Source organism: Melopsittacus undulatus, chromosome 12 (assembly GCF_012275295.1).
Source record: "Melopsittacus undulatus isolate bMelUnd1 chromosome 12, bMelUnd1.mat.Z, whole genome shotgun sequence".
NCBI classification, from domain to species: Eukaryota; Metazoa; Chordata; class Aves; order Psittaciformes; family Psittaculidae; genus Melopsittacus; species Melopsittacus undulatus.
Window position 1 is genome coordinate 3,640,998 of NC_047538.1, and position 55,497 is coordinate 3,696,494.

General features: G+C 52.1%; 4 protein-coding genes across 5 annotated transcripts; 2 read left to right on the forward strand and 2 right to left on the reverse strand.

The window, feature by feature from the left end:
- Positions 1-2,142: 2,142 nt before the first annotated feature.
- On the reverse strand, positions 2,143-6,361 carry CLDN19 (claudin 19). The gene is made up of 5 exons (XM_034068508.1): positions 6,136-6,361; positions 4,435-4,599; positions 4,165-4,252; positions 3,656-3,802; positions 2,143-2,194 (listed from the first exon to the last, which is right to left on the reverse strand). Exons 1-5 carry the CDS (start codon positions 6,359-6,361, stop codon positions 2,143-2,145), a joined length of 678 nt encoding a protein of 225 aa, XP_033924399.1.
- Positions 6,362-7,667: 1,306 nt separating this feature from the next.
- On the reverse strand, positions 7,668-14,982 carry P3H1 (prolyl 3-hydroxylase 1). Its single transcript, XM_034068544.1, has 15 exons — positions 14,491-14,982; positions 13,926-14,078; positions 13,579-13,768; positions 13,074-13,205; positions 11,278-11,417; positions 10,515-10,604; positions 10,347-10,399; positions 9,895-10,016; positions 9,655-9,782; positions 9,476-9,571; positions 9,233-9,383; positions 8,715-8,832; positions 8,465-8,540; positions 8,190-8,330; positions 7,668-8,110 (listed from the first exon to the last, which is right to left on the reverse strand). Exons 1-15 carry the CDS (start codon positions 14,956-14,958, stop codon positions 7,991-7,993), a joined length of 2,178 nt encoding a protein of 725 aa, XP_033924435.1. The 5' UTR covers positions 14,959-14,982; the 3' UTR covers positions 7,668-7,990.
- A 123-nt stretch (positions 14,983-15,105) lies between these two features.
- C12H1orf50 (chromosome 12 C1orf50 homolog) lies at positions 15,106-19,582 on the forward strand. The gene is made up of 4 exons (XM_005143729.4): positions 15,106-15,284; positions 16,035-16,121; positions 17,134-17,265; positions 17,940-19,582. The coding sequence occupies exons 1-4, from the start codon at positions 15,120-15,122 to the stop codon at positions 18,120-18,122; spliced, it is 567 nt and encodes a 188-aa protein (XP_005143786.2). The 5' UTR covers positions 15,106-15,119; the 3' UTR covers positions 18,123-19,582.
- Positions 19,583-21,235: 1,653 nt separating this feature from the next.
- On the forward strand, positions 21,236-47,145 carry CDC42 (cell division cycle 42). 2 transcript variants are annotated; one of them, XM_034068265.1, is made up of 6 exons: positions 21,236-21,340; positions 33,964-34,104; positions 37,989-38,061; positions 39,899-40,008; positions 40,115-40,312; positions 45,732-47,145. In XM_034068265.1, the coding sequence occupies exons 2-6, from the start codon at positions 34,000-34,002 to the stop codon at positions 45,819-45,821; spliced, it is 576 nt and encodes a 191-aa protein (XP_033924156.1). In that variant the 5' UTR covers positions 21,236-21,340; positions 33,964-33,999; the 3' UTR covers positions 45,822-47,145. The 2 variants fall into 2 exon arrangements, with proteins under 2 accessions (XP_033924156.1, XP_033924157.1); XM_034068266.1 differs by lacking the exon at positions 21,236-21,340 and adding an exon at positions 30,025-30,528.
- The last annotated feature ends 8,352 nt before the right edge of the window (positions 47,146-55,497 follow it).

The window sequence follows — 55,497 nt, forward strand, 5'->3', positions numbered from 1 at the left end:
GGGATTTTGGCACACGGCAGGTCCAACACTTCAGCACAGAGCGATGAATTAGTGCTGAAAGCATCCGGGAGGGTTTGTGCTCCTTCATTTGCTCCCATTTACATCTTAAGAACTTGCAGTACTTGGACATCCAAGACATGAAAGCAACAGGAACCAGCAGCTGCGTGTCCCAGTGATGCCTATGGAATAGGTTTCTTCTCCCTGTCTGCCCATCTCAACAGACTGTTTATTACACCTCAAACTGACCTGAGCTCTCCATTCAGGGATGAAACCTTTTGGGGATGGTTGAAAAGATGCAGGGAGAGGGGCAGATCCATCAGGAGCTGAATAACGAGGATCATTTCCCTGGTTAATGAAGGTGAAAATCAGAGCTTGTGTCCCACAGGTTTTTAAACCCCCTGTGTTCCAGGGAAACCCAAATCTTTGTGGTTTAGCCCCAGAAATGAAGGAATAAAGATGTTTTCTTTGATGGGATCATCTCATGGAGGTGGAGAGGACCCTGCAGATGCCATTGGGGCAGGGCAGGGAATAAAAGTGAACAAAAAGAGATAAAACTTAATCAAGTCACCATTGAATTAATCCAGTTGTGGCTCCGAGGTGTGAGATAAGTCCCTGTGCATGCAGATAAGATGCAGGGCTGTGCATCACAGAGACGTCATCGTGCTCAATACAACAGGCACTGAGATGGGTTTGTGCATGGTTTTAATGCATCTAATCACTTGTTAAGAAAAAAAGGGGATTTGGGGTTTTCCCTACGCTATTATTTACATGGAATTTCAGTGTTATGGTGACATTTGCTGTGATTTTGTCTTTGGGATGGGGTATTTTCCCTCATTTAGTGGGAATTTCCCCCATTAGTGTTATTTTGCAGGTGTTAGGATGCAAGCAAGAGGGATGAGCAGACCCCTACACGTTACCCATTGCACTGGTTCTATTACATAGGAGCGTATTGGGGGGGTGGAAAACTCCATTGTTGCCTGATGCGGAGGGAGCCAAGCCCACGTTCCACAGTGATCCCAGGGGCCTGTTCCCATCGTTCATCCCGAGTTGCCCTTGCAAACACACAAGGGATTGTCCAGAGGACAGTGGGGGCCTTTATACCCCCGAGTCCATTATCACAGCTCAGCTATTCCCCCCTCCCTCCCTGCTCTTTGGTGCTTGAGATCCGAGCATCCATCCCCAAGGAGCCCTCGGGTGACCCATGGGGATGTCACGGGAGGCACCAAGCACCCCAAATTCCTGCCTTTTTGAGGTGGGATGGGCTGTATCTGTGGACCATGTGCTGTGGGCAGGATGGGGATGCTGACACAAGGCAGCAGCTGTGCAGGAACCTGATTGGGAAGTGTTGCTCCTTGAGGAAAACCAGGCACAGCATCACAGAGCTGGATCGTGCTTCTCCATGGGGAAAGCACAAATAAGCTCAAATGAGCAAGCCAGCTCTGAATCCATGGAAAACAGGCGACAAGAAGGGAGAGCCCAGCTCTGAGGGTCCATAAGAGGAGGATGCTGGTGGCTTTCAGCCTTGGGAAGAGCCCCGCAGAGGGACCAAGCGCAAGGTATTGGGATTCCCATGGGCTTAGCCTTAAATTAAGCCCTTTTAAAGGCCAAATTCCCTCTTTTTGAGAGCAACACATGGGAAAAGACCCCAAGTATTTAACCAGCACCTGCCCAGGAGGGAAACCAATGTTCATGGCCCTGCATGGGCCATGCTGCAGAAGCTGCTGCCACCCAACAAAGGGGTCACTTGTGAGAGACCAGCCCAGATTTGGAAGGGGAAAGAAGGAAGAGACAATTTGGGACCAATGCCCATGATTGGAAATATTTTAATACCAGAGTCACCAGTTTTAGTACAAACAAACAACAAAAAAAAATGCATTTAAAAACCCCAACCGGTCCCATTCCCACGGCCACGCATCCCATAGGAAAGTTAACGGGATTTTGGATTCACAGAATAAACCCATTCTTCTATGCCACGCTGTGCTCTTGGTGTAAAACCTCCTTTTGGATAGATTTGGGGGGGGGGTGTTCAAAGCACGAGGGTTCATTTTCAATCCTCACTGCAGTGGTTTAAAGGGGTGTATTTAGGAGGGGAACCCCATAAGTTGGGTTCAGGCAACCAAGCACCTGATGGGTGAAGACAGACTATAAGCACTGCTCTCCCCTGATGGGTGAAGAAGGCATTTTTACAGGGGGTCTGCGATTTAAAAGAGAAAGAGGGTGGTTAGTCCCATGTGAGAGAGAGAAATCAAACCTTCCCCCCCCATGGGTGAAAATAGCATCACTTCCCTCCAGCGTGGACCAGGACCCCAAGCATGGGCATAAAATAGAGGGAGATACAATAAACTACAGTAAAATGGAATAAAATAAAATGGAATCAAATAGAACAAAAACCACCCTCCAAAACAGACTAAAACAGAGCAAACCAAACAAAAACTTGGACTAAAATAAAGCAAACCACAAAGAGTCAAATAAAATCCACTGAATCAGCTAATTGGGGTTAAAAAATAAAGTCATCATTAAAAAACCCAGATAATCAGGCTCTTTGGATCCCTTCCACTGTTTTCCCTGCAGGTTAGCTGGCACAGCACACGGAATACACGGAGGGATGGAAGCGCGGGGGGATGCGGGGGGATTGATGGGTGCAATGGGAGCAGCGGCACTTGCGGAGCAGTTAGTGCAGTCAGATGAGGTACAAGGAAGCAATTGGCACGTTGGCATTTGGAGACTTCACCGCCTGCTCCATGGGATCCTATTGGGGGAAGAGGGATTTGGACACAGCAGGGAGGCATCAAAATCCAGGCTCTGTGCATCTGCCACCCGAAACGGCCGCGCTGGGCACCAGAATGAGGAATAAATCACTGCTTTGTGCTCAAAAACCCCTTTTTGCCTGCTTTAATTTGCCCAACACTGTTTATTCTGCTTGACAAGGCCACATACTTGTGCCTGGTGAGCAGTAAGGGCAGGACAGGTTTTAGCTGGCCCAGCACCAGCAACCGGGCTCCAGTCAAGTGTTAATAACAACGGCAAGAAATGCTGGTTTTGGGTAGCAATGAGGGAGGGCAACGCTTTGCACCCCGAAAGCATCCCTGTGCTGGGGCATGGGATGCTCAAGCCCCAGACTGAGCTGATCCGGTGGACATGGACAGCAGCTTCATCCCAGGAAAACCAAGCTCTCTGCTCCTGAATATGGGATTGGGGGTGGGGGGTGTTGTGACATCACCCCTGCAGCACTGGCATCACTGCTGCACCCATGGGACAGATAGACACGGTCCGGATGGACATGGTGCAGACACCCATAGCCAGGGCACCCCAGGTTGCTGGGGGTGACAGCCCTTGGAGGGAGCCTGTGCCCTGAAATTCCCTGGTTTAGAGGATGGAGCTGCAAATGGTTGAAGAGAAGTGGCTGCCCCATCCCTGGCAGTGTTCAAGGCCAGGTTGGACACAGGGGCTTGGAGCAGCTGCTCCAGTGGAAGGGGTCCCTGCCCGTGGCAGGGGTTGGAGCTGGATGAGCTTTAAGGTCCCTTCCTACCCAAAGCAGGCTGGGATCCTATAGAATGTGCTGAAACCTGGAGGATGAGGAGTAGGAAAGGTCTCCTGGAGCATCCAGGGGCCTCGGGGCAGGAGCGCCGGGAGCAGGGTGAGGGATCAGACGTACTCCCGGGCTGTGGAAGGCTGGGAATGCCGATAGCTGCGCTGTCCTCGCCGCTCCTTGGGGGGGCAGGAGCAGCACAGGAGGGACCCCCCCAGCATCATGAGGCCGGTGGCTCCCCAGCCGATGAACAGAGCTGAGCCGAACTCATACCTGCAGCAAGAGAGAGGGGGGAGCGTGGCAGAGATGCAGGGGATGGGCACAAGGATGCTCCAAGCCCTCACAGGGTATGGATGATGTCCAGGTGGATGTTGGGTCTTCTCTGTCATCCCCATCCTTTCACATTGGATGGATCCAGATGTGGGTTTCCCCATGCTTTAATCCCCCCTTGGGCTGAAACTCCTCTTGTTCTGCCCCAGCACTAAGTCAGTGGTGGTACCAACCAAAGTACTGGGGACACCTCCTGCAGCACGGCAGCTGTGGGGTGCCATAGGTCCCACTCTGTAACCAGATGGCACAGGAAGATCCTACAGGAAGCGCAGGGATAAGATGGGATCTGGACAAAGAGCTCTCACCTGGCGTTGATGGGGACGCTGCTCTCTCTGAAGAACTCATAAGTCACCCGTGTTGCATACAAGGACACGGCAGCCAACGTGCACAGACCTGGGTATGGGATCATGGAATGGTTTGGGTCAGAAGGGACCTTTAAAGGCCTCTTAATCCTGCAGGGATAACTTCAACCCCGGCCATCAGCATCACCCATCCCATCCCCAAACCTCTCCCCCCATCAAACAGCACTTGGGGTGCTCAGCATGAGAGAGGGGCCAGGCCTGGAGCTGCCTTACCCGAGAGGATGAAGAGGACACCTCCAGCAACAGCAATGCGGCTCTTGGTTACGGGGTCCTCCTCACCGACCTTGGTGCATTTCATGCCCACCACGCTCACGATGATGCCGAAGAAGCCCAGGAGGAGAGAAATCACCATGAGGGCGCGGGAGGTCTGGATGTGAACTGCACCACATGGAGGGGAAACCCTCACCGGGTGCTTTCGGCCACAGCCGGTGTCCAAAGCAAGGTCACCTCGTCCCAACCCCATCCTCACTGCTCCCATTCCCGACCTTCCTCATCCTCACCAGAGCCACAGCCCCTGTGCTGCAGGGGGATGCGCAGCACACCCCATGGGGCACTGCTGGTCCCCAATTGGGATGCTTAGCACCCTGGAGCTCCAACCCACAGGGGCTGAGGGAGTCTGGGGCACGCAGAGCTATGGGGACAAGAGGGCTCAGACCCATGGGGTGGAGGCAGAGAGCCTGGACCCACGTTGTGGCTCAGGTGAGAGGAGTAAAGGGGGGTCAGAGGCTTTTGAGGGGGTTGAGGTGCATTTAGGGGGGCTCAGACCCATGGGAAGGGTTGTGTAAGAAAGGTTCAGAACACTTGGGGGGCCTATGGGGCCTCAGGGAGAGGACTCAGAAGTGGAGAGGGTATGGACCCATAGAGGGGTTCAGACCCATGGAAGGGGGGATATTAAACCCATAGAGGGGTTCAGACCCATGGAAGGGGGGAATGTTAAACCCATAGAGGGGTTCAGACCCATGGAAGGAGGGGATGTTAAACCCATAGAGGGGCTCAGACCCATTTGGGGTGGTCAAACCCAAACAGGGGTTCAGACCTATATATGTGGGGGGTGTTAAACCCATATAAGGGCTCAAACTCATGGAAGGGGGGTGGTCAAACTCACAGAGGGATGGTGAAACCCAAGGCAGGGTTCAGGCTTATATATGGGGATGTTAAACCCACAGAGGGGCTCAAACCCATGAATGGGGGCTCACATTCCTATAGGGGCCCAGAGCCATGTGGGGGAAGAAGTTAAACTCATACAGGGGCTCAAACTAATATGGGGTGGGGGGGGGAATTAAACTCACAGAGGGGGGTTCAAATCCAAAGAGGGATTTACACCTATACGGGGTGGGGAGTGTGTCAGCCTCATAGAGGAGCTCAAACCCACACTGGAGGCAGGGTGATAAACCCATCCAGGGGCTCAAACCCATCGTGGGGATGCTCAAACTCATAGAGGGAGGGGGGTCCAACCCAAAGAGGACCTATATGGTGGGGCAGGGGGGTATCAAACCCGTCCAGAGGCCCAAACCCATAGGGGGGATGCTCAAACTCACAGAGAAAGGGGGGGTCCAACCTATATAGGGTAGGGGGAGGTACCAAACCTATCCAGGGGCTGAAACCCATAGTGGGAATGCTCAAACCCACAGAGGGAAGGGGGTCCAACCTATATAGGGTAGGGGGGAGGTACCAAACCCATGCAGGGGCTCAAACTCATAGTGGGGATGCTCAAACTCATAGAGGGAAGGGGGTCCAACCTATATGGGGGGGAGGGGGGTACCAAACCCGTCCAGAGGCCCAAACCCATAGGGGGGATGCTCAAACTCATAGAGGGAGGAGGGGTCCAACCTATATAGGGTAGGAGGGGGGGTACCAAACCCGTGCAGCGGCTCAAGGACACGCTCATCCCCGTCCTCGCCGCCCCGTACGCACCGTCGAGGGAGAGCAGGGAATCGTGCAGGCGGCACTGGACCTGGCCGGTGCTCTGCGCGGCGCAGCTCATCCAGAGCCCCTCGTGCAGCCCCACGGCCGTGATGATGGCGTCCCCCGCGTACGAGCTCTGCCTCCACTGCGGCAGCACCGCGGCCGCCAGCGCCGACACCCACCCGGCCAGCGCCAGCAGGTACCCGGCCAGCTCCCGAGCCCCGCTGCCGCCCATCGCCGTCGCGTCCAGCCCGACCCCAAGCGCTCCGGCACCGGAGCACAGGGCACGCCCCTGGCACCGGCCGCGCCCCGACGACATGGACGGGGCGGGGGGGGGTAAAGGGAGGAGGGGGTTGGGGGGGGGGTGAATGGGGGTGGAAGGGGGGGTGCTGGGTCCTATAGAGGGTGAATTGGGGTGGGATGGGGGGTGAACTGACGTGGACAGGGGCAGTGCTGGGGGGTGCTGGGTCCTATAGGGGGTGAATTAGGGTGGATGGGGGGTGCTGGGTCCTATGGAGGGGGTGAAATGGCGTGGACATTTGGGGCTTGGGGAGGGGTGATTGCAGGCTTGCTGGGGGAAGGGAGTTTGGGTCCTGGGGGGGATGTGGGTACCAGGGGGGAAGAGCAGGGGCCTGGGGATGGGAGATTTGGGTCCCAGGGATGGGGGTTGGGGGCTTGGTGGGGGGAAATTTGGGTTCTGGGAGGGGGGATTTGGGTCCTGGGGGACATTTGAGGACATGGGGGGGGGGGGGATTTGGGTCCAGATCCCATTTCCATCCTTGGGGGTGGCTCGAGGAATTTGGCCTGGGAGCAGGGAATGGGGTCACATCCCCCCCTCATTGCCAGGCCTGACCCTTGCCTCTCTGCAGGGGGATGCGGGACCAACAACAATGACCATTGATGAGGGGGGACATGGGGCATGTTGGGGTGGGGGACACACACACAAGGGTCCCCCCCCCGGTGTCACCAAGCCGGTGGCAGCCCCAGGACCTGGCAATCGTTAACCACAGTGGCCTCATCAGCAGTCAGCTCACGCGCCCACATGGCCGGGGTCGGGCACTGGGATGATGGGGAATGACCACCGGGACCATGGATCCATCCTGGAGAAACCCTCAGACACCCCCCCCCCATCTCCCACCCTGACACCCACCGGGACCTGCCCTGCTCCCTTCTCCATGTGTTATGGGGTGCGGGCTGCGGTGCGTGGGGTGGGATGCATTTACTCACATTCCCGGCATGGTTATGGTAATGGTCAGGGCAGAACAATTCCAGGCCCTGTTCCGGGATGCCCTGGTGCTCAATGTCCTTCTTGTTCAAGGACGGCTCCCTCCTCCCTGCAGCCGTGGGTCCCTTCCCACGCAGCAGGAGTGGGGTCCAGGGGTGCCAAATATTCCTTGGTGCCCATAGGACATGCTCAGCTCCCCAGAAGCCCCCTTTGTCACCCCCCAAACACCTTCCTGGGGCTGCAGGGCTGCAAAACCCTTGGGTGTTTGCAGGGAGGGATGGATGCAGCTCAACACGAGACAGCAGCAAGCACCAGCTTAGAAAAACCACCTTTATTCACCCATTTTCTGTAGAAGGCACTTAAATAGGTACAGGCTGAGCCAAGGGGAAAGGCACGGATCTGCTCCTGTAGCACCAGGTCCCCATCCCATAAAGAGCATCCCTCCCTCATCCCCAAGTCACCCCCAGAGTGTCCGTGCTGCCCCCGGCTCAGCTCTGCACAGGGATGCTGGATGCCCAGGGATGGTGCTGGGCAGCCCCCAGTTCTCCATCCCACAGCAATGGGGGGCAGAGGAAGGTCTGGGCTGGCAGCCCCACAGCTGAGCAGCCTGATACCGGTGGCACTGGTCCCAATGGGACATCACAGCTCATCCTTCGCCCCCACACCAGCAGCCGGTGATTCCTTCTCCATCTCCGGCAGCAAATCCCCCTCTTCTGCGCTGAAAAGCATCTTCACGAGGTCATCCGCCTGCACGCGCTCCTATGGGGCAGCCCCACAGGGGTAAGCATGGCCATTGCCCCCCATCCCCAGACCCACCTGCTGTGGGGAGGGAGCTTACCCGCTCGCTGTGCCGGGGGTCCAGGGTGAACCAGAGCGCGATGGCACAGCGCTGGCCCTTGGTCACGGCTTTCACCCCATGGGGGTTCTCCGAGCCGGAGGAGAAACCCACGGCACGACCACAGCGCGGCTGCACCTCCGCCTGCCGCCGTTGGGATGCATCCCAAATGGGGGGGGGATTTGGTCCCCATGACCCAAGTTCATCCCTTGCAGGATGGGGGTGGATGGGGACGAGGCCAGCAGGAAGGAGCTGGGTTTTGGTGCTGAGCTACTCACGGTCTGAGTCTTGGCATCCAGCTTGGTGAAGTAGAAAGCTCCTCCTTCGAAGTCCTCGTTGAGGTAGAGGATGGCGCTGGAGGAAGCAGGAGGTGACAACCATCACTGCTGCTCCAGCAAGCGGGTGAGGATGGAGCTGCCCCCAGCACCACAGCAAGAACCAGGAGGGTACTCGCTGGGCTGTCCTCCCATCCTGCTCCTCCCAGCCCATCAAGCCATGGTGCCCTCCAGTGGTAGGCACCACCAGTACCTGTAGTCGCGGAAGGTGTAGGCTGGAGGCTCCTTCACACACACCAGAGCCTCCGCATTGAGGATGCAGTTGTCCACGTGCACCTCGTGACTGTTGTCACTCCGGCCTTCTTGCTTCTCTAGGGTGGAACAAGAGCTGGAACATCAGAACCCTTCATCCCTACAGGACCGGGGTCTGTCCCCAAGCACAAAGGGGATAAGGAAGCCACCTGCAGCCCAAAGCCCTTCCCCTTGCTGAAGAGTGCACCATGAGATGCTGTTTGGGTGGCACAAGCCTCCGTTGACTTGTCCCATGACATCTCCATGGTCCTCTCCCAGCACCCGATCCCAAATGCTGAACGCCATGAAACCACCTGCCCCATCAGAGGCAACCACCAGAGCTCCTCATCTTCCCAACCCAGGCTTAGGGACAAGCTTCCCAAACCCTTTTGGGACAAGGAGCAGCAGGGAGGTCTCCAAGGAAAGCTCCAAGCCCACCCCAGCTGCGGACAGGACCCGGACCAGAGGAGATGTGCTCACCATCGATGGCCGTGCGGCACACAAGGTGGGAATAGGAGAAGTGGAGCGGGACTTCCAGGCGGAAGTAGGACTCCATCATGTGCCGCACCTTCTCCGTCACGTTGTAGTAGAGGTAGGCGCTTTGCAGGGGCACTTTGCCCTCCTGGCCCAGCTGCAGGGACACAGGGGACATGGGCACAACGCTCTGAACCCCTTCTCCCTCCTCTCCTCCCGTTCCTCCTCCCTCCCTGCAGCCACCCGAACCTTGAGGGCCTTGAGGACAGTCACGCCATGGAAGGTCTCACTGGGGGTGTGAGGAGATGTCTTGCCACGATAGCCATCCCCTGCCGAGGCTGCTGCCTGCAAAACCCCATTGGTGTCAGCAGGCTGGCTGCAGGACGGGACCTGCAGCATCTCCTGCCCCATCCTGTCCCTGTGCTCACATTGCTGAGCCTCTGCAGCTCCTGGCATTCCTCGGCAGAGAGGGCTCCATCCACCACCACACGCTGGGAACCGTTCAGAGCCTTGGAGTTCATGGTGACACTGGCTCCTTCATACACCAAGGGGCCACCTGGGAACAGGAACGGACACAGGGATGGGTGCCACCAACCCTGGTACAGCTCTGGGTCCGTGTGGAGGGACAGGAGCTCCCATGGAGGGCCCCATCCCACCTCCCTCCACACCTTCCCGGATGAATTTGCTCATGTCAGCAGATTCCTTGGCCTTCTCCTCCACCAGTGTCTCGATCTCCTTCATGAGGTTGCCGATCTCCTCTGAGATGCGCGCTGCTGTCTCCCGCTCCGCCCTGGGCACACAGCAACCATCAGCTCCCCTATATCCCATTGTCCCCACATTGTGGGGCCACCAGGATGAGGACAGGACAGGTTGTCTCCAGGTGACAAAGCCTGAGTCTCAGTACATCCCTCAGCCCAAGCTTCTTGGGATGACCTACCCATGCCCATCATCCCAAGGGCTGATGGGGAGCAGAGCTCTGCCCTCCAGCAGCCTCTTCCAGCCCAACACCAAAACCTCATGGCTCCATGGCCTGTGGCTCAAATCCCATAGGGAAAGAGAGGAATGTGCCGTTGGTGCCCACATTGGGTAGGCTTGGCCATCAGCTTGGCAGAGCACTCACTTCTGTTTCTCTCGCAGCCTTTTTGGGATCACCTCTTCTGGTGTCCATGTGTCCTACAGCCAGAACAACATCATCGTCATGAGGAGCTGGTGAGGATGTGGCTGGGACGCAGACCCTTCATCCCCTTTCCATCTGCCACTGCATCCTGACTGGTCCAGCTCCACTCACCGGGTCCACGAAGGGGATGCCGAAGACATCATAACTGAAGAAGAGCAGCTCCTTCTCCATGAGGCTCCGCTGGCGGTACGCCTGGACCTCCTGTGGGATGGGCAGAGGTGCAGGTGAGGGCACGGGGGCTCTGCAAAGACCCTAACCCAGTGCAGGAAGGTGCAGGGTTTACATCATTCCTGCAGCCCTTGCTCCAGACCCTGGCTTCCTGCTCCCTCTGGCAGATGGGATGCAAGTGGCTTTCCCCATCCTGCATGAGCTTCCCTGTCCCATGTGGATGAGCCCTGGGGAGAGGATGGGGGAGACAGAGGCACGTGTGCCCCTCCTGCAAGAAGCTCTTCAGAAGCAGATTCCCTCTCCTGCTTCAGCTGATGTGGGGCAGAGACCTCCATCCACCCCTGCCTACCACCTCCAAGGCAGCACCTGAGCACCTGGATCCAGCTATTTTGAAGCCAAATCCTCCCCTCTTTAAGCCATTTCACTTCAGTTGTGGAAGTGTGTAGAAAAGGTGGGCTCTGATCCTCCTGGAAAGTCTCTCCCACAGGAGCTGGTCCATAGTGCAAGCCACCAAGCCTTCACTTGGCCAAAGGTATTTCATCAGTGATGCTCTTCATCTTAGCTTCCATTCCAGCTTGTTGGGTCTTGTGGTCCTGTTCCTCTTCACCTTGCCAGGTGAACCAGAGCAGGCCCCAAAACCTCTGCAAAGGTCCCCAATAAGGGGAGAAGACATCCCTGCAATGGCTCATCCCAGCTGGGCACTCACCTCTCGGGGCTGGATGGGGCCTGCCAGGTTCTCCCCTAGCACTGCAGTGTAATAGGCCAAATTCTGGTTCATCACCTCGTCATTAGGGAAGAACAGCAAATAGGTTTTGGCACATTCGATGGCTTTTTCATAATTCCCATCTGCAAAGAGAAACAGGGATGTCAGTTATAGAATCCCAGCCTGGTTTGGGTTGGAAGGGACCTTAAAGCTCATCCAGCTCCAACCCCTGCCACGGGCAAGGACCCCTTCCACTGGAGCAGCTGCTCCAAGCCCCATCCAGCCTGGCACATCAAGAGCATCAGAAGCAGAGCAAACATCCATATGGAGCAGAAGTAAGAAAGTCCTTGTTGGTGTTCAAAGGGTCTCCCAAGCAGGGCAGGTCCCCTGGAGCAAAGAGCTGCTGCCCCAGAGGCAACATTACAACCCCAAAGGAGCTCTCCTGCCTCCAAAATCACCTCACCAGAAACCAGGGCCACAGCCTGGGTGGGTTTCTTGCTTGGAGAACATCTCAGAGCCTATTTCCAGGCAGCAAAACCCAACCATTCCCAGGCTAACCTGCAATTTCCAGCCACTTAAGCACCCATTGGATGCACAGGATTCCGGCTTGTCAGTCTTCTTGGATTTCATGTGGGTTTTCCACTCCTTTTGGGGAAATTTGCACAGAAACAGTTTAGATTTTTCGAAGGAGGTAATAACAAAGTACTAGTTAAATTGGGTGTATTTGGGTTATAACCAACTGTTCTGGAGGGGGAGGTGCCTCTGTGGTTTGGAGCAAGAGGTGGAGAGATGGCAGGAGGAAAAACCAAGCTTCTGCAGGCTGTTGTTTCACTTGGAAAGCAAAGCTGCTGGGGAATTGGGCATCTCAAGCAATGTGGAGGGTTACAGCCAGATCCAGATCTCCTGCAGAGCACTGCAGGCTGCAGGAGGAAGAGGAGAACCTCGTGAAGTTCAACAGGTTAAGTTGAAAGTCCTCCACCAGTACCAGTAAAGACTGGGGAATGGATGGGTCCAGAGCAGCCCTGAGAAGGGTTGGGAGATACTGATGGACAAAGAATTGGCCTGACCCAGCAACGAGCACTCACAGCCCAGAAAGGCAAGAGTATCCTGGGCTGCATTCAAAGAAGAGTGAGCAGCAGCTCAGGGAGGGGATCCTGCCCCTCTGCTGGGTTCTGGGGAGACCCCCCCTGCAGCCCTGCTCCAGCTCTGGGGCAGCAGCACAAGAGGGACCTGGAGCTGTTGGAGTGAGGCCAGAGGAGGCCATGGAGATGCTGCGAGGGCTGGAGCAGCTCTGCTCTGGAGCCAGGCTGAGAGAGCTGGGCTGGGGCAGCCTGGACAAGAGAAGGCTCCTGAAGGGGAGACCTGAGAGCAGCTCCAGTGCCTAAAGGGGCTGCAGGAAAGCTGGAGAGGGGCTTGGGACAAGGGCCTGTAGGGACAGGCCAAGGGGAATGGCTTGAACCTGCCCAAGGGGAGACTGAGCTGAGCTCTTAGGCAGAAGCTGTTCCCTGTGAGGGTGCTGAGGCGCTGGCACAGGGTGCCCAGAGAAGCTGTGGCTGCCCCATCCCTGGCAGTGCTCAAGGCCAGGTTGGACACAGGGGCTTGGAGCAGCTGCTCCAGTGGAAGGGGTCCCTGCACCTTGGGCTGGATTAGATAACCCTTGAAGGTCCCTCCCAACCCACCCCATTCCACGAATCAATGGATTCACGAAACCTATGATTTCTACCTATGAAGCACAGCCCATGCAGAGCACAGTGTCCAGCACCAAGGGCCAAGGGAAGATGGGGCAAGGAGCTACTTACTGTTGTAGTAGGCAAACTGCAGGTAGTTGAAGTGTGAGGGCAGGAAATCCTCCAAAGGCTTCTCCCGGCCAGGCTGCGATGCCAGCTCTGTCACACAGCCCTGCTTGCAGCTCAGCACCTGCATGTAGTGATCTGGGGGACAAAAACCCCGTGTCATCACTCGTGGTCAGCCAAGGAAGGGGCTGGTGGGCAGGACCTCGAGGGGTCTCCACTCCCACCTCCTGCTTGCACCTTTGCCATCCCTCAGTCTCCCACCCCTGGATCCTGGTGACCTCTCCTCTCCTGTTTTTCCACATCCCTCTGGACTTTGGGGGATTCCTGGGCATCACCCCCAGTGCTGAGTGTGGGCAGACGCCTCCAACCACTTACTGGCCATACACCTCCTAGGGAAACCTAGGGTGGGGTTTGCCCTCTCTCTGGACCCACCAGGGTCCTGTTTGGGGACAACCACCCCCCAGCACTGTCCCCAGCTCTCGAGGCAGGATGCAACTCATACAGCTCGTACCTGTGATGGCCTGGAACAGGTCTGCATTGTACTCCAGGTAGTTGTAGCCCTCGTAGTAGTAGGGTCCCTCGCAGAACGCACGGCACTCGGTGTCCGCCACAAAATACTCCTCCAGCGCCTTCTCCAGGTGCAGGATGGCAGCGCCAGGTTGTTCCTCTGTGTAGAACCGGACCCCGAGACGAAACTCACTCTGAAGAGGGGTAAGAAAGGATGAGGGGAGGCTCAACACCCCTCTCTATCCCTGTGCCTTGTCTCCGTGGGGCTGACCTCACAGCATCATGAGCTTGAGGGGGCACGGTGCAACCTGCACAAGCCCAGCAGTGGGATGGGTGTTTCTGGGGTCTCACCAGGTGGGGTTTGGCCTCCAGGTCGGTGAAGTCATCATCTCGCACACCCGCCATGGCCTGGTAGTACTCCAGGTTCTGCCTCATCTCCTGGTGCGCGGGGTTGGCCATGAAGAAGGTGTGAGCTGCTGCTGCCGCCTGCGCCGGCCGGTTCATCTGCACGGCATGGGGCCAGGCTTGAGACCGGAGGGGACCCCGGTACCGAGGTATGGGGGGGGGGGGGGGCGCGGAACGAGGGCTGTAATGGGGGGGGCGGCCCCGGCGAGCTCCTACGTGGCACTATGGGGGGGGCGGGACAGGGGCGGGCAGGGCCCGTGACCGCCGTCCGATCCCCCCTGCCCCACCGGGACCCCCACCGGCTCCCGGGACACCCCTCGGGGATCGCCCCAGCCCGGTTCCGTCCGTCCCATCCCAACGCATGGCTCCGGCCCCGTGATCCCTCCGGGCATCCCGTGCATCCCGCAGCAGGCGCAATAGATCCCCCCGCACCGGGACGTCCCCTCTCGCTTCCCGGTCGGTCCCGCTGCCCCCGGAGGACCCCCCCCCCCCAGCACCATCGCTCCCGTACCTTGAAATAGGCGACCTGGAGGTAGTTGTAGGGGCTGCGCTTGCTGAACTCTCGGTCCAGCTCCTCGGCCAGCCGGTAGCGGGAGGGCTCTGCGGGCCCGCAGCCCCGCAGGCATGCGGCCCGGCGCAGCAGCCCTCGGAAGAAGAGCAGGTCGCGGAGCACCGGTTCGAGCTCCGGATCGGGCCCCTCCGCCAGCCCGGCCGTGGCGTTGGCGCAGAGCAGGCGGCACCGGACCAACCGTGCGCGCACGGCAGCCCGGGCCCGCAGCGCCCGCTCCATCTGCAGCACCACGGCCGGCCAGTCCCCGCGGGAGTACGCCTCGGCACCGGCGGCGAACAGAGCGTCCGGGGGCTGCGCCGGCAACGGGACCTCGGCCGGCCCCGGCCCCGGTACCAGCCCCGGTACCGGCTCCCCCGGCGTGGCCGCCCGCACCAGCGGCAGCACCAGCATCAGTGCCAGCAGCGCCATAGCCGAGCCCCGGGGCCGCGCCCGCGGACGCCCCGCCCCGAACCGGGCACCGGCGCCCCGCCCCCTCCGCCGCGCCCCGCCCGCCCACCAATCAGCACCGCCCCTCGGCGGAAGCTCCGCCCCTCTCGGGGCCGGAAGGGGCGGGGTTTGAGGGGCCGGTGATGGCGGCGGAGGGCGGTGTGGGGCCTGGCAATGGAGTGGGGCTGGTTTCGGTTCCGGTTCCTGTCCCGGTCCCGTCCCTGTCCCTCGTGGAGGGCAGCACCGGCCGCGCCGCCCGCATCGGGGACCCCGGGGACCTGGTGGCCCTGGCCCGGCAGCTGCAGCAGGTGAGGGCCGGGCCTCGGCGGCAGGACCAAGGCCGTAGGGCCGGGGCCGAGGCCGCAGTGGTTCCCGGTGTCCAGCTGCCTCCCACCGTACCCCCTGTGCCTTCCCGTGCTCCCCACATCCCCCCCACCCGGACCTCTGTGTTTTGCTGCCCCCTCCCCCCCCCCGGGTGACTCCCAGTCCATCCCAGTACACCCAACTGCTATTGTGTCCCGTTGTCTTGAGCGCACCCCAGTGTGTCCTGCGCCTCTCCCAGTCCATCCCAGCATCTCCCTGTTCGCCCTTCAGTGACTCCCAGTCTGTCCCAATATCCCTTGCTCCACCCCAGTTCTTCCTAATACATCTTGCTGCCCTTCCCAGTCCATCCCATTGCCTCCCAGTATGTTCTGCTACCCCCTAATGCCTCTTAGTACATCCTTATGCCTTCCGGTAACAGCTCCCAGCCCACTATGTACCCCAGAGCTTCTCAGTCCACCTAAACGATTCCCTGTAAGCCCTACTGCCTCCTCCACGTGCATCCCATTGCCTCTTGTTCTATCCCATTGCCTCCCAATATGTCCTATTGCTCCCTTTGGCTGCTTCCCAGCATGTCCAGGCATTCTCAGTGCCCTGCTTCCCGGGTGTCCCCCCACTGCCCGGGGGTGCCTTGACAGCCCCACAGCAGCACATGGGGCAGCTCCTGCATCCCCCACAGCCCTGATGAAGCCTCGAGTGAGGTTCTTGTCCTGACTGATCCTCGCTCTTCCTCCCAGGCAGACGACTTCGTCCGGGCCAATGCCTGCAGTAAACTGACGGTCATTGCTGAGCAGATCCGGAGCTTGCAGGAGCAGGCGCGCAAGGTGAGGGAGCAGCTGCCAGCAGGCTCCTGCCTCCTGCCTGCGCAGGGAGGGAGATGAGCGTCTGAGCTGCCAGCTGTTGGGAAGAGCTCTGGCCTGGATGTGAATCGTGGCCAGGAGCCAAATAGAACAGAGTCAGTGAGAAAATCAGGCGGGTTTATTGTGTGGGATCTGCTGGGGATGGGAGGGTTGTTCCTGGTCCTTTCCCCAAGTCCTGTGAGTATCCTGTGTGTTAAGGTGGAGAAGCGATGGCTCCTCCAGCTGAGGTGTCAGGGATGAGTCAGTCTGGGGACAGACTTGTCCCTGTAGCGTGTGCTCCTGTGGGGGGGGCTTGGTGCAGTGGGGTGACAATGGGGCTCTGGCTGGTTCTGAGCCCCTGGGAGGGACGAGTTTGGCTTTCTAGTTCATCCCAGGTCATTTACTGGAGCAGCTGGCCCTGGCAGGAAGGCCAGCAGGGCTTGGCTGTGCCCTTCAATTCACACTTGACCCTTGGGAGAGAAATCTCAGAGCCTGAGTGGGAAGGGATCTGCCAGTCACTGCGACTGGCCCGCTGCCACTGAGGCCACTGTGTCATACAATCGTTCACTGGTGGGGCTGGAGAGATGAATCCCTCTTTGTTTGCTGTCCCTTCCCTTGAGGACCGCAGCAGGGAAGCTCCCAGCTGTGTATGGAGACAAGGAACGAGCCCAGCATGTGGTGGGGTCAAACACAGAGGTGAACCTGAGGCTGTGGTGAAGAGGGCTGTGATGCTTGAAGGTATCTCCATTTCTGTGGAGGGCTGCAGGAGCTCTGGGGCCCAGCTGACAGGGGAAACTGGGAGAAAACCTTACCTCTTTGGGAAGCATCTCCTGCCTGGGGCAAGGCAAGATCTGCTGCATGAAGCCAGACATGCACTGGGGAGGATGAGGCCTCATGAGCAGCGTGTCATGCACTGCGTGTCAGGCTCTGGCTGAGAGGCCATAGGTGCTTGTTGTTTTATTTCAAGTGTGGAGATGTTATATTTGGGCTTCTTTAGGTCTTGGACGAAGCTAACAGAGATGCTGACCTGCACCACGTGGCCTGTAACCTCGTGAAGAAGCCAGGAAACATTTACTACATGTACAGAAGGGAGAGTGGCCAGCGATACTTCTCCATCCTGTCTCCTAAGGTGGGTGCTTACAGCCCCAGAGGAAGCAGGGAGGGGAAGAACTGATGTTTCTGGTGCTTGAGCACTTCTGGACCTCAGACAAAAGCACCAACCTAAGAGGGGCATTTGTTGGTCACTGCTCAGCTGGGATTTGTCTTTGGTCTGGGTTCCTGTGCTGGTCTCAGAGCCACATTGTGAAGTTCTCTTGGTGGATGGTGGGCACGAAGACCTTGGTGCATGAACCTGAATTCTACCTTTTTGGTCCCACTGGTTCTTTCTCTAGAAGTCAAGAGCTGCAAATGTGCCCTGGGCCTTCCCTCACCACTGTGGCTGCCTGGTACAGCCTCCTGAGGTGCTTCAGTCCAGAGAGTGTTTGTCTGCAGCTTGGTAGAGTGCTCCTTCCAGGCCACCCATTTACTTACATGCAGGGGGAAGGCTTCAGAAGAAAGCACCAAGCATGTAGAGAAGCTCTGTGCAGAGCAGAGAGATCTTGTATCCCCAGGCCTCCTGTGCCAGCAGCACGGTAGCTTGAGCTGGTCTTAGTCCTCGGGTCTAGCTGAACCTATACTGAGATTAGAAAATGGGGTGATCACACAGCTGGGACTGCTTCCGAGGTGGTAGGGTTACCCAGCACGGACAGAGGGCCAGCCCAAGGGAAGCTGAGCAGTGATGTGAATCTCTCCTTTCTCCTCCAGGAGTGGGGGACCAGTCCCCATGAATTTCTTGGTGCCTATAAGCTCCAGCATGACATGTCCTGGACTCCGCTGGAGGACTTGGAGAGACGAGATGCTGAAATCAACATCCTGGAGAAGCTGCTGAGCCGCCAGGCAGCGCTGCCCCCCTGCACTGAGCCCAACTTCCAGGGTCTGACCAAGTGACACCGGGACCATACAGGAGCATGAGGACACGAGGTACCTGCGTGCTGCCAAAAGCAGGGCAAGGAAAGAGACCAAGGAATGAAGATGCTGATGCTGCCAGTACTTGCTCTGTGCTTTAAAGAACCTCATTCTGCAATCAGCCTTACTGGATTTTCTAGTAATTGAGTAATTTATTTCTCTGATTATGCCAAGCTGTAGCGAGAGGTGGAGAAGATCAGGTGGAGTCAATTGCAAGAGGACTTGGGGCAAAAAGCAGAAGTGCTTGGGGCCAATGTGGTAATACCCTGCATTTATGTCCTGCCTGTCCGGCTCTGGTGCTCCTCACTGTGACTGCCTGTGGCAGGATGAGTTCAGGGCTGGGTTTTCCCCCTTGTTAAAATGCACAGGGAGACTTCGTGGCATGTGAAGCTGCTTTGTGAGGAGCTGAGGTGGGAATGTGCTGATAGAGATGTCCAGGTACGATCCCAACATGTGACATCAGTTCTGATTGCTCCTTCCCATGACTTGTTCACCTCCTTGAGATGACAAGGTAATCTTATGTGCTGCTTAAGGCATTGCCTGTGCACATTGGCCTCAGCCTTCTCCTCTGCTGGAGATGTGTCAGGGTTGGGGACTGCTCATGGAAGGGGAGTTACCAGTCCACCAAGTATACTTGTGGTTGGGCTCCATCAAGAAGCATCACATCCACCTGCATTTGTAGGTGGGCTCTCCTGCCTTCCAGGGTGGTGGTGGAAAAGCAGTGTCCTCTGTTGTCCATGGCATGGCCCTCAGGATAATCTCTTCAACTCCTCTAAACTTCCTTGTTCCCTTTCTAGCATTGATTTATTTGTCTCACACAAGGTCCCCAGAGCATCCTGCTCCTCCTGGCCCTTGCCTGCTGCTGGGAAGGGTTTGGGTGCCCCATGGGAGTCCTGCAGTAACTCACACCTCTCCATCTTAATGCGTGAACCTACTGCTTTGGGTTTGGTGCTGCCAAGGGGAGGGAGGACCTCTCTGCACCCCTGGTACACCCTGAGAGATGCTGGAGGCTGCTGGAAGCACCAGTTCCCTGTGGGAAGAGCCATTCCCTGCAAGGAGTGCAGAGGAATGGGAGGTTTGAGGCAGCTCCCTCGCAGCCCAGGAGTGGTTTTGTCCTCCCACCTCTGCTCAGCCCCATTCCAGTGTGCTTGGTCCTGGAGTCAATGAGGGACGTTTCAGACACCTTTTCCCAGTGTCCTCCCTCATTTGGAGCACAAGGGCAGAATAAAAGGAATGTATGATTATTATTATTATTAGGCCAGGATATAATTAATTCCTTATCGTGTCACAAGTGTCTTAATTTGATGGTTCTTTCCCTGCTTGTTTCATCACCCCAGGTCTTATTTTACTGCCTGTCATTAAATGTGAACTTGGAAGGGAGAAAGTTAATTACAGCATGGGCTTTGCCATGGTGCTAATTACAGCTGCATCAGAGACCTTCACATGTGCTCATTTATGCTCCTCTGGGAAGAGGGGATCCCTGCCCCAGTTTTACCTGTTTCCCATCATTAAAATCCATGTGCAAAGGGATGGGGGTGATGTTCAGAGGCCTCCATAGCTTCTGATTTCATGAGTTGGGCTGTGGTGGGGTTTCACATCTCAAAGAAACACCCTGGCCCTTTGAACCCCACAACCTGTCCATGTCCTGCAGTTCCTCTGGGTGCTGGCAAGGCTTTTGCTTGGATTTGGCCCAGAAAAGCAACCCCACCATGGCCATAGCTTTGTATAAGAAGGTATCAAGAGGCCAGATGTGGAGGTGCTGGTGCTAGTCTTCATCCTTGCATTCGGTGCTCTTTGCACTGCAGGGAGCAGGGATGCAGCTGCTGAATGGTCCCACTGTGGTGCAGGGAGGTGATGCTGGAGAGGGGGGACCATCTTCCCAAGCAGCTTGCCCGGTGTTGCCATCTCAGCTGGTTTTGGATCTAATTAAACCCAAAGAGGCAGTGTTGGAAATACTGGAAGATGCCTCTGCAGAGTTCAGCATCCCATCCTCTGGAACGTGGGTGAGAATGGAGCTGGAGGACAGAGGTTGACTGCAGAGGTCTGAGCTGTGTCTCGCTCCTATGTGATTTTCAAGCCTTTCATTTCAGTGACTGTGGGCCCTCTGCTTTGCTTAGAGCAGCCACCATGTAGGTAAGGAATGAACACAGCAGAAGAACCAGAGGCTGATGATGATTCCAGCTGCAGAAAACAAAGCATTTCCCAGATGAAGAGGTGAAAAATCACTCATCTCCTGCACAGCTTCATTTCCACCCAGGAGTTCATCTTGAAGAATCATTTTAAAAGCATTCTTCTCCCTTTGCACTTCCATGAGGACTCAGGGCTGCAGTGAGCACGGTCTGAAGGCAACTGCTCAGTCCGAAGTCCACAGGGATGGATCGTGCTTGCTGAGGGCACAGATGTGCTTCTGGCACCACTGGCATTGGGCAGAGCAGGTTTTGCTCACGCACAGATAAAGGCTCTTCAGAAGGATGCTGTTAACATCTGATCCAGCAAGTTCTGTGTCAGGGCAGATTTTGGCTCTTGCTTCTCAAACTGGCAGCTCCTGCAGGTTCCCCACCCCGTGCTCTTGTTCCTGAAGGGTAGTTTTGATTTTATTTAGCTTTTTAGGGGGATTGAGTATAACCCCTCCTGAGTGCACACTGCACCGCAGAGTCATCCCCTGGCCAGGAGGAGTCACTCAGGAAGAGGAGTTGTGGCTCTTTGGTCCTTTCGGCTTCTCCAGGGAGAAGGAAAAAGGAAGAAGTGTGGAATTCGGAAGCAGGGATGCACTCCGTGTTCTCACTGTGGTCCTGCAGGGATGCAGGGATGCACTGGGTGCTCCCACTGTGGCCCTGTAGGGATGCACTGCGTGCTCTCACTGTGGTCCTGCAGCCCTGGGGTGCACACGTGGGGGTGCAGATGCGGGTGAAGGGGTTCTTTGGCTCCTGGGGTGCACACACGTGGGGGTGCGCATGCGGGATGGGGGGGTCCCGGGTCCTTTTCCCCCCCCCCCCCCCCCCCCCATCCCGCGCGCGTTCCCGCGGCGGGGCGGCGCGCACCGCCCGAGCAGCGCCCCCTTCCGGCCGCTCCTCAGCCCCTCCCCTGCGGCCGCGCCCCGCCCGGCGTGCGCTGCGCGGTGACGTAAGCGGCGGCGTGCCCCTGCGCCCGAGCCGAGGAGACCCCGCAGCGAGCTGCCAACGCCCGGCGGAGACTCTGAGGTGAGCGGCCGGGGCGGGCACGGAGCCGCTGCGGCCCCGCCGGTACCCCCGTGCCCTTGGGCACCCTCATCCGGCCCCGCTGCCGTGGGCCCCTGCGGCCGCCGCGCCGGAGCCGTCCTCCGCCGCGTGTGGGGGGGGCCTCCCGAGCAGCCGCCGGTGGTGGTGGGGGTGTGGGGGGGGCGGTAAAGGGAGGAGGGGGGTGCGGCTCGGCCGCGGCACCGGTGCCGGTATTGGGGCTCGGTTCTCCCGGGGGGCGGCGGCTGCGCCTCACCTCCCCTCCCCCGCTTCCTCGGGCGGCCCCTCATCGCTTGGGAGCGGCGGCAGGAAGCGCTCCTGCGCGGGGTGCATCGGCCATGGCGGGGCCCGGCCCGGCCCGGCCCTGGCTGTGGGGTCAGCTGTAGGGCCCGGTTCTGCCGTCGGGCTCTGTGGTAGCGCTGAGCCGCAGCGGGGGTGCGGGCGCTGTTAAAGGCTGAGCTTAAGCTGTATGCGCTGCTCAGAGTCAGTTCCCACACGGGAAGGAGCTGGGAGGCGCTTCTGGGCTTGTGCTTTCCTCGGTTCGAGGGCTTTGGCTCGCTCAAAGAGGGTTACAGCACCGGTGATGCGGCTGGTTTGGGTTCGGGAGGGAGCCGGTGCTGCCTCCAGGGTTGGTGTTGACATATGTTTGTCTTTCTCCTTCGAGATCTCGTCGCGGTGTGCCTGCTGCAGCAGCACGTCACCTAGCTGCGGTTTAGAGAGGTTTGGTTTAGCGACCTGGACTTCAGCTGCGGGTTTCCCTGTGCGGGCAGAACTCGCTGCTGGTGGCAGCAGTGGGAGACACGCTTTGGCCAGGTAGCTGGGAACAGGCAGCAGCATTGTGAAACCTGTGCTCAGTGAACAGAATTCCTGGTGCCTTGGCTGCGTGGATACCGCAAGCAGGGGAGCTAGAGCCGCTTCGCTGTGCTTGGACAAAAGCACAGGGAAGACACAGCCTTAACCAGGAGGCCATGTTAGATGACAACTGGGTAGTCAGGAGCACTTTGGTCTGGCCATCTGTGATTGTCTTTGTCTTGTGTTCATCTGTGCTGCTCCTTGGAAAGGAGATGCTCACTGCCTTCATTCAGAGTGTTCAGACTTAGTGCCCCAGAAGCCCTTGGTTTTTCTTGCCTTTTTTTTTGGGGGGGGGAAGGGATTTAAAACCTGGCTCAAGCTCCTTGTGTTGTTAATAGGAATAACTTGGGAAAGCACTTAAAGCTTCTCTCTCTTTCAGGATCTTATGCAAACCCAGCTTTAGATAAAAAGCCTTTGTATTCGCCTAGCTATACATGGAAAATCTGCTTTGTAAACTGTTCCTTCTGGTTAGGGTAGGATGATGGGGCAGGCAGAATAGGCAAATGTGTACCTGAGACACAGGTCTTGTGGATGCATGTAAGACCTGAATCAGTGTATTGCTAACTAGAAGTGGTTCTGCTTTTAAGCTGTTCATGTGTATGCTTCACTAACAACAAGGAAAGGGTTTTTTAAGTCTTGGCAAGGAATAAAACCTACTGCGATGCAAGATAAAACATGTTTGTCGTTTGGTAATGTGTTGTAGGCAGAAATTTTAATCATTAAATTTGCATACTTTGAACTTGGCTATTCATGACCTGCCACTGATGCTCTACATACATTATAGGCCCTGCTTTGGGGGTGGTTGCCTCAAAGTTGTGGCCAGTTCTGGGAAGTCTGTGGTGTTTTCACTGTAGAATAGAAATGCCCTGGAAGTTGTGGAGTGTCGAAAATGGAAATGGCAGAGCTACTACAAGAACAGCGGTAAACAGAAATGGAGCCCATCTGAAACTGGTTGGGATTTCCCTGATGAGTGTGCAACTGGGCTTTTCTGACTTTACAGGAAAGCCTATGAGAGGCTGATACTAAGTGCAGGATGAAGTTGACTGCAAATCCTGATGTGACAGTTCCTCCTGGTTAAAACGCAGCTGTAGTACTAAAACGCACCTCTTAAGTTGTATGAGCACAGACAGCTGGACATCTTAAAACCTTCTCAACAGCTCCCTGTTTCCCTGCAAGCTTCAGAGTTAATACAGTGTGGTGGTGCCACTGGGTTCCAGCTCTGCTTCTGGTTTTTGAGAACTTGTACAAGAAATGAAGATGCATCAGTGCAGCCAAAGTGTGTGTAACCTGCTGCCTGCTAATGTGGGTGCTCACAGCTTCTGAAGGTCATCCCTGGATTTGTGTATTTTAGCCCTCTTTTAGCCTGCCTTTTGTTGTCACAGCTTTCATGCTGTCCTTAGGCTCAATCATATGAATTTTCAGTGGTCTGAGCTTCTAGAGCAGTAGCCTGCAAGGAGGAGTTGTGGGGGATGTTGGTATCCTTGCTCTTGAGGCTCCATTCCTGAGGAAAAAGCACTGCTTTTGTAGAAGATGAAGGTGCTGTCAAATTAAATGGAACTGAAATTGGTTTCTGGTACTCCATGTAGCAAGAACCTCTCTTTAACTGCTTGGTGTATTGTAAACTTCTGTCTTGGCTCCTCTCACCCTACTTGCTAAATGCAGGTGAACCCTCTCTTCATTTTATCCTTTAATATATGACAAATAAACCAACTTCTTGACTAGGTAAGCTTTTATGCTGAATTTTAAAGATACTCAAGGTATCTTTACACTTCTGCAGTCTGTTATGTGATTAGGTGGCTTCCTTCAAGCCTTCTTTAAAAAAGCTTAGACTATATAGCTAATGGTATGCATCAGAAAGGACTGCCCCTAGGAATGACAGGTAAAACCCTTTCCAGAGCTTCTCCTAGGGCTGATGCCCAGCACAGAGTTACCCTTCCCTGCGTACATCAGGCTTCCTCCAGCCCTTGCTGTGTCCTTGTGATGGGTGCAGGTAAATGACTGAGGTGGGTGACAGGGTAACATTAAGACATGGTATTCCCAGCCTCTGGTGGTGGATCCCTTAGGTTGTTGAAGAACTGGGTTTGTTTGCCCAGCCCTGGGTGTGCAGTAAACCTGAAAATAAGTGAATGCAAGAGGCAGAGTTTCCATGTTGTTGTTGTGTAATTAATCTTTGTTATCTTCCCCTTGAGTTTCAAATACTGGTGTCTGTTTTGAAGTATTTCAAACCTTCAGCATACTATTTGGCCTGTTTTGAGCTGTCCTTTTCTTGAGCTGGATGGACCTTTCTTCTAAACAAGTGATATTTTATAAAGAGAAAACAAAAGAGTTTTGCATAAGCTTGTAAACCCTGTTGTTCTGTTTTAAGCTCTTGTGCTGCCGATCACCCTGCTACTTTTGCATGTTCTAGCAGGAGAGTTGGTCTGTGCTGTCTGTTCTCCTGTTGTGGAAATCCAGACTAAACCCATCATTAAAAAGGTAACATGGGGGCTTCCTCTGAGCCTTTATGTGTGGAAGGAGTGTGCAGGGACTGGCTCATCGCTACTAAGACTTCTCTGGTTAGGTTGGTGGTCTCAGTGTGTGTTCTATTAAGTCTAGACCCAGTGATGGCAGGAGAAGGTTTTACCAGGCTCATGCAGTGTTAGGGGCAGGCTCTGTAGCAGGAGGGGATCCTGGCATTCTACACCCATAGCAAAGGCTGCCAGAATTGTTTTGGTCTGTAAGGAGCTGTTTTGAATTGCTCAGCTCTTCTCAAGTTGAAAGATGCTGTGCTGTGTTGTGGCTAATAACGAGTGTTCTGTTTTGGGGGGAAAAATGACAAAAATGCTCCTCGGCTCTGGATGCAAGGAAAGAAAGCATCTGCCACCTCATAAAGTGGTGTAGCTGTTTGTGTTGGGGCAGCTGGGGCTGGTAAACAGCTCAGTGCAAAAGGGCTTGTTGTGGGAGGGCTACGTGCTGGCCTTGGCTTGGGCAGTGGTGTTCTCTGCTCATGGCTGAGCTGGAGCTCAGTGATCTGAGGTTTTTTTAGGGCTTGTGAAATGTTGCTGAGTAAATAGCTCCTCTCAAGCATCTTCCATCTCCTTACTGCTGAGAAACTCTTGGTTGCCTGATGGGGTCTTGGTCCTGCTACCTTGGCCGTGGTGCTGTGGATATCTTGTCTTGTGTCTTGTGCTGCGCAAGGGAGTGTGGTTCCAACTGCTCTGGTTCCTCTGGTTAGGTGAGCACAGGGCAACCTCTCCTGCTTCAGTCCTGGTGTTGGTGACTGTTGCAGCTACTTTGTTAGTTTTAATAGAATCCCAGTGTGGTTTGGCTTGGAAGGGACCTTAAAGCTCATCCACTTCCAATCCACTGCCACGGGCAGCGATACCTTCCACTAGAGCAGCTTGCTCCAAGCCCTTGTGTCCAACCTGACCACAGCTTCTCTGAGCACCCTGTGCCAGCACCTCAGCACCCTCACAGGGATGAACTTCTTCCTAGTGTCTCAACTATTCTACCCTATGACAGTTTAAAGCTGTCACTGTCTGGGGAGAGTGGCGTTTGCAGTGTTTTTTAACAGAGCTTTATCTCTTTAGTCCTCAGACAGTGTGGTGCTACTCGGTGTCAGTCATCCCTGAACACACTGTGTCCTCCCGTGGTGCATGGAGCACCAGCAACTGTCCCACTCCCTGAGCCATGACAGGAGCGAGGGGTGATCAGTGGAGTGGGGGTGATCTCTCACAACTGATGTGCATTCAGGGTGCTTCTCATTATGCAAAAATGTGCCTCAGAATAGAAGAACTTCTGCCAATGCCTGTTTTACTGCTGTTAAATGTAGTTGGCCATGGGTATGAGGAGGGAAACGTTGAAGCTGGTGAGTGCCATGATACAGTTGTATAAGCAAAAAGGTCCAGCTTGTATTTTTAACTATTAACAGTATGAAACTAGGCTAATAAAGATAATTCTTTTTAATGTGGTATTAAAAAACTGAGCAGGTTTTTGTTGCATGGTTTGTGTGAGACAGCTTCTTGTGTAGGGTATAAAAGTGAAGCGTAATAATGAAAGATTAAAATGCCTTTGGGAGAAGAGGACTTAATGGAGGCCCACATACTTCCCAGTGTTTAATCTGGGGCAGGTTTTCCCAGTGCTGACAGCTGGTTTTGGCAGTGTAACCTTACCTGGAGTGATAACAGAGGAGTTGACACTTGCTATTTCCTGTTGAGGTGGTGGTAAAGGAAAAGTTGTTGTTCTGAGTCCTGAAGTGGGACAGGTCAGCAGTGCTGGGGCAGTGGGCAGATGTGGTCATGGCTGCACCAACCAGCCTGCATGGGCAGCTTGTTTTTGTTTAGGACTACAGTGGATTGAGAAGGCTTTCCCTTTCTGTTGGAGTTGTAGGATCATGTTATGGTAACTGAGGTTCATGCTTTTAAAATTCCCCCACCCAGCTATATTCACTTATCTGGTGTGTGTCTGCTTTATCAGGTTGTTTTGAGGAGCCTTTAGGAGGATGTACAAAGCAGCTGTTAGATGGTTAGAAAAAGAAAGTTGTATTAAGCGTAGAAAACATCAGTTGATTTCAGTTTCATTTTTGAGAGGTCTCTTATGCTTCCTTGGTAATTTGGAGTAACTTGTCCAGAAATGTATGCTTCAGAGCCACAGAGCTGTTGGGATACACAAGCTCTGTTAAGTGGCAGACTTGGGGATGCTCCAAGATCCCAGACACATACTTTATCTCAAACAGGGATTGCTGTAATGACAGCAAACGTTGTGGCTTTCAGGAACAGCATCACCCCGAGAACTGAACTGGAGCTGTCTTGGTGCTGGTGCGGCTACGTCAGTGGTGATCACAGAATGGCAGTGTTCAAGGCCAGGCTGGACAGAGCCTTGGGTGACAAGGTCCAGTGTGAGGCATCCCTACCCATGGCAGGGGGATTGGAGCTAAATGATCTTAAGGTCCTTTCCTATGTATTCTATGGTATTCTGTGATCCTATGGAAGGGAGCTTGAAGATCATCCAGTTCCAATGATGACAGTTCTGTGTCTCTTCACAGAGCTGGCTTTTGTGTGACCAAGTGTTTTCTGTTCTTGCATCGATACCAGGTTGAGTCTGTGTGTGTGGGCAGGCAGGACACAGCCCACCAGTGTGCTCCACTGCTGTGAGACCTGAAACCAGGACACTGTGGATCTGAATCCTCTTCCCAGTTCTTGTGTTTGTCTTGACAGCCACTTGTAGCACAACTGAGCTTTTTGACCCTGTGTCTCTCAGTTAGACATCTTCCATCTAAACCAAATAGCCATACTGTGTTTTGGAGGCAGTTTCTGCCTTGTGGAGTACAAAAGGTAGGGTCTGAAGGATTGTCTGACTTGTTAGTGGCAATCAAGCAAACTCAAAAGCAACCGATATTTAAAAAGGATATGTTTTTCAAGATCCTGAACTGATGTGGTTCAAGACTGTTTTTTGAGTCTGCCCCTTTTTGCAGGTTTTGCCTTGGACTTCGCCATTTGTCATGCTCTAAGGAAGTGCAACTCCTGTGCTGGTTTGTAGTTTGACAGCTTTTTAAATACCCAGGCTTTATGCTCAGCTTTGGGAGCAGACGTGTTTGTGTATTGAGCTTGTGTGCCTGATACAGTCTGAGCTGGGGGCAGCAGGCAGGTGACTTTGGTCACCAGGTGGTTCACAGCACAGTGTATTCTCTTAAATTTCGTTTTACCACATTAATACCATAGAAGTGACAATGGTGTGCAGGTCTGGGGTGAGAGCTCCATGAAGAAGATGATTCCTAGCAGGCTGAAAGGTGGGCTTTGGGCTGGAAGATTTAGGTGATGTCTGTAAATGGCCCCTGGACACCTGCAGAGGAGAATATCAGCCATGGGGAAGACAGCCAGTGCTGGCCAAGGAAAATACTGGCCATGCTCTTGAAGCCAGTTTTGCCTTCTGTGCCTGTTTGTCTTTCTGGAGTTCAGCTCTTAATCAGAGAGCAGCTTCTGTTGGTGTTTTGCATCACAGATTTGTGGTAATATCAATGCACTGAGAAGTCCAGAGTCTTTTAACTGGTTGACAGCTGAACTTCACCAGTGTGGTCTTTTCACCAGAGATCTGTGATTTCTGACAGAACTGGTGTGTTGTCTGCAGCAATCTTTGTGATGAAGCATTTGCTGAGCCAGATTTGTGTTGCAGATAAGCAATCAGAGCCTTCTCCATGTAATGCTGGTGGGTATCTCTGTTGGGGAAAGCACGACTGCTGGGGTTGTAGTAGCTGATTATCTCCCTTGTGCCCTTGATCTGGGAGACTCGTCACTTTGGAAAGCAGCAGTGTTAGTTTGTAGTAGGGATAGAAGAGGTGGCAGAGGGCGAGGACCTTGAAGAGGTAGGGCAAGGGTGCCTTGAAATGGGTGTGATTAACCTAGGAACCAGTGATGAAATACAGACATGTATTTAATAACGTGTGTGGGGGTTATAAGGTAGGAAAGCAGTGTGGAAGGGTAAAAGTGGATAGCAGGTTACAAGTAAAATCCTATGAATGTTGTTACTTCCATTGTGGACTCCCAAGAGCTTTGACCCCACAGGAGTTACCTGAGTGACCTGTTAGTGTCAATCACCTTGTTTGAGAGGGGGGAAAAAAGCGCTCTTATTCCTGCTTTTCAGAAATGGATCTGTTTGATCCTTTCCAACAGGATCTGGAAGCTGTGAGGGACTGGTTCCCCTTGGCCTCCTGAGGTAATGATGTGTACTAAAGAGCATCATGAAATGGCTCTGGGTCATCAGGCGCTGGTTGCAGCAGTACCTGTGATGAAATGGCAGCAGTTTCAGGCCTGCCTGAAAGAGGAAGTTGTGGTGCTGCTGAGCCTCATCAGGAAGCTAGTGCAGGATGTGCAGACAGATTTGACAGCTGGGTTTCCTTTGCCTAGGAGAATGGGCACATTTCAACCTGAAAACAGACTTTGGGTAGCTTAAAAATGAGTCTCAACAAGCATGAAGGCTTATAGTTTCTGCTTCAGATTCCTTGTAGAGCAAGAGGAAAGGCAAGATGCTGCAGATTCTTACCCCTTGGTGTAGCAGGGAACACTGTACAAAGAGCCACAAAAAGTCACTTTATGTTTTACAGCCAGTAGTTCCTACAGCTTCTAGAATGTGTTGCAGCTACTCTGAGTTAGAGACTGATTTTAGGACTGAAGAGCTCCCGTAGTAACACCATGTTTCATATGCTTCCACTGAGGTGGGAAGCTGAGGCTTGCACAAAGGGGGTTGTGGTGCACGCAGGACAGGGTTTCTTGCAACCTGTGCTTAGCGAATGGGAACATGCTATAGGTACTGTGTATCTCCAGCCTTCTGTGATCTATCCAGGTCTCTTGGTGTGTGCACAGGGCAATAAAGTAGAACTCCAACTTTTCCTTTGCACTAGGAAGGATTACAGATCTACACCGCATCCTGCTGGGACACTTGCATCTCTGTTGCCATGTTTTGGGATTAACCCTATCAGCTCTGATGAAAGTGTGAGGCTGTAAAATGGGTCAGTTCAGTCTGGAGCAGGGCCACCTGATGAATCTGCTCTGGCTCATAAGGCTTTGTAGTCCAGTTTCCAGGATGCTAGCTCCCAGTTCTCCTTGGGTGCTGCTGAGTTCTGTGAAGTTCTGTTCGTATGACCATGTGCTGAACAGATGAAAATCCAACAAATGTTAGAAGTATGGTCAGTTAACATGTGCTCTGGTGAAGCACTGATGTTTTTGATTACCATACAGAGAGGTTTGAGAAACCAGTTCAGTGTGGGGGTTTCTTTAAGTCTTTAGAACTTGCTGGGCAGCCCCAAGTCACACTGGCTGGTGTAGCCTTCCCAGTCTTTATCAGCTCTCCTCTCTGGGCTTGGCCAGATGGCTCATGATTACATGGCTCAAAATCCACTCCCTGCACTCAAACTGGGATGACTTCAGTGCTTTCCAGTCTGTTTCAATTCCCTCAGATATTTGAAACTGCTCGGTGTTTTCTAGTCCTGCTGGGTGTTGTCAGTGTAGACTTCCTACTAGCTGCTTTGGAGGGGGGACAAAACCCAAACCCTGGAATTTCTTTCTTTCTGCCTCCTTTGGTGTTGCACTCAGTGGATGAGTTATTTTGTAGTTGTAGCTCTTGTTGGATTAAATCACTTTTAAACCCCAAGTCCATGATGTAAGTGTCTTCAAAGCTATTCCTATGGAAGAGCAGGTCCCAGGAGCTGAGCTCAAAAATGAGAATGTTTTCAGCTGTCTGCTGTGGACTTCTTAGAAGTGGAAATCACAAAGTGGCTCATCCAGCTAATCTAGAAAGCCGACTAATCCAAGGAAAACAACTTATTCAACAACTCCACTTTCCCACTGGTAAGCTGCTGGAGCCCTATACTTCTGACTTGTATCTGTTTTTACTTTAGGTCATCTTATTTCATTATGTAAAGGTAAAGTTATATATCCATCAAGAAAAAAAAAAAGATGAGGGGATCCCTTTACCTTGGTATGTGCTTAAATGCATTTGGTCCTTAAAAGACGTGATCCTGAAGTGTCTCTTGGTGTTGTGGGGGCAGATAAAGAGTGGTGTGAGAGGGGTGGTAGTTGCATGGCACATACAGAACTTCTGTGAGCCAGTTCAGTGCTTTTAATGGTCAATTTTGTTGATACCTACCTTTAGAAAGGAAGAAAACCAACAACCAAACAGGAGTGAACAGATGTTCACTCATGATGCAGAGTTGAGAGGAAGCTCTGCTTTTATAGGAGATATTCTTAATGTGAACTGCTGGTGTTCTCTGCTGTGTGAGGATAATTGTCTCCATAAAGTTGGGATTCACTGTGAAGGGCTGTTACAGGAATAATGGGATCCACAGGGAAAGTGTTTGTGTGTGCAGCTTGTGCTTTGTCTTTGCCCTGAGCCCTTACCAAAGCCCAGCAGTTTCTCCCCCAGAGCCACTGTGGGCACTGGGCTGTGCTGAGATGGGGAAAGACATGGGGTTTTGCAGCATATTTGTGTGAGCTGATGAGCTTTCTGATACTGTGGTTCCATTTTGTTGTTTGCTTGATGCTTTCTGGAGGAAGAAGTTTTAAAGAGTAACACTAAACATATGTTTATATGTGAACACATGGCAGCTTTTCTTACACAGTACAGAGTGTTAAGATGTATAGTTAATCATGGATTGGTATGGAGCAATGAACATAGGAAGTGCTTCAGAGTCTTGACTTTTCCTCTAGCATGGATTCTGGGTGGCTGAAGTGGATATGAAACCAGAGTTATGGATAAACAAGGAAATAGAAACAGCTGGGGCAAGAGGGTAGGAAAGAAGATAGAACAGGAAGGGAGGGGAAGGATAGGGAATGGCTGGTATCTCTGCTGAGGGGTCGGAAGGGAGTCTGGGTTTCTCTGAAGGGGCTGTTAACGTGGAGGTGGATGGGCTCTGATGGTGGGCAAGGGCAGCTGGAACAGGGGTTTCTGGCTCTGGGGGGACAATGTGATGGATTCCAGTTCAATTCAAAAGGCATCTGAGATGTGGCAGGGACACCAGTGTGAGAAGTGTTTTGTATTTCATATAATGGCTCTGAACAGGGTTCAGGGAGGCTGCTCCTTGTACTGTGCAGCTGCATGGCCTAATGGCTGGTGGTGGTGTGCCCTGCTCCATGGGGGAGGCAGTGGGGCAGGCTGGTGAGCTGGGTTAGTTTTAATGGGAGTGTGCTTGAGTTGTTACCCATGCCTGAGACCTGTCTTGATTTGCTTCTGAAATCTGCTGGGCAAGTGACCCTTCCCTTTCCACCTTTGCTGTGAGCAGAAGTCTGTCTCCATGTGGGACTGAGCTGCTCCACTGTCTGCCTGCTTTCTGGTGCCTCTTTTAGTCTAAAATGTTTTCTCTGCTCAATGCCACCAGTGTAGCAAGGCCCATCTGTGGAGCACCTTCACAGCTGGGGCACTATTGTCTAATACTGCTTAGATACAAACCTGACCTGAACACAGAAAATGGTTCTTGAAATGGAAGCAATTGCTTTGTCCATCTGAGTAAATGTGTTCAGTTTTTTGTGGCATTAATGAAGGGCCTGTTGATACGCTTCACTGGTCATGTGCTGGCTGCAACTGAGGTCTGCTGCATAAATCAATGCCTTCTGTTATTCTGATGCTGAAACACTTACAGGGGAACCAGTACAAGAGGATTTGCCTGTGCAAATCCATCATCTTTATACATTAAAAGAAGATTGTATAAATGGAAATATATAGACAGTGGCAGTGGTGTTGTGGGTGTGACATTCCAGATGTTGCCTGATGTGCAGCTCCAAGAGAGCCTTTGCTGCCACTTCCTGTACTTGCCTGTGACTGGTGGGGATAGTAGTGATTCGTTTTCTTCTACAAGTACTGTTTGTAGGAACTCCTGAAGATGTTTATTATGAAGGTAACTGGCTTTGTGTAAATCTCTGAGCATCCCTACAGCATCTGAGTCAAAACTAGTGCTATAAGTTTAGAATTGTTACCAATTACGTTTCCCTGCAAGTGTGATGCTGTGATGTATAGTATCAAATCATGCTGCAGCTGGGACCGGAGCACTCAAAAACCTGGAACTGCATTGTGCTTCCAGATCCCTCCGAGACATGCAGTCCCCAGGAGGTGCCCCCATGCAGAGTTCAGTAGGGGTCAATTCAGTTTTAATGCAGTTATCCCTGCTTGAGAGCTGTGGTACCATCCTTGGGAGGGTAAAGCACTGCCACCATCCTGAGGGTGAATTTGCTGCAGAGGCTGTCCCTTCCTGTCTTCTCCTCCACACCCGGGCAGGGGGTAATTTAGTTTGCAAATCTGTGTTGCTGTAACTGAAACAGGGAGATGTTGAGAGTCAGTGGGGGCTTTGCCTGAGGCTTGTGGGGTCAGGATTTCACACTTCTGTGGGTGACTGGCCAGAGGCCTGGCACTTCTTGCATTGAAGTCATATATTGATGAAGGGCAGCAGTGTCTGGCATGGTAGCTAATGTCTGGAGGAGGTATTGATGGCAAATACTGATCTAGTTCTTGTGCTGAGGTCTGTGCTGGGACAGTGTGAAGGTAACTGGATGCATGATGCCTTTGTAATGTCATGGGAGTAACTGGATTCTCTGGGAACTGGCACCCTGCTGAGCTGCTAAGGGCTGTTGGCTACTTCAAGTGGGGATAAATTGAACCAGCAACTTGAACCAGAAGGTTGTAGAGCTGTACTTAGGCCTTAAAAAAGGTGAGGGGAGGAGGAATTAGTCATGTTTACTTCTGTCTGTACCTGCTTATTTTTATCCCATAAGCTAGTTTGAAAGTTGCTGCTGCTGGGTTTTCTTGCTGAGCTTGCTTTACCCACGTGCTCTTCAGAGGACACATCTCCTGGGATGCATTGTGTGTTATTGGGCAGCTCTTGGGACCCCAGCTCAGACTTTCAATGCCTCTAAGGCTGGATGCTTCCCTGCATTAAAAACGAAGCTGGAAAAGCCTAGTGACCTTTTTTGCCCACCTCTGGGTAAGTAGGTAAAAACAGTGACTGAATTCACCCAGTGCTCCTTCCTGGTGCAGAGAAGTGACTGTGCCAAATGTAGTGTGAGGTGGTGCAATGTATGCTGTGGGAGGGGTCTGGTGTTGAGAGGAGGTATTTGCATGTATGAAAATGAGCAGCTTCCTATTGGATGTGTGATGGAGGCACAGATCTACCAGGAATGTCTTGTTTTCAGTGTGCTGTAGGTGGTTTGGGCTCCAGTCAAAGCTCACTGATGACATGTGCCACTATCTGGTGAGTGTGAGAAACATCTAAATGTGTGTATCTCCTTTTTCCCTAGGTTCTGTTGGAGCTGATATTCAAGTAGACTTCAGCTATGCAGACGATCAAGTGTGTAGTCGTGGGTGATGGTGCTGTTGGTAAAACCTGTCTCTTAATCTCTTACACAACAAATAAATTCCCATCGGAATATGTACCAACGGTAAGTGTGCCAATGGCTCCTGTTGTCCTGGGTCACAATGGGGTAGAGCAGCAGGAGCTTCCTTCCTAACTAACCTTTGTGCATATCTAATGCTTGTTCGTACAGCCTGCTTTCCTCTTGGAGACTAACTAATACATCATGGGAGAGTAATGATGGCTCTGATATGCTGCTGCTGCCCATCTTTCATGCTGCCTGGTGGTGCTGGGCTGCCTTTCCTCTATCTAGGCAGTTCTTGCTGCTTGACTGCTCCTCAGAACCTGGGTTTCTGTTTGTTGATGCCACCAGATGGACTCTGTGAATGAGATAATTTGCACTTGTCAGTATTGTGAGTGGAGAGCAGGCAGCAGGAGCACCAGCTCTCAGCCTGCTCCCTCAGCCCCTGCTGCACCTTCAGTTTTAGGAAAAACAGTATTTATATTGCTGGAATAGCCAGGCTCTATTTTTAGATGCTAATTTTTGCTTTGCAACTCTAAGATCCAGAGGTCTTGCTGTGAGTTACAGAGTGTGGCTGGTTAACTGCAGCTAAGCTTGAGAAATAGGGTTGGATTTAGACTGTGCTGCCTCGTTCATTTGTACTTCCAAATGCCTGTATAGTCCTTGGCTATTTCTGGGTAATCTTTTTGAGTTTTACAGGCTTGTTCTGAGATACTGAATCCCTGCCTTATGTAAAGCTCAAGGTGGGAGCAGTTTGTTGTCTGCCTGTGGTGTGTGCATTATCTTTCTAACAGAAAATTGCTTTTCTTCTTAATCTTGCATATGCTGGTACAGCTTGAACACTCAGGTGGGTCAGTTTTTTTAGTGAGGTTGCTGAAAGACACTTTGACATCTCTTTTCATGAGTTTTCTCTGTTATGACCCAGAAAGGCCATCATCTACTGGTAAATGAGTTGAAGAGTTTATTGAGGTACCTCAAACAAATTTGGATCTGGAAATGTATCACAGAGGGATTCAGCACCTGCTGGTGAAAGGGTCAATCGTCTTTTGTGCTATTATAAAGCAGCTTAAAAGAGCAGAGGGCTCCTTTGAGGTGCCAGGTAGCTTTGCCCATAGCTCTTTTGGAATAGTCACTTCTTTATGAAGATATCCTCTGTGGAAAAGAAGTTACAATGAACATCGTTGCCTCTTTTTGGGGTATTGGCTTTGTCCACTACCCAAAGCTTTCCAACTTGCCAAATTTGAGGTTTGTTAAGAATAAGACAGGCTTCCACAGCACAAATACGATTGTGTTTAGTTGTGGATCAGGAACTAAAGACAAAAGGACTCTGAGACCTGTGTTCAGGTTGGATGCAGTGGCCACTGTTGGGAGCCTGAGGGTTGTGCTGCAGGCATGGGGACCCAGGTTCAGCCTCTCTCATAGAGGTCCTTTGGTACACACCAGTAGAGAAGTTGTGTTTGAAACCGTGTATTGCCGTGCTCAAGTTTTTGAGAGTGGTGTTAAGTAGCCTGCTGTGATGCTCTGGGACAACCACATCCTGTGCTGACCTGTGGAGCTCTGCTTGCCCTATTTAAGCTGTTCTTTATGGTCAAGATGAAATGAAAGTGGGAGTTCAGGCAGTTCTATACTTATCCCTAGTGAAATGATCCTTTAATTATGTTGAAAAATGCTATCATCTTACACTGTGTATTTTGAAAGCTTCTGAGTTTGCCCTGCAGATGGTGGTACTGTCTGAAAATCCCTGCTAGAGCAGATTGCTCCAAGCCCCATCCAACGGGGCCTTGAACACTACCAGGGATGGGGTAGCCAAAGCTTCTCTGGACAAACATTGGAGAATGCACCAGTCCAGACTGATGGATGAGTTTCTTTATCTTGGCTCTGTGTTTTGCAGCCCTCTCTGTTGTTGAAGCTGTTTCCCAGGGGGAGATGGGCTTCATACTGATGGTTACACATGATTTGTCACCTGCATGTTCTTGATGCCGTTGCCATTGTCAGAAAGGGCAGCCAGGGGCATGTCTGTGGACAGGCATGGGCAGGTTGAGGATGAGTTATGTCACACCAAAGCTCATGCTGCCTGCTCTGGGCTGTCTGGCACTGGCAGGAGTTGCAGCTTCTTGTTGGGCTAATTCTTGTTCTGGTTTTTAGCCTGTTTGGCAGAATTGAGGGTGAAGTTGTCTGTGGATTATGCTGTGAGACTGCAGTGGGTCTGTCTGAAGGGCAGCCTTGTAACCCTGGCCAGCTTGGGGCTGAACCCCAGACCTGTTCTATAGTAGCTGTACCTTAAAAAGCAAAAAATTAAAAATCCCATTTTGTAGCTTGACAAATACATCCTGATGCAGGGAAATGCTGATTCCCCTAAGGGCAGCTCCAAGTAGTATTATTGACTCCCTGTCCACTGGGAAATGAGGGATGTCTTTGGGGGATTACACTGCTGACCATATTCTGACATCTGAAAGATGCTTTTGACTCTTGAAGCAGTAGTCATGGCATACTGAATGTGCTCTGTGAGGTGCTTCCCACCCTCCTCAGCCCCAAGGCCTTAGTCTGGGGTGCTCCACAAGGCAAACCCAGTGTGCTGTGTAAAAGACTGGGCTGCAGGTAGGGAGGTGGGGTTTGGAATCGTCTGTACTTTAAAATATTGAATGCTGATCCAGAATCGTGTGTGAGGGATGGACCTCTGCTTCTGCTGCTGCTGCTGTGTCTGGGGACATGCAGCTGCTTGCTCAGTCACTGTGGGTTGGGAAAAGTTGGGAAAAGGCAGCATAGACCAGGATGGTCGGGTGAAGGGGAGGCAGATGGAGCTCTTGGAATTGAGCTCTGAAACACTGTCTCATTGATCTTACCTCTGTTTTTAGTGGGGTTTTCCCCAAAGCCCTAAGCTCTTCCTAAAGCCCTATTAGTCAGTGCATGTGACTGCTTATTTCTCCCTCCCTTGCATGAAAAGCTTTTTGAGATGGCTGCTGGCCTCTTCAGGTGGTGTGGGTTCCTTCTGCTGTGGGAGATGCTCAGACTCAGTTTGGTGCTGAAGCAGAACTTCCCTGTGCTCACGCAGAGCTCTGCTTGCTTGGGGTGACCTTGCAGTACAGCACAGGTAAAGGTGGATCTTGTCGTGATGGTGGGAAGGATGTTTTGCCAAGGGTACTTTCTGAAATGCTCTCTGCTGTGGTTCTGAAGATCAAATGGTTCTTGCATGAAGGATACTGACCTCAGTTTACTCCTTTATGTGGGTGTTGAAGGAGGTGGTTTTGGGAAGCTCCCTGTGTTCAGTTGTGTTGTAAACAAGTTACTGGGTGAAACTCTTTCAGCAGCATTAGCTTTTGATCTGCCCTTGAGGACAGGACTTGTGCCAAGTGCTGTACAGAGACAATTTAACTTAACAGCCACTTAGGTAGTGAATTTGGCACAGACTGATTTTGAGCAACTATAGTGCTCCCTCCAAAGATGGAAGATAAATTCCTGTTGGAGAGATGGGCTCTGTATGGAATTCCTTGGATGTTCGCAGAGATGCAGATCAGAGGGCTCAGGTCCTGTCAGAAGCAGCCCCACAGCTCTGTGCCCTGAAGGGCAGTGCTGAAGCTTATCAGTTCAGTCTCTATGGGGATGTGTTTTATGTGTCAGACCAAGTGTGAAGGTGGAGATTTGTATGGCAATGTGGGAAATCTCTTGCAATTACAGGCAAGAGCTGTTGCAGGTGTTATACTCAGTGGCTCTTCCCCTGTTACCTGCAGTCATATACCCAGTGTTCCCTTGCTTTAGATGCCTCATGGAAACAGCTCCTGCATCCCTATTCCAGATTGAATTGTCCTATTAACAGCCTTAATGGCAATAGCACTGTGAGCCTTGTGGCTTCTCTTCCCCTGTGCATGGAGGAGCCCTGGCAAGGTGAGTGGGGTGCTGGTTTGAGAAGTGACTTATTCACATCCTCTTGAATGTGTTTCTCTTGTTTTCAGGTTTTTGATAACTATGCTGTAACGGTGATGATTGGAGGAGAGCCTTACACCCTGGGCCTCTTTGATACTGCAGGTGAGAAATCAACTGCTTGGGTCTTCGTAACTGCCCAAGAGTTAGTTGAGGTGATGCTGACCATGAAGACATACAGTTGATTATGTTTTCTATGAAAGGGAAAGATACTTCTTGATTCTACATTCTTGACCTTTGGGGAGTTGCTAAATTGAGTTCTTAAACAAACCAATAAAGCCCCCAAACAAACCACAATAACAACCAAATACCAAACCAAGAAAACATTCCACTTGCTTTATAGAGCTGTTTTATTGTGTGAAACCAGATGACAGCTTTGGAACTGTCACCTCTAATCAAGGTGATACCTGAAAGATAAAGGGTTTCTGCATTTTTTAACAAGACTAAAGGAGGAAATTGTGTTGTATAAAATACATGGATTGTGCGTGGGTTTTGTTTAGTAAACAACCTATTTTTGACCAAATATCAAGACAGAAGGGAGACCTTAGAGCAGCTTCCAGTCAGCCCCTTTAAGCACAAGAAACCTGGAGAGGGATTTGGACAAGGGCCTGTAGGGACAGGCCAAGGGGAATGGCTTGAACCTGCCAGAGGGGAGATTGAGCTGAGCTCTTAGGCAGAAGCTCTTCCCTGTGAGGCTGCTGAGGTGCTGGCACAGGGTGCCCAGAGAAGCTGTGGCTGCCCCATCCCTGGCAGTGTTCAAGGCCAGGTTGGACACAGGGGCTTGGAGCAGCTACTCCAGTGGAAGGGATCCCTGCCTGTGGCAGAGGGTTGGAACTAAGGTCCCTTCTTTAGGGTCTCTTCCAACCCAAACTGTTATATGATAAACCCCCTATTGCTAACTGTTAAATTAAAAAGAAATTCTTTGTCTTGAACTTACACTATGGAGAAGCTCTTTGGAGTAGTCTGGTAATGGCAGTAAGATGTTCTGGTTGGTGCTTGGCTCCTCTCTGTCCATGGGGCTGTAAGAAGCTGTGTAGATCTCCATCTTCCAGCTGCAGATCTGCCTCCATTGAGCTGTCCCAGGTGTTGAGTCAAGTCCATTAGGGTCTCAGCTGTCTGTGTTCTCTGTGATAGGTGAGAGAGCATCAGTTCAAAATGCCTCAGATTGCAAGTTCTTGGTTTGGCTCTCAGTGAGTACAACATCATCTTCAGGCAGGTTTGCTTCTGAAAGCAGAGTGCTGCTGAACTGAGCAGGAGGAAGCTTAAGTAAGAATGAGCTTAGGCAGTGTTGGGCTGGTGGGGCAGTGCCCTGCAGGCTCTCCCTGCCTCTGCTGGACCCAAGGGGAGGAGCCTGGCTTCCCCTGGAGCACAGTCTAGGCTGGGTTGTCTGTGTGTTTCTAGGGGAATGCTGCTGGATGCCTGAACACACTCACCTGTAATGGCAGCGTTCTCTTCTTGCTGCTTGGGGGATACCTTCCTCAGTGTTCACAAGCTAAGTCAGAACCTCCTAGTGATTGTTCTTCCTCCAAACTGCAGGGTTTTTTGCAGGGCGATGAAATTCGATGGCACAATACCCCTAATGAATGGAGGAGGTGCAGAACACCTCATCTACAGCCAGATCCCTGTTCAGCAACTGTTCTTTATATCTGAGGAGAGTGTTATGCACACTGAGAGTGTTTGATCTAAGCATTCATTACATCTGCTTCTGCCAGATTCCCAGCTCTCTGGGCTGTTAAGCTGCTCATTGTTACACAGCAACTGAATGAATTCTGGATTTGAGATCTAAGATCTTTGAATGTTTGGGTTCAGGGCATGTGTATTTGCTTAAGAGTTAGGATTAAACACAATAATGCTGTTGTGCTGGAATATGCATTCTGACTGCCTGCAAAGGGCAGATTTTCACTGTCTGGGTCTAATGTTGTGTTAATTTTCTCCTCTCTAGGTCAGGAAGACTATGATAGATTACGACCACTCAGCTATCCACAGACAGATGTATTTCTGGTCTGTTTTTCAGTGGTGTCTCCTTCTTCATTTGAAAATGTGAAAGAAAAGGTTGGTTGAGCTCTGCCTAGAAAGGCAACTGCCGTAGTGGTTGGGAAGTACGTCAGGAGTTACCTTAGGTGCTTAGTAACAAATACTGTGTCTTTTCTGTCTTTAGTGGGTACCTGAAATTACTCACCATTGTCCAAAGACTCCTTTCCTGCTTGTTGGCACCCAAATTGATCTACGAGATGACCCCTCAACAATTGAGAAACTTGCCAAGAACAAGCAGAAGCCCATAACTCCAGAGACGGCTGAAAAGCTGGCCCGGGACCTGAAGGCTGTCAAATACGTGGAATGCTCTGCACTGACGCAGGTGAGGGGTGGTCTTGGACCCTTATTGCTTGCTTATATTCCATGCTTTTTTCCAGTTATGGGGAAAACCAGCTTAGTATGGATGTGAAAGGGTATAAGCTCTGTTCCTGGTGTTGACATTGTAGCTTTCTCTTTGTCCTGTTGTTCTAAGGCACAAGGACTTGGCAGCGGTACAAAGAAAATCAGCCTGTGCAGATTAGGCACAGTGCAGAGGGTGATGGAGGAAGATGTGTTTGCTGTGATGGCTTTTGTGCTGGAAGATAATAGTTACTGAAAACTTAGGTGTGTTATGGATAATAAGGGGGACACAGAATGCAGCTCACTGCTGAAGAGAGCAGGCAAAGGCAAAAACTTTAAGTCAGTACTGGTACTTCTGACACTAGAAGCAGTTGTGAGCTGCTTTCCCTTCTTGTGCCTTTGGTGGGGAGCTGTTTCCTGTATCCATCTTAAGGTGGAAGTTCTGTTGAAACAGAAACTAATAATAAAATAGCTCTTAAGATGTAAACATGGTGATGTTGAGTGAACTGACTTGTGAACATGAGTCTAAAGCCAACCAAAATAGCTGCTTTGAGGCCAGGAAACCTGATTAACCTTTCCCTTAAGTTAGGATTAGTAGGGTGGGGTGGATGGGAGCCATCGGCTGCCTCGCTGATGTGTGGCTTTGACTTTGGATGCCCTGGGAACTTGATCTTGCCTGCCTGGTCTTGCAGAGCTGTGACAACTCTTCAACAGATTCCTTAATGCTACTCTAAAGAACTTGTCCCTACCTGATGTGCATGGAGCTAGGGCTGCACAGTGTCAAATCCCTCACCCTTTCCAGTTTTGTTGTGTTCATCTCTAGTATTTCAGCACAAAGCTTTATTGCTAAGCTTCAAGAAGCCTGAAGTCCTGCCTGTCTTGCACCTTTTGCCCAGATTGCATGTTGACTAACAAAGCTTTGCCTGGCTGTTTGCTGAGGAGGAAGAGGCTTTGATGGAGTTGTGCAGGAGGTGATTTGGTGAGGCACACAGTCCATCCTGGGAATCCCTGATCCAAAGGTGCTTTTGGCTGTGCTTCCCTCCTGCCCACGTGCAAGCTGAGAGTTAGTTGTGCTTGAGCTGTACTTCTCTTAGATCTGCTCACTCCCAGAGTACCATTTTTAGATGGTGTCTGGCACATCCTGAATCCTGCTGCTCATTAGAGCCTGTTAGAACCTGTCAGTTGGATTAATATGTACCAGGACCATTTTGTCCTGTACTGCTTACTGAGATCCTTTCCTCTGTAGCTTTAAACTTGCCTAGTTTAGTCTGCTTGAATTGCATGGAAGCACGTAGAATGACCAAAGAGGTGATACAATTAAAAATGTCAGTGTTTATCCATTCTCATTTGCAGATAGACTAAACTATCTGTTCCAGGGAACAGCCTCATGAGTTAGAAGCTCAGCCTGAATTTCCTTCAGAGCCCTAGTGCTTGTGTTCCCATTGATGGTTTTAGGAGGGTGGTATTTTTGGGTACAAAGCAGTGTCATAGTAGCTGGTTTCAACTGAAGCTTGACTCAGTTGGGTAGTTCAATCTCTCCTTACCTTGGCCTTCATCTCCACAGTTCACCTTAGCAGTCCAGGGTGGCTTTTTCCTTCCCAGCTAATTTACAAATGACTTTGACACCGTAGCAGCAAGTGGAGCCAGAGCATGTTTTTGTTTTTCCTGAGAGCAAGAATTTGCTTGTGTGGAAGAGCCCATGTTCTGGAGTCAAGAGACTGAGTTATCTCCTCCTCCCTGAGGCTGGATGCCAGCAGTACTGAAGAGACAGTTCTATCCCTCCTTTCCTAAGGTTGTGAAATCCCTTTTTTGTGATGAAAGCACTTTTCAATGTCTGTCTTTGTTTCTCTACATAACAGTACTAAATACCACTGTAAAAAGTGGGTGACACTTTGCTTTAGGAAATGGTGACTGACAGACATGACAACTAAACAGACTGTAACACTTGAGTTAAATGTGTGAGTGGGCTTCCTGAAGCTCAGTGCTGGTACCTTACCCAAGGGAGAACTTTGAATTCAGCTCTTTTCCTCCCCCTGATGCTGGGTTGACAGTTCTGGCACAGTCAGATTTATAAGGTGTCTTAAACTGCCTGCAAAGGGGGGTGAAGGAGCCTGACCTCAGCCTAGTCCCAGTGCAGCACAGGAGCTGTGGTACTTTATAACCACTGTATCGAGGCCTGTGTGCCAGTGGTATCAAACCCAGGTCCTTTCCTGTGGTTACTCTTGTCTCATCCAGGCTTTTAAGCCCACTTCCACAAATATTTAGTCTCTCTCCTGTGGGTTCCCCCCCCCCTTCCCTTCTCCATTTTTTTGCTGGATTCTTCAAAACAAATCCCTAATTCTGTTCTCCAAATTAATTTCTACTGTGCAATAGGAAAACAAGAGCGGAGTCCCCAAGCAGACCTAAGGAAGCATGTTTCCCTGACTCCTGCCCTGCCTGCATCCTTAATCTATCTAACAGGACATAATGAGTTTATACACCAGCTTTATTCTTGCAGGGCAAGAAAATCTAATTAGTGCTCAGCCTTCCCATAGGCGTTATTGTATGATTTATCTCAAGTCTCCAGCTCTTCTGTCAGCTCATTTAAAAAGAGCTGCTGGGAGGATGTACAGAATGGCTGCACATGGTGATTTCCTTAACTTCTGTTCTCTCAAGTGTAATCTTGCCTGTAACAATATGGACTTAACTGCTTCCAGATGGAATTGCCTTAAAGATCTCCCATGTAAAACAAGATTAAAGACCTTCTGAAAGGGATGTATGAGCCCAGCCTGTGAGGGAGAAACCAGTTACATTCAAATGATTAAAAAACTTAATTTTGCAAAGACTGCAGTTGTTGACAGGAAGTAATTGAAGTTTCTGTTTCTCTGGAGCTGGGCTCAAGCAGTTCTGGACTTCAGAAGGCTGCACTCATGACAGCAGATTTAGGCGAGTCCAGTTGGTGCGGCCGGAGCTGGGTTTCGCCTTTGGTATTAGTGTGGCTCAGCAGAGCTGCAGCTCCCGTTGTGCTATCGCAGATGCAGTGCTTGCCTCGTGCTCCAGTGTAATCCCTTGCAGCCCCCTTGCAGCCCTCTGACTGCTTGTTGGATCTCAGTCACTCCAATCCTAATGCTTTTCTGTCTTCCTATGACTTGACTGGTTAGACTGGCTTTGGTACTGAGCTGAATAACTGACTGCACCGTTACCATGCTGACCCCTTAGCAGCACTGGTGAGGTGTCGCATCGCTGCTTCAGGGACTGACATTCAGTGTCTGAAGGTGGTGGTGGCTTCACCAGAGAGGTTCTGCTTCGATCCCAGATCCTGTTTTGTCAGCCATCTGGAGATCTGCAGTTATTCAGAGGCTGAATTCACAAAGCACAAGGAGTTGTTTGGAGCCTTTGCTCTGGACTCGCTGGGGTGGTTGGGAGCAGTAAGCCTGTGCACTGGAGACGTTTGCTTACCCACTGTGGGTGACTGCAAAAGGTTTACCTGACCCTTTGGATCCCTGTGGTGGGACCAGCTGCTCTCCATTGTGTTTATTCCCCTGTAATCTCCCCGTGTGTGTGTGTGGTCACAGTGAAGTGGAAACCACCATTTCTTGTGCAGCCCCTCCCACTCTGTGTTCCTGCCAACTGTTTGTGCCTCTGACCTTCTTGGGGTTCATTTTGTTTAACTTGGTCCATCACATGTTCTGTCTGTCTCTGGCATTGACTTCTGGGTCATCTAAATGAGATTTCCTCCTGGGATCTACTTTGTTTCTTACAAAGTAAATCCGTTTGCTGCCTCTGTGAATTCAGCCTGGTCTATCCTGAATGCTCTTTGTATCTGCTTGTTTTTCTCTAATCCTCTAACCTGGCTGCTGTTTTTTCTCCTCCCCTCTGTCTTGTAGAGAGGTCTGAAGAATGTGTTTGATGAGGCTATCCTAGCTGCCCTCGAGCCTCCGGAAACTCAGCCCAAAAGGAAGTGCTGTATATTCTAAACTTTCTCCTTCCCCTCTTGCTGCTGCTTCCTCTGTCCCACTACTGTAGAAACCTGGTTAAAACATGAATAAAACCACCTTGATTGAAAGCTGTTGTGCCTGTTACCATCTTAGAGCAACCTCTGTATTAGCTCTGGACTGAAAACAGTACTTAAGATCTTTAGTAAACCGTTGTGATGTGGAACATGAACTGGACTCGCTTAACTCTCTGCTGCTGGGGTTGCCAGATGTGGGTAGCTTTATAATTCAGGGGGAAAGGATCTGGTTACATCATTCTTTAAAGAAAGATCAAAAGAATAAGACATGATGCTTGATCTTCCTCAATCCAACTGGAAGAAACCACTGGGTGTGTTTTCGATTTCTACTTGTGACTCTTGTGAACTGTATTTGCATGACAAAAGTACCTGAACCGGTGATCTGCAAGTGAGCTGTAACGTGAAGGGTTTTCTGGGTCTCCTTTGTGCAGTGAGATGTTTTTCTGTTGCTGTTGCTTTGGCTGTCTGTGCTATGGTGGAGTATTTGTCAGTCCTTGGGGGGAAGGAAATCTCAATGTACTTGCTACTGCTTTATGAACTGTTAAAATTCTTGCTTTCACTAACATGGTAGAGCTCTCCATTTCAATAATAGAACCTTAAAGCCTGTTACTGTAAGATGTAAAGCTGCTTCTTACTATCATGCTTCTGATTTTTATTGTTTTAAGGAGAAAACATCAATTGTAGCTTGTCTTTCAATTTTGAAATTAAAAACCGCAGTTGTTTGTATAAATGACTGATGAAGCTTTATTCTGATTTGCACTTCCTGGCTTCACTTTAACACTTAACCCTGCGTCCGGTGCCCGCTCCTGCTCTTCCATCCCGACTCCTCCAGTACCATCCACAGCTCCTGGGCTCCGCCTGGCTGCTGCTGCCTGCGGGTGCCTGCCACCGGAGCCTGCCCAGCACGGGACTGGGGCTGTTCTCTTGCATGTCTCTTGCCTTGTCTCCTCTCCTTCACACGGGTGTCTGCTGCTCCAGATCGGGCTCTTCCATTTGAATGCAGCACTTCCTGCTTTGTCATTAGCATGTGAAATGTGTTAGCAGCCAGCTAATGATAAAAATTGCATTAAGGAAACGACTTTGGTACATGTGCATTGCTTCCTGTGAACTGTAGAATCATGGAATGGTTTGGGTTGGAAGGGATCATCTAGCCTCAACCCCCTGCCCAGTGCAGGGCCAAGTGTACACCAAGTGTTCTGGTCTGGTCTCAAAGGATTCGTGTTTCTGTTCAGAAAACCAGGTGCTGAAGCCCAGCAAGGCGCTGGGAAGGAGCAGAGGAGGCTCTGGGAGTTGTAGGTGGCAAACCTGGGCTCAGCATTGAGGGGGTTCTCTGCCGCTTGGCTTTCGGTGCTTGTGTTTGTGTGAAAGCTCTGAAATGAGACTGCCCCTTTCTCTCTCTGCCCCTTTCCAGAAAGGCCTAAAGAATGTATTTGACGAAGCGATATTGGCTGCCCTGGAGCCTCCGGAGCCGAAGAAGACTCGCAGGTGTGTGCTGCTATGAACATCCCTCCACAGCCCCTTCTGCAGAGCTGGTGTTTGATGTCGTACTAAAAGCAATGTTTAAAAATCAAACTAAAGATCCAAATTTGAAAGTTTGTTTTTCGCAATAATGACAAATGCCCTTCACTCCCATCCCCCCCCAGCCCTGTGTGAGATGAGAATGTTAGTGTTTATTCCCCAGTGCCCCCTCAATTCAGTTAAACTAGTTAATTTTGAGTAATTCTCTATTACCAGAAAACACTGATCAGTACTAGTTTTTTTTTTATTTTGTTTACTGTTTCTAATTTGTTTTTTTGTTTAAGATCCAGGCATGCTTGTGATGACTTTCTCTGTAACAGACTAATTCTGGGCTGCCTTACTGCAGCCTTGTCCCTTAGGCCGGTCTGGCAAGGCTTAGTTCTGGTGGCAAGAACTCATGGGGCTGTTCTGCAGCCAGCCAGCAGCCTGGGGGTGAGCAGACTCGAGGGCTAAAGGCAAACATGGCAAAGTAAAATGTCCCAAGCTGGTGCTCCTCTAAGGAGGAGTGTAGAAAATGTATCTGCATCTCCTCTGAAGTTGCCTTGTATCTCTTCCCCTGGCTTTCCACTGTGCAGGTCTTAAATTTCTACCCCACCCTCTAAGTTATGAAGCCTTAGGAATAGGAGAATCCTATTCTCTGGATGCACCATCAGACTTGAAACTAGCTTGCCCCAGCCTCTTCTTAATCTTTGCCATCAGCTTTTGTCATGTGATGGAGAAAGAGCTGCACCTTTTTAAGCATGCCCAGTGATTCTGTTGGCTCTTAACAAACCCATCTTGTGCCAGTCCTCAATTAGAGAGAAATTAATTACAGTGACCAGCACATACACTGCTGATGGACACGCTGAGAGGACCTGGGCTGGGTTCAGATGAGCTGGCCCTGGTGGTGCATCTCTTCCTGGATGGCTCAGCATCCTCCTGGGAGGGGTGAAAGGCAGACCTGTGTCAGTGGGAAGGAGCTGCAGGGAGGGGTTTCTGGTGTTTGTGTGGCACCATGCGGGGACCAGTGAAGGGAATCCCCTTCCTCTGCATTTGGCTCCTAGGTACCCTTGACCCCATCAGATGGGCTCCAGCCTGTTGAGGTGTGTGCAGGGTCTTCACACACTGACTGCACCATCGCAGGGGTTTACCACAAGATTATTTGGGCTTGCAAATTCCAAAGTTTTTCAAGACTTAGGGAATCTTCTCCACCTCCCAAAATTCCGGTTTCTTGTAGACTCGGTAGTGTTGAACCAATGCTTTTTCATGTCTAAGTTCTTTGTATATGCATTCTTTTCAGATGTATTAAACATAAAGTATCTTCACAAGCCTGCCTGAGGGTAGTTATTTCCCTTGTTTTTCTCTTGAATGTGAAGGACTTGTAAATATGGCTTTTATCCCGTGCGAGCCCCACTCTCCTCCTTGTAAGTTAGTTTGGGTCTTCATGCTTAATCCTGTCAGTTCATATCCTCCCTCATCTCTGCTGCTACCTCACTTCTGTCAGGGTCACTCTAATCTTCGAAGCAATGCCTTTGCTGTAGCACCCAGCTCTGAAGAGAGGCATGGTGGCTCTGAACTAAAGGAATACTCAGCATTGTGCATGTTCCCAAGTATTAAAAGCTGGTTTTTGGGGAGTCATTGAGGTCTGCACCTCTTCTGTCAAGAAGCCAGGCTCTGTGGAAGCTGCCTGTGCCTCTCTGTTCATGGGCAGACAGTAAAACCCCTGGAGGGACAACTGACACTGTCCCCACATCCCTCCCAAACCATACAGGGTTCACACCTTTTTGTTCATCCTCTCCAAAGAGCCTGCAAAGTCTCACATTGTTGCTGCATAACTTGTATTCATTATTAAAGCACATCCCAAAGAGTCTCATTAAAGGTCACTTTTATTTTAAGAAGCTGACTCGGTGGGTGCTGTAATCCAAAAGCTTGGTGGGAGATGTATGCTTCCACTTGCCATCTGGTTACTGCTGCTGCTCCACTGTGCAGCTCAGGTTTGTCTGCAGAAGCCTGGCTGTGGGTCTGTGGCTCCCAGTTGGAAGTGCTGCTGGTGCTCATGGTGCTGGCAACAGCTGAGTGCTGGTGGCTGCTCTGTGTGCTTACAGGAGGCTGAAGTGAGCTTCTGTACCTTCTGTGAGCTAAACCTAATTCACTTGTCTAAAGCCAGCAGCAAGGCTGGTGACCAAGGGGTTCCCTATGTGAAATCAGGCAGGAACCTGCCTGAGGTGGAGGGAGAACCCTTCAGAACATGTGCTTTAGGTAGCAGGTTACCCTGTTGAGCTGTTTTCTCTCTTGGCTTCATCCTTACATGAGGGTTGTCCCTATCTGGTCCCTCTGCATCTGTTTTTATGGCAGTGGTCTGGGCCAGTCCTTTCTGGTAGGTCCATTTGGCCAAGCAATAGTCTGTTCTGTTAAATCAATGCCACGAGGTTGAACTTGGCTCTGGAGGGAATGCTGGAGGTACTGAATGTTGGAAAACCATCTTTTCCAAGGAGCTGTGCTGCTCCCCTCCTGTCAGGGTTGCATTAGCTTTGCAGAAGTCTGTCAGGTAGCTCCATGGAGATGCTGGGACAGAGCTGTCCTATCCAGAGAGAGGACAAGGTGCTGGAGTAGGTTAAACAAGCTCAAACAGCTTAGCTTGTGGGCTTCATTTGGCTCTTGTGTGAGCCTCCAATTCCTAATCTTGCACCAGTTTTGCATAAGAGCAGGTAGTGAGCAGAGCTCTTGCTTCCATTGGCTTGTGTCTTTATCAGGTGCTTGTTGTCTCTAAGTAGTGATTACTCCTTGCCCTGCCTCAGCTGCATTCCTACACCCTCCTTCCCATTAGCTCCATTAAGCTCCACAGGGAGATGATCACATTCACTATTTGCATGGAAGCATCTTGCAGGATACTCTCCTGCTGAACTAGTGCGTTCTCCTGCCTGGTTTTCCTGGTCAAGCTGATGCCAAAGTGACAGAGAGGAGGTGGGAGCCTTCACAAAGTCCGACCACTTCAGCTGCATCAGGTAAAGCAAGACCAGAGGAGGCCACGAGGATGCTCAGGGGCTTGGAGCACCTCCTGTACGGAGCCAGGCTGAGAACACTAGGGCTGTTCAGCCTGGAGAAGAGAAGCTGCGTGGAGACCTCAGAGCAGCTTCCAGTGTCTGAAGGGGCTACAAGGATGCTGGAGAGTGGCTCTTCATCAGGGACTGGAGTGATAGGACAAGGGGTGATGGGTTCAGACTGAAACAGGGGAAGTTCAGGTTGGAGATAAGGCAGAAGCTTTTCCCTGTGAGGGTGCTGAGGCGCTGGCACAGGGTGCCCAGAGAAGCTGTGGCTGCCCCATCCCTGGCAGTGTTCAAGGCCAGGTTGGACACAGCCTTGGGCAACATGGTTTAATGGGAGGTGTCCCTGCCCATGGCAGGGGGTTGGAGCTGGATGAGCTTTAAGGTCCCTTTCAATGCTAATTCTTACATGATTCTAGGAAACCCATGGATGCTGTGGTGACAAACAGCATGGATCTGTTTTTCCCACTCTGCTGTTGTCAGTATGGAAATAGAGGACTCAGGTAAATAGGCAAGAACTTGATGGGGAGGAAAGTCCTGCCTCTTGTGAAACCCAAAGCAAGAGGTGGGACTCCAGGGCTGATGAGTGGTTGGGAGGAGAGCTCCGGGGCAGCAGTTGCTTTCCTGAGCAGGACATCACTTCAAACACCCCCTTAGCTCAGTCCTTCCCTGCCTGCTTTAGTTAATATGTGGAACTGTCCCACTGTTCATAAGCTGATGGAACCAATCCTGCTGTTCTTGTAGATTCTGGTGCAGGAGTGATCTCTGCGTGGCTGCTGTAAGTCGGACTGGTGCTGAGGTTGTGTTATGCTGCTGACTGGTTCTTCTCTCGGAGCTTCCCTGTGCTGTGTGTGGCCATGTGCTTTATCGTGCTCTCCCATTGCAGGGCAATGGGAAACTGTCATTCCTTGGAAGAAGCGATGCTGCTGAGCAGCAGCTGCAGCTGGGCTCATCTTCTCTTAAGCACTGGGAGATCAGGCTGAGTCCTGCAGGACTTTCCCAGAGGGAGCTGTGTGCTCAGCCACATTCTTCCCTTCTCCCCAGTCATGTGCTGGTTCTTGCTATCAGGACTCTGTGTTCTGCTTCCTGCCCTGCAGCCCTCATTAAGACACAGGTAGGGGATTGTGTAAGGGAAGATGAGCACATCTGATAAGACCTTAGGGAGAAAAGCTTTTTGGAGCAGCTGCATCTTCACCAGCAGCCCTGAGGCACCCGGGCTCCGTAGCAGGTTCCATGGACACCAATGGGCAAATGCTGCCAGTGCCCAAAAGCCTTCCCAAGCCATTTGCCATCTCCTCTGACCTGGGCATGGTCCTTTTCCTCCTGCAGTCTCTGGGTGATGTCTGCCTGCTCTCCCCTCCTGAAGGGGCTCGCAGAGGCAGAGCTGGCAAGGTGCAGCTCAGCACTGTTAACTGCTCCTTGTGCAAGTCTCCAAGTTGAAGCCACTTTGTGAGCTCTGCTTCACATCCCAGAGGGTGTTTGGAGCATGCTCACTGCATCTGTGCAAGGTAACATTTTAATGGATGTTGTCCTCCAGCAGCAAATGGCTTCTGGGTCTCTGGGAGCCGCTGGCATCAGCTTGAAGGGCCCCTGGAAAGCTGCTCTTGGGTCTGGTTTCACTTGGCAGATCTGCCCCTGCTGCTGCTATTGGCCTGGTCCCAAGAGGCAGCAGTGTCCTCTGCTCCTTGGCCACCATCGAGGTCTCGTTTTGCAGCTGGCAGCAGCTGCCTCCTTTGAAAAGCAGGCTTGGAGTGGGATCTGGGAGTGCTGCTGTCAGCACCACCCCGGCCTTCCTGTCACCAGGACCTGCAGGAAACAGCCTCTGTGTTACATGGGGGTCCTGTGCTGGGGATGTCTGTGGCTTTGCTTCCCCTCTGTGCCCATGCTCTGCTTCCACGGTGAAACATTCCTTGCTGCGGTTCCTCTGAGAGCTGCAAGTCACCGTTTGGGTGCCTGGAGACCTTCCTGCTGCTGAGGAGTGAAACAAGTACAGAAATCAAGCATGAACCAGTGAGGTACTGCTTCAAAACCTCTGAAAGTCATCCCAAAGGGATAAGGAATAAATCAGTTGTAGGTGGCAAAAGGAGCAGGTCCCTGCTCCTGGCTGCACATTCCTGCTGGTTTTGTCACCTTAATCCCGGTGCTGATCTATGATGATTTGTCCCTTTCATGAGCTGAATCAGTTCCTGAAACTCAGCCTGGGAAGCAGAAAGCAGGAGCAGGGAGGTGTGGTTGGCTGGAGCATGGGTGACTTGTCCTGCATACCAACTGTATCTTGGGCTGCATCAAGAGGAGTGTGACCATGACGGCAAAGGTGATCCTGCCCCTCTGCTCTGCTCTTGTGAGACCTCAGCTGGAGCACTGTGTGCAGTTCTGGTGTCCTCAACACCATAAGGACATGGAACTGTTGGAACAAGTCCAGAGGAGGCCATGAGGATGCTCAGGGGCTGGAGCAGCTCCCGTATGGAGCCAGGCTGAGAAGATTGGGGCTGTTCAGCCTGGAGAAGAGAAGCTGCATGGAGACCTCAGAGCAGCTTCCAGTGTCTGAAGGGGGCTACAGGGATGCTGGGGATGGACTCTTCATTACGGACTGCAGTGACAGGACAAGGGGTGATGGGTTGAAACTGAAATGGGAAGTTCAGGTTGGAGATAAGGAAGAAGCTCTTTAAGGGTGGTGAGGCACTGGAATGGGTTGTCCAGGGAGGTTGTGAATGCTCCATCCCTGGCAGTGTTCAAGGCCAGGTTGGATGAAGCCTTGGGTGCCATGGTTTAGTGTGAGGTGCCCATGGCATTGGGATGGAACTGGCTGATGTTAAGGTCCTTTCCAACCCAAACCATTCTATGATTCTATTCTATGATGCTATTGCGCAAGCAGCCGGTGGCAGGGCTCAGGCTGGAGCTCCACAACAGGGTCATCGTGAGCAGAGATCTTGCTGGACACCCTGGCACATCCAAACCTCCTCCCTCCTCTTCCCTTGTGAGCTGGTGCCAACCGAGCAGCTCCTCCCTGAGTCAGGTGAGATAAAAACCTTCTTTGTCCTGGGCTTAGACCAGGGTGAAAGCCTGGATACAGAAGGAACTGGCTTTAACTCAGGCAGAGGAGCAGGGGGATGGAGCTCCTGGTGCTGCTGCAGGCTCCTGTCTGACTGAGGACTCTCTTGGGTCTTAGGACCAAGCCTGATGCTGCTGCCCCCTGCTTGCCTCTCACTTGGATGTTGAGGGTAAAAAAGGGGATGTATTTGATCACCTCCAATTTAGTGATGCCTTGGAATTAGTAAAGCCTTTTCCTTACCCAAGGAGGTTTGGGTCTGAGTTACCAAGGTAAGCCTGGAGCTAAGGACCAACGGGACACAGACCCCCTGGCAGAGACCACTTTACAGTGGGAAGAGGGCTTCCCTGGGGCATTAACAGTCAGGTTCTCACACAGAGAGCAGAGCTCATGTGGTGGGGTCTGTGAGGATGCTGTGGGGTATCCCTGAGGTTGCTATGGGGTGTCTCTGATGTTGCTATGGGGTGTCAGCGTTCAGCAATGGAGCATTGGATATGGCCGGGCCGGTCACTGTTCCGCTTCCAGCTGCCCTCTGGTGGCTCCGGCCCGAAGGACCGGGATGAGGAATGAGCCTGCTGTTGGTGTCAGGCTCTGCAGCACAGGGATCGAACGCTCCCTGCTCCAACGCAGGAACCTTCGGGTGTGGAGCCGGCAGCGTTGGACACGGTGAGTTCAGCTCCAGCAGCAGTGCCTGGCTCTGGGTGCTGCCCGTGGAGCCTGGTCACAAGGGTTGGGATCTGACTGGGATGTTTCAGGAAGTGCTGGGGCAGGAAGGGGCTGGCTGAAGGCCTCACTGTAGCTTCTTATAGAATAGAATGGTTTGTGTTGGAAGGGACCTTAAAGCTCCTCCAGCTCCAACCCCTGCCACGGGCAGGGACCCCTTCCACTGGAGCAGCTGCTCCAAGCCCCTGTGTCCAACCTGGCCTTGAACACTGCCAGGGATGGGGCAGCCACAGCTTCTCTGGGCACCCTGTGCCAGCGCCTCAGCACCCTCCCAGGGAAGAGCTTGTGCCTGATACTCTTCATGGTTCACTCTGATAAGAACTGGGCCTGAGCTCTGAAGCTCAGGTTTGCTGTCACCTTGAATGTGCTGTCAGCATCTGTGCAGGGACAAACTACGTAAAGATAAAATGGAATGAGGGATTTACCAAGTTCCCGACTTTCTGCATGTGGGAAAACACTTCAGTTAGTGTCGAATTTCCAGCTTTTCCTTGGATTTGGAGAAATGGGGACCCTGCCGAGGGCTGTGTAGTGCAGCCTGCGGTTACTGCCCCTTCATACAGGGAGCGTGTGGGCATCTGCTCCCTCCTGTGCCTCTGATGCACCTCAACCTAGAGCAGTGCCTGTGTGAAAGGTGCTGCTCAAGTGTGTGAGCCAAAAGCCAGACCCTGCAGCACAAGGAATGCACTGGTCCTGTCCCAACCCTGGTTGGAGATGGATGAACACTGTGCAGGTCTGTAGGGCTCATTCCTGCTGTGCTGATCCCACACACGTCTGCCTGATGTGGGATATGCGGGTACTTCCCTGGGTGTGAAAACCCAGGACACCTGCAGGGACCCTGGTGCTGTCGTGGCAGATGCTGCTCCTGAGGAGTCCTGCTCCTCTCCTTCCTGAATAGGACACTGGTGACCGGGTGATGCCCAACATGCAGGAGGACATCAGCATCTCACCAACCCACTGTGAGTACCTGGGGAGGAGATTTCCCATGTTCAGAGAGGGCATCAGCTCCTTTGTGCAGCACACAGCCCTGCAGAGATGGATGGGGGCTCAGCAGAGCTGCATCTGCCTGAAGCCTGTCCTGTGTTGTGTTGCCTTCATCCACTTGAACTCCCCAGAGCATGCAGCAGCAATTGCAGCTTTCTGGCACCCAGACACTCAGGTAAAAGCCTTTTCCCTTTCTCTGCTCATGTTCTGCACCAGGAACAGGGCTCTGGGGCAAACCAGGCAGGTACCACTTGCCATGGGCACTGTTTTTAGAGGCCTGAGGAGTGCTTGTGGTTGGTTTCTGGGTTTGGGGATGAAGAAACGAGTCACCAACCTCTTCTGAGGGTGGTCCCCTGTGTTTGGCCAGATGGACCTGGGTGGCTGCGCTGGGTCTGCACTGGCAGGCTTCAAGGCCAGGTTACTGCAGGCTCCCAAGGAGGCCTCTTGCTCCAGGTTATAACCAGGCTTTGGAACTGCTCTTGGTGTGGTGAAGCAGCACCAGCTCCTTGGGGCTTCACCAAGGGGCTGGAGCTGGTGGCACTGCTCTGAGTTGGGCTTTTCTTCTCCAGATGTGGCAGCCTCGTGGAGTCCTTTCCAAGAGGCAAAGCAGGAGTGATCCGTGTCGTGTTTGCTCAACCCCAGCTACAGCTGAACAAACTTTGCTTTTCCTCCTCAGGAATGACTGTTTGGGTGAAAGTGAACAGTTTGCTCCTTCGTGCTGCTGCACAGGGTCGGGTGTTTCTGTTTATGTCCCCTTTTCTGGATGGTGCTAAGGATGTGCCCATGGGCTCTGGGGCAGGCGGCCTGTGTGGGTCCGGGCAGCCTGGATGCTTTCTCATGGAGCTGGCAGGCAGGTTTTCCGGGAGGATGGTGGAAACGTTGAGCCCTTTTCCCTGGAAACCATTTTAAAATGAGAATATTAGTCCTAAAACCAGTGTTTATCCTTTTCTGTGGACAGGCAAAGCAGAAGTAATGCAGCAGCATCCTTGCCATTGTGAGATGTGGCCCTGGGGTGGATGTTCAGGCTCCTGCCATGTAGAGAGCCCCCTGCCCCTCATGGATGCTATCCCAGTACCTGTCACCTGCAGCGCCGGGCTCTCCTCAGCAGGATGCTCTGTAAGGTACCCCAGTGCTGACTCCATGGCAGTGCCCCGGTGGGCTATGGGGTGCCCGGGCAGAGCTGCAGTGCAGAGCTGGGTGCAGGCTTTCCCCAGCCCACTAGATGGCAAACACGTAAAAGCTTTGCTCTGCTCTCGCTGCTGCAGTGCCAAAGGCTGGGGATGGAGATGCTGTTGTTATCATTAGTGTGTTTTGCCGGGGCCATCTGCAGCAGCCACCGGCTGTAGGTCCAGGGCCATCATTTACATTTCCAGCTCCTTTGTATAACATCAGCAGCGCCGAGTGTCCAAACTGCTGAGCTCTTTGGGGCTGCGCCATCAGCCCAAGGAGCCGCATCCATCTGGGCTGGTTCTGGCTTCCTCCAGATGAATCCAATCCTGCTGTAGAGAGGATCAGGAGGAAGAGGGGAGAGCCAGGGGCTCAGTGAGGGAATCATCCCACTGACAGGCACTGCTGAGCAGCCTGGGTTTTGATGGGTCTCCAGGGCTGCTGTGCTGAGCTTATCCCATCACTGCTTGCCCTGAAGCTTGTCCCTACGGGGCAGCTTCTGCAGGGGTGCAGGGGAGCAGGCAGAAGGTGCTAAGCACCTCTCGGGTACCATGACCTGGGGTTTAGAGGAGCCCCTACCCACTGTGATGCTGCCCAGATGCCCCAGCCCAGCTTTGCAGATGTCAGAGGATCCCAGACTGGTTTGTGTTGGAAGGGACCTTAAAGCTCCTCCAGCTCCAACCCCTGCCATGGGCAGGGACCCCTTCCACTGGAGC

Bases quoted from the DNA above. Each gene is read 5' to 3' on its own strand.
- C12H1orf50 (XM_005143729.4), top strand. From the start codon at position 15,120: ATGGCGGCGGAGGGCGGTGTGGGGCCTGGCAATGGAGTGGGGCTGGTT. The intron at 15,285-16,034 runs GTGAGGGCCGGG...TCTTCCTCCCAG, and splicing joins TGGCCCGGCAGCTGCAGCAG to GCAGACGACTTCGTCCGGGC. The intron at 16,122-17,133 runs GTGAGGGAGCAG...GGGCTTCTTTAG, and splicing joins TGCAGGAGCAGGCGCGCAAG to GTCTTGGACGAAGCTAACAG.
- CLDN19 (XM_034068508.1), bottom strand. From the start codon at position 6,361: ATGGGCGGCAGCGGGGCTCGGGAGCTGGCCGGGTACCTGCTGGCGCTG. The intron at 3,803-4,164 runs GTGAGAGCTCTT...CTCTTGCTGCAG, and splicing joins AGCGTCCCCATCAACGCCAG to GTATGAGTTCGGCTCAGCTC. The intron at 2,195-3,655 runs GTACGTCTGATC...TTTAAATCGCAG, and splicing joins CAGCCTTCCACAGCCCGGGA to ACCCCCTGTAAAAATGCCTT.
- P3H1 (XM_034068544.1), bottom strand. From the start codon at position 14,958: ATGGCGCTGCTGGCACTGATGCTGGTGCTGCCGCTGGTGCGGGCGGCC. The intron at 10,605-11,277 runs GTGAGTGCCCAG...CCCATCCCACAG, and splicing joins GCCCCATCCAGCCCCGAGAG to GAGGTCCAGGCGTACCGCCA. The intron at 8,541-8,714 runs GTACTGGTGGTG...TGCTTCCTCCAG, and splicing joins TACACCTTCCGCGACTACAG to CGCCATCCTCTACCTCAACG.
- CDC42 (XM_034068265.1), top strand. From the start codon at position 34,000: ATGCAGACGATCAAGTGTGTAGTCGTGGGTGATGGTGCTGTTGGTAAA. The intron at 38,062-39,898 runs GTGAGAAATCAA...TCTCCTCTCTAG, and splicing joins GGGCCTCTTTGATACTGCAG to GTCAGGAAGACTATGATAGA. The intron at 40,313-45,731 runs GTGAGGGGTGGT...GCCCCTTTCCAG, and splicing joins AATGCTCTGCACTGACGCAG to AAAGGCCTAAAGAATGTATT.